Source organism: Lynx rufus, unplaced genomic scaffold (genome assembly GCF_022079265.1).
Source record: "Lynx rufus isolate CCGP_SWC_20201006 ecotype Redwood Valley unplaced genomic scaffold, mLynRuf1.p SCAF_3, whole genome shotgun sequence".
Classification (NCBI taxonomy): domain Eukaryota; kingdom Metazoa; phylum Chordata; class Mammalia; order Carnivora; family Felidae; genus Lynx; species Lynx rufus.
In genome coordinates, this window is record NW_025814845.1 from 99900472 (window position 1) to 99972560 (window position 72089).

Genomic DNA, 72089 nt, shown 5'->3' on the forward strand with positions numbered 1-72089 from the left:
GCATAAAGATGACAAAATGTTCATTTTCTTTCATTGAAAATATATTTGTTGAGTGCCCCCTGTGTACCAGGCCTTGTTAAAGTTGATGGATATAAAGAAATATCCTCATTGATCTCATGTTTTAGTAAGCAGAAAAATAAAATATCTCAGATAATTTTAGATTATGATAGGTTCACCAAAAGGAATAAACAAGATGATATGATAGAGATATCAAAGGGAGATTTGGGGGGAGACACATCAGATAAAATGGTTGGCAAAGGCCAATCTGAAAATGTAAAATTGAGGTTAAAATGTGAAGGAAACAATGGAACCAGTCATGAGAAGAACTGAACGAGGAGGTTCCCAGGCAGAAAGACCAAGTCTCTCAGAGACACTGAGTGGGGATGTGTCTGGGTCCCTCAAGCACGGTGAGCCAGAAGAGTAGTATGAGGTGAGGTAAGACAAGCTGAGGGCAACATGTAGGTCCTTGTAAGTAAGAAACTTATGTAGTTAATTCTGGTATAATAAAACATATGCATTTCTAAAAACCACTCTGCAATGCAAATCAGACAAAAAAACCATGGGAAAATACGGGGCGAGAGGTAAAATATTTAAAATTTTTGTGACACGTTAAAAACTGATTAAAACCTAATAATAACAGCACATTTTTGCACACTTGTAATGATTAACTACATAAATACTACAGTAACCATAGCATACTACCTTATAAAAGACCTGAAGCTTGTTCATGGCAGCGGGCATCGGAAGCATTGCAGCGCTGAATTTTGGGTAGCAGAAGGGGGGTCATCTGAAATCCAACGGCAAACAGTAACACCTGATATGGACAGATGTGGCCTATAACACACAGTGAACTGAGGAAGCTGGTGGGGGGTGATGAGCTTGCATGCGTGCTCCATTCACCGAGTGCAGCATCTGCTTTGTCTGGTGTTTTTCAAACATTAGCAAATGTGAAACTCACAATGCTCAAATTGTTCCTTAATATATCTGTCACTTTTTCAAAACAAGCATTATAGCAGAACGAACTGTATTTTACTCTAATTGTGGGAGACGCCACTGGAAGGTTTCAAATAGCAAAGTGGCTTCCTGAGAAACTTAACAGAAGACCATGGGGGAGAGGAAGGGGAAAAAAAAAAGAGGTTAGAGAGGGAGGGAGCCAAAACATAAGAGACTCTTAAAAACTGAGAACAAACTGAGAGTTGATGGGGGGTGGGAGGAAGGGAAGGGTGGGTGATGGGTATTGAGGAGGGCACCTGTTGGGATGAGCACTGTGTGCTGTATGGAAACCAATTTGACAATAAATTTCATATTTATAAATAAATAAATAAATAAATAGCAAAGTGGCATGATGTGATTGTGTTTTTAAAAGATCACTGGCTGATCCCTGGAGAATGATTACAGACCAGGATGAATGGCATTTTTACTGAATTGGAAAAGACTGAGGGAAGAGCAGACTTCAAGTGAAAGGGTAGTGAGAATGATAAGTCGGCAGGTGGATCTGCCTCCAACCTCACTGCAAAAGTCAGAGCTAGAAATATAACCTGCATCTGTAGAGTATCTAATGTAATGGGACCACCTGAGATAATCTGGGGGAGGAGGATGTAAAAGGCCCAGGGCCTTTCTCATAGCCACAAGTATGAATTAGAGATGCTATGTAGTTCTACTTTTCTTATTGTGTTTGGGTGTCCAGTTTCTACATATGGTCACACCAAAACACAGAAAAAAGAGAGAAGGAAAGACTGAAGGGGACAGAAGTAGGGAAAAGATGAGAAAGAGAGAGAACACTGTAAGAACCAGGTCTCTGGTGTATAATACAGTTTATAGAATAAAGCTGCAGCAATGGCATAACAACATTAATTGGTAATGGTCAATGCATCTACTATGCCTTCCTTCTATACACAGTTCTTTAACCCATTATTCAGTCTGGGATATTTTGTGGGGTTTTGAGAGAAATAAATACTGTTGTAGAATAAATAAATATATATGTATATATAATATGATATATAAATATATATATTATTAGTGAACATAGGTGAATTTTTTGGCTTGAAACCTTTCTTACACATTTGCTTATTCCTAAAGTAATCAGTATTAAAAGTTTCTGAAAAAATAAAGCAGTCACCTCAAAAAGTTTGTAAAATGAACCACTCTCTCCTGAGATAAGAGCTTAATAAAATAACAATATACCAATTTTATAAATTGTTTCAGAACACTTATTTTGTCACTGATGATGTTGCAAACAGCCTCCATTTTTGACAACCATTATCATGACTACAACCACCCAGATAAGCCTGTTGCCCAGTTCATGCACTGGTACATCTGCTCTATCTCCAGCCCTCTCCCTAATACTGGTTTCATCCCATCCCAACTTGCTCTTCTTCTCCCATTCCTATGATACTTGACATTTTTTAATCTTTTATTTGTTTTTACTAACTTTTTATCTTAGAATAGTTCTAGAGTTTCAGAAAAATTGCTAAGATAGTTCAGAGAGTTCCCATATTTACCATATATTCCAGTTCCCCTTTTATCAATATTTTGCATTGGTTTGGTATCTATGATGTAATTAATAAACTAATATTGATATGTTATTAGTAACCAGTGCCAGTTCTTTATTCAGACTTCCTTAGCATTCACCTATTAGCCTTTATCTGTTCCAGAATTCCACCAAGGATACCACATTACATTTAGTTGTCATGTCTCCCTGGCAAATTTGAGGATTATTGATCAGGTATTTTATAAGATGCCCCTTCACTGAAATCTATCTGATGTTTTTGTCATGACTGGAGTTATGGATTTTGAAAAGGAAGAGCACAAAGGGAAAATGCCATTTTCATCCCATTCCATCACGAGTATATACTATCAACATGACTTACTGCTGTTAATGTTGACTTTGATCACCTGGATGAAGCAGTGTGTGTCAGATTTCTTCACTCTAATTTATTTTTCCTTTTTTCCATACTGTACTCTTTGGAAGGAAGTAACTCTGTGCAGCTCATACTTAAGAAATGGGGGATTATGCTCCACCTCCAGGAAGAGAGGGCAAAGTGGTACTTTTTAAGCATGACCACCACCCTCTTCTAATACTATCCCCCTGCAAGTCCTAGGAAAAAGTAAAATTATGTTTTTCTCTGAAAGTTGGTCCATTGAGAATAACAATGAATGGAAAAGGCAGCCATGTATTGCTAAGAGGGTAGGTCTGGTATGTGATGCCAGGTGACAAGATGAGAGCACTTATGTTGTTACATTAGCATCACTAATGACAAGTGCATCACATTTTCAGACTGGGGTCCCTGCATCTAATCTTCAGCCTTCCTTTCCCCATAGCCAGAATCATTTGACTTCTTCTACATGCTGGCTCTCCCCTTTCCATCTCTAGGTACAATCCAGACCTTGGCATTCTGGGGCAAGCTGAACCTCAGCATTCAGTAGCAAGCCAATCTTGCCACCAAGCCTGGTTTCTTTAGCCCCAATTCTAGTCACTGGTCACTATCCCATGTCTATTCTGTTTTAGGATCTTCCCTTGTGACCCAAACTCTCTAAGACAGGTGGTCTGCTTTGCTACTATCATTAGATTCTCCTTTCCAGGTACTTTTCCTCATCAATTCAAGATTGTTAACACAAGTCTCTAATATCTATCACTCATCTCCCTTGACTTTTAATAACCTCCTATTTCTAGATTCCATATTGATGGCTTATATACAGCTGCTGGGATACACAGTCTTCCTTTAATATGATACAGTCTCCCTATTTTATACCACTCACAAAGACTAACTCAAAATGGGTTAACTCAAAAAGACTTAAATGTAAGACTGAAAACCATAAAACTCCTAGAAGAAAACCTAGGAAAATAAAAAGCTTTTTGACATGGATTTAAGAAATACATTAAAGCACAAGAAACAAATTAACGAATAAGTATGTGAGACTACATTGAACTAAACAGTGTCTGCATAGCAAAGAAATAATGAACAAAATAAAGACAATGTATGAAATGGGAAAAAATATTTGCAAACCATATATCTGGTAAGTGGTTATTATCATCCAAATTATATAAAGAACTCATGCAACTTGATATCAAAAAGAAAAAATCTGAATAAAATACAGGCAAAGGAACTGAATAGACATTATTCCAAAGAAGTTATATGAATGGCCAACAGGCACATGAAAAGGTGCTCAACATCACTAATCATTATGGAACTGCAAATCAAACCACATGCCTGTTAGAATGGTTCTTATTAAAAAGACAAAAGATAACAAATACTGGTGAGGATGTGGAGAAAAGGGAATCTCGTGCACTGATGGTGAGATTGTAAGTTGGTGCCATTACTATGGAAAACAGTTTGGAGTTTCCTCAAGAAATTAAAAGTAAAACTACATGATTCGGCAATTCCACTTCTGGAAATATATACAAGGGAAATGAAAACATTATGTTGAAGAGACAACTGCACCCCCGTGTTCATAGCAGCATTATTTATTATAGCCAAGACATGGGAACAATCTAAATGTCCCTTGATGGATGAATGGACAAAGAGGATTATTTACACACACACACACACACACACACACACACACACACACACACACAATGGAATACTACTTAGCCACAAAGAAGAATGAAATCTTACCATTTGCAACAACATGGAAGGACCTAAAGGGTATTATGCCTAGTGAAATAAGTCAGACAAAAACAAATATCATATTTCAATCATGGGTGTCATCTACAAACAAACAAATACTAAAAAAAAAAAAAAAAAAAAAACAAAACAAACAAACAAACAAACAAACAAAAAACCCTCGTAGATACAGAGAACAGATTGTGGTTACTAGAGGGGAGGGGAGTGGGGTTTGGGTGGAGAGGGTCAACCCTCCAACATCCAATGGTGATGGATGGTAACTAGACCTTTGGTGGTGATCACTTTGTAGTGCATACAGATGCTGAATTATAAGGTTGAATGCCTGAAACTTACATAATGTTTTATATATCAATTTTATCTCAATTTTTAAAAACTTGTTGAACATATGCTGGCCAAGAATAAGATAAAAGTAGTAACCACTAATATAGGAAATCATATATAAAAAGATTCATGAGTCCTTGTTGGAATTAAATTCCAAATTCGGGAATGTAGTTGGACTATCTGTGCTCAAGAGCATTCTGCCCTCTAAGAGTAAATCTTGGTGCTTCTCTCTGAGTTCCTCTTCATTCATCAAACAAATAATTTGTAAGCACTTCCTTTGTGCCAGGCACTGTGCTGGGCCCTAGGGATATAGGGATGATCAGACAGTTGTAATTACTTCCCTTAAAAAGCCTGCAGTGTAGCTTTTTACTTCTGTTCCTTTCTCAGTAGGAAAGATAATTATTCAGTCACATTATTCATTCCAATCACTAAATGTGACTATTTTTTTCATATATGCTGTCTGCTTATAACACTTGTTATTATTTTAAGATAGTTAAATTATTTTATTTACTGTGAGAGAAGAATTATACTACAGAAGATCTTTTGTCCCCCCTCCCCACAAAGGCAGAATTGCACAGAACAAATTAATAGCCATTTTCATTGCCAAGAAACTCAAATGATTTTCTACCTCTTTAAAAATTATATTTAATGAAAAGAGTCATTTGGATTTCTTAATTGGAAAAAATGCAGGCATTATTTGTTACCAAGTGTGTTTCATATTGCCTTACATCCAAAACTCAGGACTGTTTCTTTGTTGATCATACTTTAAAATTAACTCTTAGAGCAAGTAAATACATGAAAATATTCATGGAATTTATGGAGGGTCTTAACTGAACTTGGCCTCATTGCCCTCTCATTTCAGTATCTTTTTCCCAACAAGAGCTTGGTACCAAGGCCTGGAATATTTCAATGCAATTTTCTTCCTCTCTCCCATGCCTGTAGTGCTAGTAGTCCAGATCTAAACAAATGAAATAGAAATAACAGAATTGTACATAACAGAGTGTACCAACACTTAACATAAAATTAATATTGCAGAGAAATAAGGGTTATTTTCAAAGTTAAATTCAACTTCACAAATCTCTTTTCCTTTTAAAATAATTAGACTGCCCAAATACTTTTTGTGTCAAAAATTCAGGTCTATAAATTATGTCGAACATGCCCAATGCAAAATATTTTGCTTCCACTAAACATATTTATACAAACAATTGACCTAAGTGTGAGGGGAACTGTAATAATGAGGGTTTGATTGGAGAGGAAGATCCACTAGTACAAATATATAAAAGGCTTTTATTTGGAGGGTTTATCCCTACACAATTGTGGGATCTGGTTAAACAATCTATGTGAGGGGTGCCTGGGTGGCTAGGTCAGTTTAAGCGTCCGACTTCAGTTCAGGTCATGATCTCACAGTCCATGGGTTCGGGCCCTGGGTCAGGTTCTGAGCTGACAGCTCAGAGCCTGGAGCCTGCTTTGGATTCTGTGTCTCCCTCCCTCTAGCTGTCCCTCCCCCACTCATGCTCTCTTTCTCTCTCTCAAAAAATAAATAAGTGTTAAAAAAAACCTGTGAGTCTGTTGTTTCTGTGGTTCCTGAAGTCCACAGGGTGGGCAGTTGGGAAGGGAAGATGGACATGAAGTGGGAGAAGTAAGGACAAACTAGAACCTGCTGTCAGAGTCTAGGATTTTAACCCACTTTCAACTAATAGCTTATTGTTCCATGGATTGTAGTAGAAGAACCTATACTCCAGGGTCAGAGATAAAATACTTGTTACTCACAGTACAGCAAGTAGCAGAAACATCATGTTTGTCTCAGTTCCTCTCGCTGCCCCCCAATTCCTATGGGTGCAACACAAAGGTACTCAGATGGATACTGCACAGGTAGTGAATTTGCTTCACAGGTGAGAAACACTGAATGTGGAGAATTCACCAAAGCACATATAATAAGCAGTAAGCAAGTCTGTTCTTCATCCCAGAGTAAAATATTATCTAATCATCAAGGTTGCTCACAGTAAATAAACACAACCCTGAGAAATAGCCAGGTAGGAGGAGACTTGTATTCTCGGAATACTCAGCAAGAACATCAAGGGACACCCAAGCCCATTGTAGATTGCCTCTTCCAATATTTTTAAGGCTTAGCTAGAACCCATATAGATGGGCTGGAACGTGCCTTGGTCTTTCACTACCTCTAGGTCTTCAATTTTGATGGTGAATGTGTCCTGAAGAAGACATTGATGTGTTTCATCATGAAGGTAACCAAATATTTGGCCCAGGAGTTGAGGAGGGTGAGGCAGGAGTTACAGTTGAGCAAGCCCCACTGCTAACCTATGCTAACCAGATGAACCAAGGGATAAGTAATAACATGCTTGATCTACAACAGCACCTCACTAAACTTTACAGCAGAAAAAATCAAGATAACTGCTGTTCCGCTTTTGCCTTCCAAACCTTGTACAAACTATTTCTCCTGACTCGTGCTAACCTAAAACATACAGGAAAGGGAATTCTAAAAAACACAATTTCAGACTAGCTAATACAATCTACCAGAGTCTATTGACAAATGGCCTCCATGTTACCTTCCGTCCAGGTCTGTTAAGTCTCACTGTCCTTCTTCGGGCAACAAGACTCTTATCACTCTCGTTTCATGAAGGAATGGCTGAGAATCAAAGGGGTAGTTGAAACCACTAGCTATGTTATTTCCTGGTCCCTGGCACCACCCCCACTTTCAGTGATTCTCTAGGGAGGATTCACAGGTCATACTCACAACTAGGATTAAGTGCAGTGAAAGGATACAAAGTAAAATCAGCAAAAGAAAAGTATGGGAAAACATGTGGAAAAAAACAGGCACAAACTTCCAAGAGTCTTCTTTCAGTTCCAGTGGAGTCCCACAGGATGCATTTAATTATCCCAGCAATTAGTTGTATCAATACATGTGAAGTATTGTGTGCCAGGGAAGCTAATTAGAAGCTCACTGACCAGGGTTCTTACTGGGGCTGCTCCTGTAGCACTCTCTGCCTAGCATGTACCAAAATTTCACACTGCCAGAAGGAAAGCGGATGTTCAACATAAACCACATTGTTTGCATGGTTTAGGCAGAGTGAACAATTCTTATCAGCTGTAGGCATGATGGAAACTCCCAAACCCAAGTTACCAGATGGTAGTCAGAAGCCAACCTTGCAAGCAGCCCTTTTTAGGAGAGTAGTCTCAGTGCTGCTATGTTAACTCTTTTTCTGTGCATGTGTCTTGATACAACAATAACCAGCTCCATCAAAACACTGAATTGTTCTGTTTGAGTTTTGAAATACTATAATCCTCTTTTTTTAAACTTGTAAAAATAAAACACTTTTTCTACTCCCATTTTCCATAAGAAGGATTTTTCTCTAAGCTCCCCTTAACTTCCCCTTTTCCCTTTACTCAACACTGGTCCTAAAGAGGTAGAGTGAGTTATGTGATTGCTAGATTTAGGAAGAATAACTGGGTGTGCTTGGCTTGCACCACCGTTGGTACCGTCCTGGCTCCAGGGCAATGATGCTCCTCTGATGTGCCAGGGACTCTGCCCCTTCCTGAGAAGGACTTCTCCATCCAGTACGACTGGTTTGCCTGCCTAATTCTGGGGTTCAATATTAGCAAACCCATGTGGCATGTGAGGGGCACATGCAATGCTTATAGCAGCACTATCAACAATAGCCAAAGTATGGAAAGAGCCCAAATGTCCATCAACAGATGAATGTATAAAGAAGATGTGGTATATATATACAATGGAGTATTACTTGGCAATCGAAAAGAATGAAATCTTGCCATTTGCAACCACATGGATGGAACTAGAGGGTATTATGCTAAGCGAAATTAGTCAGAGAAGGACAAATATCATATGACTTCACTCATATGAGGACTTTAAGACACAGGCAGATCAAAATAAGGGAAGGGAAGAAAAAATAATATAAAAATAGGGAAGGGGACAAAACATAAGAGACTCAAATATGGTGAACAAACAGAGGGTTACTAGAGAGGCTGTGGGAAGGGGGATAGGCTAAATGGGTAAGGGACATTAGGGAATCTACTCCTGAAATCATAGTTGTACTATATGCTAACTAACTTGGATGAAATTCAAAAAATAAAATTAAAAAAAAAAGAAATGCTCTTGGAGGACAGTCTATTGGGGAAAAGATCTAAGTAGATTAAAATCACAAAGCAATAAATACCCATCTACTTCATGATATAGGTAAGATATACTATTGAAACATAGAATAAAGGGAGGTTCCTTTTGGCTGAAGTGGTTAGGAAATGTTTAAATACAGAGCTGGGGTTTACCTGGGTCTTGAAAGCTGAATGGATTTTCATAGGGAAGAGATGAGGGAAAGGCAGTCGGGTAATAGACTGGTAACAACAAAGTAAGAAAGCATGGGCTGTGGTTTGGAGTTAGAAATAGCAATTTAACTAGAGAGGATGATTTATGTATGGACAGAAGTGGGAGCTAGGACTGGAAAGATAGTTGGGAGCAAAATATGAAGAGCTGCAAACAACAGAATAAGGAATTCAGGCTTTATAGACTTGATCATGAGAACTACTGAAGGTTTCTGGACAAGTGCGCACATAATGAAAATGGTACCCGAGTAGTAAACTTAAAAATTATAGCAGTGTTTGTGGCACCTGGGTGGCTCAGTTGGTTGAGCGTCCAACTTCAGCTCAGGTCATGATCTCACAGTCCTTGAGTTCAAGCCCCACATCAGGCTCTGTGCTGACAGCTCAAAGCCTGGAGCCTGCTTCGGATTCTGTGTCTCCCTTTCTCTCTGCCCCTCCTCCACTAATGCTCATGCTCTCTCTCTCTCTCAAAAAGTAAATAAAAAATTTTTTAAAAATTATAGCAGTGTTTCTTTTTTTTTTTTTAAGTAAGCCTCACGCTCAGTGTGGAGTCCAATGCAGAGCCCAACTTGAGGTTTGAACTCACGACCCTGAGATTAAGACCTGAGCTGAGACCAAGAGTCAAATGCTTGACCAACTAAGCCACCTAGGTGCCCCCATAGCAGTGTTTCTTAACCTTTTAAAAAAATTATTGCCTCCTAACACACAAGGAGCTTTCATAGACATTTTTTTCCTCATGGCCACCTGTGAAATTTTAATACTGCAGATATGCTGTTTATCTATTCATGTACTGTGTGTATATATATCTGTGCTGTATATTTAAAAAGAGTAAATTTTTTTGGCTCCCAAAAACCAATTTCTACCCTCTTAAGGGTGTTAGTGTCCCCACTCAGGACATATAGATTGTAGAATAGGTAGAATTGGAGAGTGATATATGAACAGATGAAAGTACAAAGAATCTGTTTTCCTCATAGCAGTCCAAGCAAGCAAGAGGTGGAGAAGTTGGTGCCTAATGAAAGAAAATACGCTATGTCAGAGCACAGTTGGTGGCAGATTGAACTAACAGCAGGAAGGGCAACCAGGACGATAAGAAAGCATTCAAAGAGGTGGCCACCTCAGGGGACATGCAGACAACAGTTTGTAGATAGATTTCCAGGAGAAGATATTGAGGGCCCAGTAACACAGATAGTATACAGTATCAAGGAATCTGCGATGGTGATTGGAGCCTGATAGCCCTGATTACTTGCAAAGTGACTCACAAGACCACCAATGGGCAAAGAGAAGAGGCCAGTACAAAGTTGCTAGAAACAAAGAAAGCAGATGTGAAGTCCCAGGAGTCCCAGGAGAAGTTATGTCCTCTGGACAAATCTGGGATCCAGAGATGAGAACTAGGACTCCTGTCCACAGCCCAGCAGGACAACTATGATCATCCTCAGTGAGGGAGGTACAAAGGTGTTTTAAATACTACAGTTGTCCCTTGAGCAATGTGGGGGTTAATGGTGCTGATCCTTGTGCAGTCAAAACTGTGTACTAACAGTGTATTAACTGTGTATTAACTTTTGACTTCTCAAAAACCCAGAAGACTTACTCCTAACAGTCGATTAACATATACTGTATATGTTTTATGAATTATATGTTGTATTCTTACAATAAAGTAAGCTGGATAAGAGAAAATGTTATTAAGAAGATCATAAGCAAGAGAAAATAAATATACAGTACTGCACTATATTTATAGAAAAAAAATAAACATATAAGTGGATCCACACAGTTCATACCCATGTTGTTCAAGGGTGAATTGTACCTTGTTTTGGTCAACCTCATTGGCATGATAATAGGAATAGGACTGAGGCTTCTGGAAGGAAGTCACACCAGTCACACAAAGGGAAATAAGGTTGACAAGGGAATGGGAAATTAGGCAGGACTAGTAGAAGACACTATAAACAGCATGGGCACTTAAGAAGTCATTTTAGGACATTCAGTTCAAGATGGCAGTCTGAGCAATTATAAGCCCGGGACACTATTAAAATGAGGATGAATGCATTGAAAGTCTGACAGTAAAAATAATGACAGGGAAACCATCAGCACAAAAGAAATGTCATCAGATTTCTGGGAAATGGAAAACTGAAGGAAAAGTGATGTCTGATGAAGCCCTAACTGAAAACACACATAAAGGAGGCTACAAGTGAAGGTTGTAAGTATGGCTCTCCAGAAAATCTTGTGACATAGATATTAAGTAGCATGGAGGTAAGAATGACATGCAGGACCTAAAACAGAAGAATTAACTGAAAATTCATATGTGAAACAAGGTTTATATACATACACATTATACCTTGAAGCTTAGAAACTCTCTTGCCAACCTTCTACCCCTGCCCTCAGCCAGAAAGAAAGAAAAGAAAGAAAGAAAGAAAGTAAGAAAGAAAGAAAGAAAGAAAGATGGAAGGAAAGAAGAAAGAAGGGAGGGAAGGAGGAAAGGAAAGGAAGGAAGAAGGGAGGCAAGGGGTGAAGGGAGGTGAGGGAAAGGAAGGGAAGGGGAGGGAGGGATGGAGACAGGCAGGCAGGAGGCCTAGAAAGAAAACAGTCAAATCAAAGGATTGAACTACAGGAAAGAAATCCCAGGAGGAGAAATTTGGCGAAGGTGCCAAAGACTTCACAAAATGCTTATATATTACAGTGTATTACAAACACTTAAGGAAAAATAAAGAGTCATATCATGAGTGTGGGAAATACAAGGACAAAAGAAGAGAAATGAAATTATAAGTTAGCTATGAGTTGATAATCTGAACTTTTCTAATTCCAAATTGTAGAATCAACATATTGACAAATAACTATACTGACTTAATTGAGATTATAGAACAGAATATAAACAGAATCAACGCTGACAATTTAAAAAGCAAAATTACAGTTGACCAAAGTTGGAAGATGGAAAGGGGAGAGGAGATAGGAAGGGTAGAGTCTCTAGTACCATAGACTTTCAAAATGAGGAGTCGAAAGATTCTTTCCACAATTGTTGGAACAAGAAATAAAATTGCAAACATATTGCTTAAAGGTACACAGGTAACTACGAGAGGAACTAAGAAGAATAAGTGTGCTGAGAGGAGGTAGAAGAGAAGATGAAAGGTGAGTACAGTAAATTCATCAAGATCTATTATAGCAGGAAACCAACTTGAATTGGATGAAACTTGAATGAAGAAGGAAATCGTCATTTCTATATATAACATGGAAATATAGGTAGAACCACCTGGAAGAAAATTAAAATGGAAATAGATAAAAATGTTTAAACTTTTGACACTTCCCTCCTCCCCTGAGTGGGTAATGGAATGGGGATGAGGAAGTAAAAACATATGGACTTCCCCTTTTCCTTGTGTTTCTATGCTAACTGGCTTTTAAAACTGGTGTGTTTATTGCTCTGATAAAAATAAAATTTTTCAAAAAAAAAAGTCATTCATGTAGTTCAAATAAGATAATTGGTTCCAGAAATAGGGGAGCAGCAGGAATGGAAAAGCAGATGTAATAGACATAATGAAGGAAGAATTGTCTAGAATTGATAATTAATTTAACATGAAGGACAAAGAAAGAGTGAATATAAAATGCTCCCAAAGTTTTGAGACTGAATGAGCAGAAGAATTTTAGAGCTACTACCAAAACTGGGGAATTTGGAAGGGCAAACTGTTCTGCAGGTGATACGATGAGTATAGTTTGAGACATCTGTGTATGAGAAGATAACAATGTTTAAAAAAAGGTGAACTTAAAATTTTAAAATATTCCTTCATTTTGAAATTTTTTTAATGTTTATTTTTGAGGAAGAGAGAGAGAGAGACAGAGTGTGAGCAGGGGAGGGGCAGAGAGCAAGGCAGACACAATCCGAAGCAGGTTCCAGTCTCTGTGCTGTCAGCACAGAGCCCGATGGAGGGCTCAAACTCCAAGACCACCATGAGATCATGACCTGAGATCATGACTTGAGCCGAAGTTGGACGCTTAACTGACTGAGTCACTCAGACTCCTCAAAAACATTCCTTCATTTTGAATATCAAAACCCAAAAAGCAAATTCATTCTTCAAAAGTGGATACTTTTTCCCCTATGTGCACCTCTGGTTGTCTAGAATTGATAGGTAGCAAAAATTGAGAAAAATACATCATCCATTAAAAATATCCAAAGTTTTTACAAGAGGAGGAAATGTGCTCTGTGCTCCATTGAAAGGTTGGGAGCAGGAAAGAAGGTGGGAATGAGATTTCAAAATATCTTGGGGAAAAGGACAAACCAGTGCTTTGGGGCAGGGAGAATGCTCTAAACCGGAGAAAATAGGATGATACTAAACCACAAGCAACAGATGATAAATAAAATAAGGGATTAAATTTTAGATTGAGTTTTTATCTGAGTGGTAGTGTGAGGAAGACTGTATAGGAATACCATGTGACACTGAAAAATTTTAAAGTTTGCTGCTATTAAATGGAAGTGGTTTGAATGTGATGGAAGTTAAGTTTATGCCAACAGCACCACCCACTGGGCATAAGAGAGACTGCTGCTGGTTTGGCAGATTCTTCAGAGCGCGCGCAAACACCCACACCGCCCCCCACCCCCCCCTCCACACACACACAGGTATATGAGGAAGGAAAAACTTGTCCCCGGAGGGTTTTGATGATTGAAATGAAGTACAAGTAAAAAATAAAGTAGAGAAATGCTTTTCCTTACTTATGTTAGCAGAATTAGCAATAGTACACTAAATGGCAGTTCTGCTTATACCTAGAATGTAGGGCAGCATTACTACTCTAACAGAGACTGTGTAGATTACAAAATCATTTTCTGAAACTATCTGTGGAAGGCACTAAAATGTCCCCCACCCAATATATATATATATATATAGTTCCATGGCTTATATATATGTGGCTCCATGCCTTAATCCTCAGAATCTGAATATGTGAACTCCTACTGACAAAAGGGAATTTACAGATATGATCCTGAGATGGGGAGATTACCCTGGATTATCCAGATGAGCCCAATATAATCAACAAGGGTCCTTTAAAAGGGAAAGAGTTAGAGTTGGAGAAGGAGATGTGAGGACAGAAAGCAGAAATTAGACAATGAATTGATTGTGGGCTTTGAAGATGGAGGAAGGGCCCCAGAGCTAAGGAATGCAGGTGTCCTCTAGAAACTGAAATGGAAAAGGAAATGGATTCTCCCCTAGAGTTTCCAGAAGGGAATATAGCCCTGCCAACACCTTTATTTTATTCTTTATCTAACACCTTTATTTTAACCCAATGAGACTGATTTTAGACATATGACCTCTAGAACTATAACTGCATTATTTTAAGCCACTAACTTTGTGACCTATATAGATATATGTTTGATGTCTACATATTAAAAATTATATATATTTGATCTTTCAGTTTAAAACTTCCAAAAAAAACCAAGACCCAAATGACTTCACTGGAAAATCTACCAAACATATAAAATTTTTATGCCAATTCTACACAAACTCTTACACAATTCAGAACAGACACGAACACTTCCCAACTCATCTTATGAGGTTAGCATTACTCTGATACCAAAACTGGACAAAAACATTTCAAAAATCAAAACTGCAAGCCAGTTGCCCCGTGAATACAGAAAAAATTTTTCAAAAACATATTAGCAAAACAAGCCCAGCAATATTTTTAAATGATAATACATCATAGCAAAGTGGAATTTATCCTGAGAATGCGAGATTGCTTAACATTGGAAAATCAATGGATATAATTCACTTTATCAATAGAAAAAAGAAGAAAACTCACCTCCTTCCACAGACACACCAATCTACAACTATGTATGGAACAATTTCCTCCAAAAAACAATCTCAACATCAAACAAACCTTCAGCACTGCTCCCTAGATTTGAGCCCCAGTAAAGGATTTGAACCCCACATTTGACACCCCAACTTTTAAGACCTGTGCTTGAGAGATGTGCCCCCAGGACGTCCAGCTGTGAAAGCCAACAGGGTTGCATCCCCAAGACCCACAAGGCTACAGCGAACTGAGAAACACTTCTTCAAGGGCTCATGTGGACTCACCCATTCCAGGGCCCAGAGTGGAGGCAGCCAATGGAAAGGCACCCAGACTTTGTGTGAAAGAGGCCTATTTGTTGATCTTAAAGCATCGGCATGGAGGGGCAGGGATCTAACTGAACACACATCTAGGGAACTACGGAAGTAATCTCCAAATATGGAGGTCTATGCTCTCCTTCTGCCTCACTCCAGGTCACCAGTAATCCCAGAAAGTCACTTGTACACTCGCGTGGAGCCCCAATTTTTGCTTTGTCACCCAGGGGACACCCTTAGTACACCTAGCTCTGGTGGATAGCAGGGCTTATGCTCACAGGTCCTCAAGGTCTATAATCAACACAGAAGGAATTCTTACTGGGGACCACCCCCAGGGTACAGTAGACAGGCAACAGACTGGGGAGCCTAGACTCTGCTGAAGAGGCCTATTAGCTTATCATCACAGCTTCAGCCTGAGTGTTGGAGATGTGAATAAAGTATGCCAAAGATGGCCGACGAGGCTAAAACAGACTCTGGTCTCTAGCGTAGAGACCCCTCCTCCGGGTTCTTCTTCCTATGTTTGCTGTATGCACAAAAACCCCCACAGATATGGAAGCTGACGACTATAAGTTACCCTCCCCACTTGCATTCGGCACTCAGAACTTTGGAGAAACAGTCTCCTCTGAGCCCACCAGTGTTAAATAAATCTCTGATCCACCAAGATCTCCAAGTGCCGCTTGGTTTTTCCGCCAGTGTTCCAGACTGGTTCCGTAAGGTACTTGGTTCCCTGACAGGGAAACCCAACCGTGCTGGCCCATTGTTGCCACCGGTTTGGGAGAACGGCAAGGTGGTGATGGAGAGAGGGATCGCAAGGACGAAGGCACGCCCTGCCTGAATTTCGGCAGTCTCCTTCTCGATTGCCTTGGGCCAGCTCTGCTCCATTGTTCCTGCCGGACTCAAAGAGACCTGGTAGGTGAGGACCTGGACCCGACGTCGGAACCGGTAAGGCCGGGGCCCCAAAGAAGTCAGGAGCAACCAAAAGGGTAGAAGGGGACCTGATCAATTCCCGGAGGACTTAATAGGTCTCACAGGTAGAAAATTTTGCAGGAGGGAAGACTCTGGTGTGTGTGTGTGTGTGTGTGTGTGTGTGTGTGTGTGTGTGTGTGAATGTGTGGCTTGGCCAGGCTTGCCAGTCGAGTTCGAGTTTGTGGCTCCACGGACAGGCACCCTTAAAGTCCCCAAAAGTCTATGGAGTCTGAATGGTCTCTCTTGTGTCGTGGTGAGAGTATAAGGTCTAGGGCAGTACCAGATCAGATTCCGAATGCAAGTCACAAAGCTGAGTCTGCTACAGCCAAACCTCACCTAAAGTTTCCCTTGGGAACGCAACCGGAGGAGTATCTGATTAGTCTTCTCATCCAAGGGGATACCCTCCCCTTGTCTGTCTTTGTGACACCAAACACAAGAAAGAAATTAATAATGGGATAAAAACAGAGTAAGCCTACGATTTTAGAGGTCATTCTCAAAAATTTTAAAAAGGGATTTTCAGGCAATTACAGGATGAAAATGACACCCAAGAAGTTAAGGAACTTTTGTGAACTAGAATGGCCCATATTCAATGTAGGATGGCCCCCAGAAGGGACATTAGATTCTCAAATAGTGCAGCAGGTTTGGCTAATAGTCACTGGGAACCCAGGCCACTCTGATCAATTTCCATACATCAACCCCTGGCTTGAAATTTCCTGAAATCCCCCACCTTGGGATTCATCGTTAGCAAACAGAGCCAGGCAAAGGTTTTAGCCACTTTATCTGGAGGCTCACCCAGGGAGCCAAAGAAGCGACCCACCACTCCTCTAAATTTAAAGGAGATGCAAAGGAAGATATTGTCTTTGCACCTCCTTATGACTTGCCAACCTCCCTCCCTGCTCCCCCTGAGCTTGAAACTCCTCCCCCATCTGTCTCTCTGCCCAGGCTGCAGCCCAGCCTGAGCCGCTGCCTCTGCATTCGGTGCCGCCCATCTCCCCACCCCTCTCAGACCCAGAGAATCCTCCCCCACAGGGGCCAGCAGCCAGAGTGCACCCCAGACCCAGACCTAACACTCTCCAAATGCCTGCAAGGGAGACAAGAGAGCCTGAAAGATAGAATGAGGACAGAACAGTCCAGCCCAGCCATTCCATGATGTATTATCAACCTTTCTCTACAACTGACCTCTTCAATTGGAAACACAGCACTCTATCATACTCTGAAAAGCCACAAGCAATGGTCAACTTGATGGAGTCCCTCTTCCAGACCCACTGACCGACTTGGGAAGATTGTCAACAGTTACTCCACACTGTGTTTAAGAGAGAAGAAAGAAGAAGAATGAGAGAAACACAACAGTACCTAAAAGATCACTTACCTCTGGGGATTAATGACCCTGCTGCCTGGGTTCGAGCTCCTGCACCTGAAGAACGCCCAACATGGGATTTCACCACAGAAGAAGGACAGGCCCACATCTGATGATACCAGGAAGCCCTCCTTCGGGAAGTCCAAGCTGGAGCCAAAAAGCCCATGAACATGACTAAAATATCGTCAGTCACACAGCACCCTGGGCAGTCTTCCGGAGACTACTATGAAAGATTATGTGAAGCATACCGCGTATACACCCCATTTGACCCCGAGGCACCAGAAAGTCAACAGATGGTAAATACCTCTTTTGTGGTACAGGCTGCCCCAGATATCAGAAGAAAACCAGAAGTTGGAGGGCTTTGACAGGATGAATATCGCTCAGCTGATAGAGGTCACCAATAAAGTTTTCATGAACAGAGAAGTCATAGCCAAAAGAGAAGCAGAGAGAAGACTAAAAAAGAAGGCCACCCTTCTCGCAGCAGCACTAAAACAAACAGATGCTGCTAAGATGGGAAGGTCCCAACCACCAAAAGGGGGAAACCCAGAGCCTCCTTAGCAAGGGACCAATGTGCATGCTGCAAAGAGAAGGACTGGAAGAATGAATGCCTGAATCAGAAGGGGCCCTCAAAACCCAGCCGATATCAGGAGGAACCTCGAGGCAAGAACCTCGTTGGTCTGGCCAGGGTACAATCAGACTGAGGGAGACTGGGCTTTTTCTCTTTTGGCCCCCATGAGCCCACGGTTGAAATGAAGGTAGGGGGCCTAACAATAATTTTCATGGTTGACACTGGGGCTGAATACTCCATTGTTACTTCCCTGGTGGTGCCTTTAAGCCAAAAGATGGCAACCATACTTGGGGCTACTGGGACACAGGCGATGCAGCAGCCCTTATGTCAGGCTCAACAATGTGAACTTGGGGGTCACAAGGTCTGGCATGAGTTCCTCTACTTACCTGACTGCCCAATTCCTCTCCTGGGCCAGGATCTGCTCTCCAAACTTGGGGCCCAGGTAACTTTTGAACCCACTGGACACACTAGCTTCCAATTAAACCCAAGGCAGAAGGAAACCCTGGTCTTGGCGATTACCCTGCCAAGAAGAAGAATGGAGACTATTCTGCACCCAAGGTTTACCCTGGGATTCAGAATTCAGGTTTACATTCCCCTCTGTATGGGCTGAAGATAACCCACCTGGACTAGCTTGGAGTCGGGCCCCCATCATTGTTGACCTGATCCCTGGAGCCCAAACTCAGAGACAAAGGCAGTACCCCCTTCCACTCGAGGCTAGAATGGGTATACAAGAGCACCTGACCAAGCTCAGAGAAGCAGGTATTCTAATTGAGTGCCAATGGGCTTGGAATACCCCGCTCTTGCCAGTCAAGAAGCCAGGAGGAGGAACTGACCAGTACAGGATTTGAGGGCCATTAACAAAGTGACTGTTTCCTTACACCCAGTGGTTCCAAACCTGTATGCTTTCCTCAGCCAAATACCAGGGTCAGCCAGATGGTTTGCATGCCTCGACCTAAAGGATGCTTTGTTCTGCCTCCACCTGGCTCCTCAAAGTCAACCATTGTTTGTCTTTGAATGGGCTGAGCCTGTTACAGGCTCCAGATGCAGCTGACCTGGACATGACTTCCCCAAGGTTTCAAGAACTCACCCACTCTTTTTGGGGAAGCACTAGCTGCAGACCTCACCGACTTTCCAAGGGAAACCACAGGGTGTGTCCTCCTCCAATATGTAGATGACCTTCTCCTTGCCAGCAACACCCAAGAAGACTATGAAAAGTACCAAGGCCCTCCTGCAGCTCCTGTCCTACTCGGGGTATCGGACCTCTTGGAAGAAGGCACAGATTTGTCAGCAGCAGGTCTGATACTTAGGCTTCCTCCTCACAAAAGGAAAAAGAGAACTAGGACCAGAAAGGAAGAAAGTTATCACCACACTGCCTCAGCCCCAAACAAAACAAGGCTTGTGTGAATTTTTAGGGGCTGCAGGGTTCTGTAGCATTTGGGTTCCCAGATTCTCAGCCATAGCGAGTCCAGACCAGGAGCCCCTCGCATGGACTGCAGAGGCAAGGGCCGCTTTCACAGAAATAAAGTTGGCTCTGGGATGAGCCCCAGCCCTGGGTTTGCCTGACATAGAAAGGCCCTTTAACCTCTTCTTACATGAAAAGGACAAAATAGCCCTTGGAATGCTCACTCAGAGCATGGGGCCTTGGCAATGGCCAATGGCCTACCCATCAAAAAAAAACTTGATCCTGTGACTAAAGGACGGCCACTGTGCCTCAGAGCACTGGCAGCCACAGTCCTGCTCATCAAGGAGGCAGACAAACTCACACGGGGACAAATGCTTAATGTTAAGGTCTCACATACAGTCATATCCCTCATGAGCACCCAAGGATATCGTTTCCTCTCCAATTCTCAGCTGACACAATACCAAGGCCTTCTCTATGAAAACCCAAGGGTTTTCTCTATGAAAACCTTCCTTCCCATGGAGGAGGGAGAACCCGACCACGACTGTTCTGAAGTAGTGGATGAAGTCTACACCAGCCGCCCAGACCTCCAAGACTAGGCTATAACAAGCCCGGAGATCACCCTGTTCAGCAATGGGAGTGGCTATTTACAAGAGGGCAGTCAAAGAGCAGGATATGCGGTAACCACAACCACCGAAATTGTGGAAGCCAAGGCCTTGCCAGAAAGATGGTCGGCACAATGAGCTGAACTGTACGCCTTAACCCGAGTCCTCATCCTTAGCAAAGGTAAACAAGTTAACATCTACAATGATTCCCAGTATGCCTTTGTTATTGTGCGTGTACACAGGGCCATCTATAAAGAAAGAGGCTTCCTTACTGCTGCAGGGAGAACTATCAAAAACAAGGAAGAAATATTAAAGTTTCTTGAGGCTGTATGGCTGCCAGACAAGGTAGCTATCCTACACTGTAAGGGACATCAGAAAGGAGACGACCCCATAACTCAAGGAAATCACCTGGCTGACAAAACAGCCAGAACGGCCACCTGTGGTGACCCAGGCAAAGCTCCTACCTACTATGACTCTTGCGCCCCAGAGGGAAGACTCCCCTCCCTGTACGTAAACGAAGAAAGAAGTTGGGCCTCAACAGAAGGGGGCACACTAAGCAAAAAGGGATGGTGGGTCATGCCAAATGGACACATCTTTGTCCCGTCATCTATGGGAAAACACATAGTGAAGGAATATCACCAACTCACGCACCTAGGGAAAACTGCACTAGAAGCCCTCCTCAAAAAGAACTACTGTATCAGCCAGCTGCCGGCATTATGCTGAGCTGTCAGTGAATAATGTGTAATGTGTGCCAAAAACAATGCTTGGTCTGCCCCACAGCCCCCGCCTGGCACACAAAAGATGGGGGCTGCCCCTTTCAAAGACTTAGAGGTGGACTTCACTGACATGCAACCAAATAAAGGGTTCAGATACCTTCTTGTAATAATCTGCACATATTCGGGATGGGTCAAAGCATTCCCGACCAGAACAGAACAAAGTCACGAGATGGCCAAAGCCGTTCTACGGGAGATTGTGCCTCGGTTTGGTCTATCTTTAACCATACACAGTGATAACGGACCTGCATTTGTGGCAGACATTATATAAACCCTGACAAAGTCCCTCAACATTACCTGGAAACTACACACTGCTTACCGACCCCAGAGCTCAGGGAAAGTAGAGAAGATGAATAGCACCCTCAAGGAAACCCTGGCTAAATTCCACCAAGAGACTAATCTCCCATGGCCAGATTTACCACCGCTGGCCCTCCTGCATGTCCGATGCATGCCTGGGGCACTGAGATTCCCCCCTTTTGAGTTATTATATGGGTGACCCCCCTCCATGTTTAGGAAAACTCCCAGGAGACCTACACCAGCTTGGAGACAAGGGAATAAGCGAACAGCTCCAGACCTTGGGGGCAGTCCTAAATAAGTTACAGAGATACACCATAGAGAGGGCCCCAATTTCCTTAGGGACCTCTGTTCACCCCTTTCAGCCAGGAGACTCTGTGTGGGTTAAAGATTGGAAGAGGTAACCTCTTAGACCACAGTGGACAGGGCCTCATACTGTTATTTTAACAATTCCTACAGCCTACAGGCTGTACACGTGATACTCCTACAGGTATCATCCCATGGGTCCATCGCTCCAGAGTTAAGAAGGCCAACTCAGAAGAACCTACAACCTGGCAAAGTGATCCAGATCCAGTCAACTTGCTTAAACTAACCCTCAAAAGGGAAACTGGCCCCTGAGACCTCCAGCCCTGCTCCAGCCACACCCCGGAAGCTGGCTGGCCTGCGCACGGCAGAAGCTTGAGGAATCAATGCATGAACCTAGCCCAGGGGTTTGGATGCAGCTCTGCCAGCCCTTGCCCCTTACTGGTGTAATAGCCCTAATCTTACTTCTTACTGTTTGGGCTGATAGAGACTACACTAACAAGCTAGACGTGGGACAAAAGATGCATACTGGGTCTCACATACCTCCTCTGGATGGGAGGATTATTAAGTATTTCCTGTATATTATGATAACTTCTCTCACCCTTACAACTGCCGCTTACCTACTTTGCCCCCAGGATTGTTATATGACAATAATGGGGTCAAGGGTGTTCAGTGCCTTCACCTCCCTCCACAAAGATTGCTTCAAGGGAAAAACACCCACTCTCTGTCAGTCACCCAGTGCCCCAAGGACTAAGTATTGGACCATAGCGATAACCCAAAATGTCAGGAACCCATATCACAACAAGGGCCTCCAGAGAGGGAAGCAAGCTTGCTACACTTACCTTCCTCAATGGGGGATCTCAGACCGGGGAGGAGTGAAAGAAAGGGCCCTTCAAAAAGTTATAAAAGACACCCAGGATAGGGTAATACAAGCCATAGAGGTGACCACTCCCCCGGCAGCCTCCCAAGGTTTGAACCTTTCAGCCGTCAACCAGATGCTTACCAATTCCCCATTCCAGCATTGGGCCAACACTACTCTATAAGTCCTCCATAAAATAGATAATCACACCCAAACCTGCTGGATGTGCTTGCCTCTCAGCCAGAGGGCTTACTTAGCCATTCCCATCCCTTTGACATGGGAAGCTCCTGAAAATCTCAAAACCAACACCTCTGTCTTAATCGGACCCCTGGCCACTGGGATCTTTCTCACAAATGCCGACAATCTAGTCTGTACAGTCCCTGAAGGTATGAACAGTACCTCTCTATGCAGAAGAAATATAACCTTAAAGAGGAATGCAACCCTGTGTTCAATCCCTGGGGTGTTCTATCTGTGTTCTAATTCGGCCTACCAATGCTTAGAGGCCAACTGGACTCAGATATGTTATTCCAACTTCCTAACTCCAGAGATATCCGTATACACTGTAGATCAGCTCCTAACAGCCTTTAGCCCCAAGTCCCAGGCTAAACAGACAGTCCTGCTACCCGTTCTGATAGTAGCAGGAATTGCAACAGGAATAGGAACCGCAATAGGAGGCATAGGTTCATCTGTAGGACTATACCACAGACTATCTCAAGAGATAAATGAAGACATGGAATGGGTGGCAGATTCTCTGGTAACCTTACAAAGCCAAAGAAACTCTCTTTGGAGGGCGGCAGTGACCCTCCAAAATAGGCAAGTCCCTCCATCTCCTCACTTCAGGAAAAGGAGGGACTTGCATCTTTCTGCGGGAGGAATGTTGCTACTTCGTAAACCAGTCAGGAATAGTTACAACTAAGGTTAAGGAACTCAAGGAAAGAATTCAACGTAGACAACAGGAAAGTATCAATCAATGGAAAGATGGGATCTCACGGATTGGGCATCCTGGCTTCCTGCCCTGGCAGGGCCCCTCCTCTCCATAATTTTACTTGTATCCATCAGCCCCTGTATACTGAATGCCCTGGTATGTTTTACTGAAAACACTTTGGTGTTGCTCACCAAACTACTGCATGTATGTTAGCCTTCTGAGAGTACCAACCTGTAAAACTGAAAGGTGATGCCTTCTAAAAGTTTTTTTAAAAGGCATCAAAAGGGGGAATGTTGGAGAAGTGAATAAAGTACGCCAAAGATGGCCGACGAGGCTAAAACAGACTCTGGTCTCTAGTGTAGAGACCCCTCCTCTGGGTTCTTCCTTTGTTAGCTGTGTGCACAAAAACCCCCACAGATATGGAAGCTGACGACTATAAATTACCCTCCCCACTTGCACTCGCTGCTCAGACCTTTGGAGAAACAGTCCCCTCTGAGCCCGCTGGTGTTAAATAAACAAATCTCTGATCCACCAAGATCTCCAAGTGCCGCCAGGTTTTTCTGCCAGCATTCCAGCCTGGTTCTGTAACATGAGGAGGTTTGCAAATGAACACACATCCTAAAGGCTGACTGTAATCCTCTCCAAAGACCAGTCTTCTCATTCTCCCCTTGTGTGACCCAGATCGCCAGTGTCCCTCAGAGAGGAGTTGCACACGTGTCTGGTGCCTGCTTTTAAGGCTGCCACCCAGGAGACACCCTTTGGTCACCTGGCTCTAGGGACCAGCAGGGCTTGCATTCGTGGGTCCCAGGAGACTGGGACAAAGGGAGCGATGGTGCACGACTGGCTACCACACCCAAACGCAGAGACACTGGACCGAAACACACCCCCAGGCTTTTTGTTAAAGAAGCCTATTTGCTTGTCTTGGAGCTTCAGCCTGAGGGGCAGGCTTCTGGTTTAACACACACCTAGGGGCCTGCTGAAGTGCTCTCCAGTGACAGAGGCCAATGGGCACGATCATTGCAGCTCCCCTGCCTTGCTGTGTTTCACTGGGACTCCTGGATGGGAGCTTGTGCACTCATCTGATTTTTACAGCTGCCACCCAGGGGACACCTCCCAATTACCTGGTTCTAGTAGTCGGCATGGCTTGTGCTCATGGCTGAAGGGCTGTTACAAATGGTGAAGTAGTTCTTACCCAGCCACCCACCCCAGGGCATAGCACAGAGACAGCAGAGTGAATAGTGCCCAGTCTTTCTGTGAAAGAAGCCTATTAGCTTATCTTCATAGCTGGGGCCTAACAAGTAGGATTCTTTTTTTTTTTTTTTTTTTTTAATTCATTTTTGAGAGACAGAGAAACAGAATATGAGCAGGGGAGGGGCAGAGAGAGAGGGAGACACAGAATCCCAAGCAGGCTCCAGGCTCCGAGCTGTCAGCACAGCGCCCGATGCTGGGCCCCGTGCAGGGCTCGAACTCACAAGCCGTGAGATCATGACCTGAGCCACTTAACTGGCTGAGCCACGCAGGCGCCCCATAAGGGGTAGGATCCTAATCAAAAATACACCTAGAGGCTGACTAAAATTCTCTCCACAAACCAGGGAGGCTGGCAGGTGCCATCTTCATTCCCTCCCTTGCCCCACTCCATGTTCCTGGTGTCCAAGAAAGGAGTTTGTGTAGATGTGTGGCGCACCGGCTTTTGTGACTACTGCCAGAGGACACATCCCTTGATAGCCTGGCTCTGGAGGCCTGGAGGGCTCTGTTCACCAGTTCAGTGAGAGTGTACCAAACTAAGAAACAGTTCTTAACTGGCCGTCACCCTAGGACTCAGCGTAGAGAAAGCAAACCGAAATGCCCATCTCTCAGTCTTCCCCTAAAAAGGGGATTTTTACATGCTTTAAAAGCTTCTGCCTGAGAATCTGGATTCCAATTAGCCTGAATCTAGGTAATGACTGAGATTCACCCCCACCACCCTTTAGGACCCTAAATGGTCTTGGTGCACCTTCAACTCCTGGGAGCCACTAAGAATAAAAGTAGGCTGCTTGAACAATTACAAAGATTTGAGAGACAAGTCCATATTCATTGCAGAATTATTGACAAATTGCGAAGACCCGGAAGCAACCTAATTTCCATCAGTGGATGAATGGATAAAGAAAATGTGATATATATAGACAGCACACTATTATTCAGCCACAGAAAAGAAGGAAATCTTGTCATCGGTGACAACATAAATGAAACTTGAGGACATTATGCTAAGGGAAATAAGTCAGAGAAAAGATAAATACTCTATGACTTCTATGACATGTGGAATCCAAAAAATGACAACAAAAAAACAAAGTTATGGAAAAAGAGATCAGATTTGTGGTTACCAGAAGTGGGGAATGGGGAACCGGGTAATTGGGTGAAAGTGGTCAAAAGGTACACACTTCTAGTTATAAGATATGTAAGTACTGGGGATATAATGTACAACACTTAACACTGTGTGATCTCACATATTTGAAAGTTAAGAGATCCTAAGAATTATCATCAAGGAGAAAACTTTTTTTTTAATTTATATGAGATGATGGATGTTAACTAAATGTATTATGGTAATCCTTTTGCAATATATATGTAAGTCAACTCATTATGCTGTATACTTTAAACTTACACAGTGATGTATGTCAATTATATCCGAATAAAACTGGAAAAAAAATATGTAGGCAATTGATTCTCAACTTGGCTCTGCATCAGAATTGCTTATGGAAAAAAAAAAAGCAATGTTATATGTACATATAATTTTTAAGGCTCCATGGTTATTCTGATTAGCAGCCAAGGTTGTTACAAGAACAAATTACTACTTAAAAATTTTCAAAGGGAGAGCAGTCCACTTATAAAAATGTCTTATTATTAGCAATCACATGCTTTAAAAAAAAATGCTTACCTAAGGGTGTCAGTGCAAAAAAGGAAACTGACACCAATTCAAGAAGCAGTTTGAAAGCAGAAAACTGAAAGGTAAATATTATAAGAAAGAAAGAAACTGCTTCTTTCTAACAGATGTTGCCTGCTTTTTTATCTCAAAGAAGGTAGCAGATGAAAATAGGAAAAACAAGTTAATAATAGGAAAGAGAAAAGTATGCTCTGAATTTTTAGGTTGTTTTATTTTGTTTTAATTTTTAGGCTGTTTTAAAATAGCTTTTCTACTAAGCAACTAGCATCCTAAGCATCACCTTAATTGATGCTACATATGCTATAAATCAATCAGAGACCCCTTAACCTCTCTCTCGTTCCACATGCAGAGGGATGCAGCTGCAATTCACGTTTATCACCCAAAAGTCAACTGCAAATTCAGCTGTCAGGTGACACCATTGCCAATGACTAGCTTGGAAAAAGATATCATTGCTGATGGTATTATGCTCAGTGAAACAACTCAGAGAGAGAAAGACAAATACCATATCATTTCACTCATCTGTGGAATCTAAAAAAAACAAATGAATAAACAAAGAAACAAAAAGCAGCACCAGACCTTAAGTACAGAGAACAAACTGATGGTTACCAGAAAGGAGAAGGACAAAGGGATGGGCAAAATGGGTGAAGGGGAGAGGGAGATACAGACTTCCAGTGATGGAATGAAGAAGTCATAGGAATAAAAGGCACAGCATAGGGAATATAATCATTGGTTTTGTAATAGCGTTCTATGCTAACAGTAGTAGCTACATGTGTGGTGAGCACAGCATGACCTGTAGAGTTGCTGAATCACCATGTTGTACACCTGAAACTAATGTAACATTGTACCAACCATACTCAAATAAAAATGATTTTTAAAAAATTTTTCTGAACACATACAGATAATTCAGGAGGAAGGAAATGTTTATTTTTCATTAATCTTTTGAATGCAATCTTTTGAATTAAACCAGGTTTAATTTAGTAGCAAACTTGATTAGTAACACTTCCAGGAGTTCATAATTTCAAGGCTAGAGTTCCGATTAAGGAAATACGGTTATCAATTTAATATAAATGAAGTTTTTTAAAAAGGCTAAAAGCAGTCTCATCTTTTAAAAGAAAGTATAAATGACAGACTTTAGACTTTAGTAACATAAGTACACTTCAGTACTATAATAAACAAAGAGAAGGATCTTAACTGAATATCAGAAAGAAGCACCACTATTTTTCTTCTGCAACATGTATGTTTTGGTCATTAGCATACTAGTATGAATAAGGCAATGTGTCAAGCACCAGCATACAGAAAGTGCAGCGAGATGTGAAGGAAGGTCATGGCGGCGGTGGCAGGCACGGCACAGGAATCTCTTTCCAGCTGGTACCTCAGTCATCTTCTCCCCCACACAGCAGCAAGAGGGCTTTCTTATAGTCCCCAGACGTATCACCCTGAAACCCAAATGTACTCCGTTAAGCTTTGTGAGTCACAGAAGTCTCAGAAAATAAAAAACTAAATGTCTGGCAAAAAGTTTTATTCATGTGACTTTTCTCTCAAGTGGATAATCTCTGTGTATGTGACTTTCACATCAGGAATGTTATACCAGGAGTTTCCTACCAATGTAACATATGTTTAATTTCTAATTGCACCCCTTAAAGGCACAGCTCTAAGACAATGAAGTATGCTCTTCTTCAGTTAGTAATACAGAGAACAAGGAAGATTTTACAATGATATTAAAATCAAGGTTTCTAAACCTCTAAGTTTCTATCATATACTATGTGTCTGGCTAAGGGAGGCAATCCTGGGACTGTGTGGCTGTTATGTCTTTGCTTCAAAGACAGAGGAGCAGGATAAGCTTTACCTCTGCTTATCTCATATACAGATATGTAGGATAATCTTTCAAGCTCAGAGTGCATGCAAGAACTCTCCAGTGTCCTTCAACCCAGCCACACCATACACACACACACACAAAGTTCAAAGCTTGCTCAGTTGAGATCCTGCTTTGCATATGGCCCACTTTCCCCTTTATTAAAAGAAAGAAAGAAGAGAGAGTGAAAAGAGAGAAAGGAAAGAAAGTCAAAAGGCCTTAAGCCAACTTTAAATTTAGGCCACAGTCTCCCTTGCTTTTTTTTTTTAATTTTTTTTTCAACGTTTTATTTATTTTTGGGACAGAGAGAGACAGAGCATGAACGGGGGAGGGGCAGAGAGAGAGGGAGACACAGAATCGGAAACAGGCTCCAGGCTCTGAGCCATCAGCCCAGAGCCTGATGCAGGGCTCGAACTCACGGACCACGAGATCGTGACCTGGCTAAAGTCGGACACTTAACCGACTGCACCACCCAGGCGCCCCATCCCTTGCTTTTAAAGAGACAAAAATGATAGTAATACCCAAGCTCTTTACTTATTTCTGATATAACCTGGTTGGTTCTTTCCTGAACTATGAACCAATACCACAGACAAGCTGATAACAGACAATAAAGAAAGGAAGGTCTGATATGGGAGGAAGGAGGAACTAATAAAGACAGCTGGAACTGATAAAAGAGAGAAAGAACAAACACCTTATCATCAGGGGCAGGGGTTGGGTTTGTTGAGTCATCTGTCACCACTACTAAATAATGCTGCTAGGCTCACCAAAAGCCTCAAGCCTTACCAAGAGCCAATCTTTCACTTGGGAGCCATCATCAGGACTTTAGAAAACATTATGCCAAGTTTCATAAGTCATAGCTCTAATTGCACGACTAAAACTGTAAACTTTAAGCAAGAACTGGGTTCTCTCATCCATGTCTTACCTGCTATCTATTGGTCTGCTCTGGATTTCTGAACATAATTTAAAGAAAGATTCTACTACCTTAATCATGGAATAAAGAGAGGTGGCAAAATTCTTCCGGAACTCCTTCCTAATGTTAAACAAATCAATCTCGCTCCTGGACACCACGACTCTGATGAGGGTATGATCATCTGTCCCAGCTCCCTTTAATAAGGAAAAAGAGAGAGGCACATTGTTTAAAAATGTCAAATATGGCATCAAACTCTCCTGAGTTAGGATGAATCAATAAAGTAAAACAATTTGGTAGCATGTTTTAAGGGGAATAAAAAAACCCAAAGTCTATCATTTAAATCATAATAATATACAAAGATAACCAGTAAGATAAATTAGATGGAAGATTCCAGGTATGCACTTACCTTCATAGCATAGTAGAGGGTTTCTGCAAGGTAGGCAGGTATGCTTCGAATAGATTTCACTAATAAAATAAATAATACAACGGTCAGATGCTATTCTGATAGGAAAAGAATTAAGTAATTAAAAACCAAAAGTTGCTTCATGCTTATTGCTCTACTTATTTACAAATATAAAAGTAACATAGGTTAAAAAACTGCTCATTTGCAAGCTGATCTGATCTCCTTATTCGCCAAGTATTTTCTTAGCAACTGGGTTGAGATTTACTTAAAGTTCTGAGTTCTACATAGAAAGGTGTGTAGGACAGGGCACGTGAGTTTTTCAACTCCCCTTTGTTCTATGAGTACCTGTCTGCTATCACAGTTTGGGTGGCCTGGGCTATTACCCACAACTTTCTTCATCTTCAATAAATTATACAGGCATCCTAGAAGTTTTAAATCCAACACATTCAAGCAAATAACACAAGGTAACCACTCTATCTAATCTTCAACAAATCTTAGACTGTCTTTCTATAGTCTTAACCTAGGTATTCTCTCCATATTCTTTAATATCCATGATTTACATAGAGCAGCATGAGACTTACCCAACTCAGTAGAAACACCCAGATAAACAGATAAGAGAAAAAGAGTATCTTCCCTGAACATATATGTATCTACTCTGTTTCAGGGCTGCTCAGACCTCAGTTGGCTCCACTTCAGAAACTATCCATATGAAAATTTCTTAATATACAGAAATAACAATCCATGAATTGGGGGTTGTGGAGTTATTCTCTCTTTTCCAACACTTAAACAAAACAGTCACCAGTAACTAAAAATGTCATTATGTCAAATCTATTGTAATTATGAAGGGGCTGTCTAAAAGTTTTCTTTTAAAATTCATTAACTGCGGAAGTCAAATCAAAGGCTACTATTAGTGGTGGTTCATGAACGTCATTAGCTTATTCTCCAGACAACAGCACAGAACTTGAGATCAATGCCAAGTACTCAGAACAAACAGCAGACAGGTTCACTCCAAACCCATATGAAAACTAGGGCCACTGGGAGCTCACAAACTAGATTCTCCCTGGATTTAGAGAATATATACAAACTCAGTTCTTCAATGTTTCTAGATCATTCTGAATATTTAGCTGAAACCAATTTCTAAATTAATTTGAAAATAACCATTATTATATCTTCCATCATACAAAAGATACTTTTTCTAACTCAGATTCCAATATCTCAGTCAGCCTCAAAGTTGTGAGGACAGTATTCAAAAGAATACTAAAATTCACAAGAATTGAAATATTTAAAAGCCTCTGAGATAATGCTCACACTTCAGATTCATAATAAAATAGTCATATTTTTAATGTAGCTTCAAAATGACTTTCAAACAATTGTTTCAGTATTTCCATGGGATTAGATGAACTAACCAGATTAATTCATTTCCAACATCAAAACATACTTTGAATTGGAAATTGAGGAGTTTGCTTCACCCAAATATCATAAGACCTTCTTTTCATAAAGAAAGAAGTGGTTCTTTTCAGATACACCTTCAACTGAATAAATGCCTTAGCTCTTAACACCATAAATTTTATATACATTGTAAAACTACCTACCAACAGCAAGGAGTAGTTGCTCCAAATTACCAGAAGTCTCTCGGTCAATAGTTTCCTCAATTTGGAATCCTGATATAGTCATGTATTTATCAAACACTATAAGAAAGGAAAATAATTTCTTAATCATGTAAAGATAGTTCTGCAAGGAAAGAAGGTATTTACTCCAAGCATGTATTGTTCTACTGAACACAAATCTCCCCTTTTTCCTTGCTGACAGAACCTGGACTTTGTTGTAGAGCCTCAATATGGCAAGCCCTCAACAACGGATTAGAAATGTTCTTTGTTCACTGATTTCCTGGCCTCTACTTACTACTTACAACCAATGAGACCCAAAGGTAAATCTGCTGGAGAGGATTCTGAGAAATTTTTCTTTCCTTATTAAAAAGTGATAAACAGGGGCCCCTGGGTGGCTCAGTTGGTTAAACATCCAACTTGGGCTCAGGTCATGATCTCATGGTTCATGAGTTCGAGCCCCACGTCAGGCTCTGTGCTGACAGCTCAGAGCCCACTTCAGATCCTCAGTCCTCTCTCTCTCTGCCCCTCCCCTGCTTGTGCTCTGCTCATGCTTTCTGTCTCTAAAAAATAAACATTGAAAAAAAAAATTTGTTTTAAGTGATAAACAGGTATGATTGGTTTGTCCCTTTCTTCTTGCTATTAAAGTGGTTGATAAATTTGGAGCTTCAGTAGCCATCCTGTGACAATGAGGTACAGAGCATGAGAAAGAAAACCCCAAAATACCAAGGACAGTGGTGCAGAAAAACAAAAAGAGCCCAGATCTTGCCAAATCAGCCAAGGAATGGTACCTACAGAAAAGCCAATTTTTAAAGCCCCGATTAGTAAGGCCACTGAACTCATTCCCACTTGATACCACAAGAACTGATGAATGTCTGGAGATGAGGTCATGCATCCCACTACTTAGGAGGAAATACTGAAGTGAACCACACACAGCTCAGTGATTTGTGACAATGAGAGTGACAATCTAGAGGCCTAGCTCCCTCCTCACCCTCTGATTGCAAAGGGGGAACTAAGGATCTCTAGTTCTGTAAACACAAGAGCAGCAAAGAGAATTGTGAGATTTCTCATGGCTACCAAAAGGAAGAAATACAAAAACTGATTCACTCAGTAAGTGTCTGTTAAACAGTACATATTTTGGCACACTGGCTCCTGTACTTTCAAAATTAACCAAAGTACCAGCAGCATACACATTTTTTTTTTCACTCACCCCTTCTCAAATGAGACACACTTCGTGTTCCAAAGATGGTGATAAACTTTTCTTCATCTGTCCCCCATTTCAGTTCTCCAGCTTGAAACAAAGCCTGTGAAAATTTCAACCTCAATTAGTATATTGTCCCTCCCTCTCATTTCCAGGTTCTGAATTATACCTGTGTTTTATTCCCTGTACGTTAATGTGCCTGATTCACCATCTTACACTTTTCATTTCTGTTTCCTAAACTCAATGAGGTGAGTATGGAGCTACTTTGGAGCTTGCCACTGAACTGTGCCACAGATTAGTGAGTCAAAGGAATAAAGCACAACAATGGGGCAAGGTTAAACGGTCTCAAAATGTCTACCATGCTGTGTCTTTCAGGGGCAATGGTGTGGTTGGCAGAAATTTCTGATCACTTCACTCTTGACACATCCACTTACAGACTGGGAAAGAATTTAACTAGAAGCTAAATGGTCTACATTTTCTGTTTTGCTTACTCAGCAGCTATTCAGGAACACATGATAAAAAAATAAACTCCATATTTTCCCTTTTCAACTGCAGTTTAACCAAAACTAGCTACAAAGAGCTTTCACATTTCTAAAAGATCACAATGGGGGTGGGGGGTGAGCCTGGGTTGCTCATTCAGTCAAGTGTCCGACTCTTGAATTCAGCTCAGGTCATGATCTCAGCATTCGTGGGTTCAAGCCCCAGGTCGGGCTCCGCACTGAAAGCATGGGGCCTGCTTGGGATTCTCTGCCTCTCTCTCTCTCAAAAATAAACAAATGCACATTTAAAAAATAAAATAAAAATAAATGATCACAATGACTTTTTAAAAGGTTGGGGGTAGATCACAACACTTGGCATACAGCAGGCAATTAACATATACTTGTTGAATAGTTTGTCCAGATTTACTTCTTAAATTGAGACTATATGGTTTTTAGTATTCATATAATTGCTAAAAAAATAAAATAAAATTATATATAAACATCATCATTAAACCTGATCCCACTTACTGAGATGTGGATAATTTATTAAAACCCAATGCATCAATCTTTAAAATGTCTATACTAGCCTTTTATTCATTTCCAGGTAAGTATACCTATTAAGCCAAGACAAATGCAATTTGCTGAGCCTTCAGCTGCCTTTACGCTCACAAGTGGCATACCACATAAGGACAGAAGGTGATGAGATCACAGCACGTGTTTAGATGTAGAAATTTTGATCATAGTGTGTTTAAAAATGTAGATTATGGTAAGATAGATCTAGTTTTTGTTATATTTCCAGGAAATTTTAAAAAATGAGTCACATCTTTACACTCAATTTTGAAAATGATTTATTTTAATGATAAAAATAAATAATACCAATCCTGGTCATGCGAGCATGTTCTTCAGAACTGAAAAGAGTTACAACGAAAGTTGTGCAAGTATCTAAATGTTAGAACTACATCATGGTGTTATAGACCTGTCTTAAAATAACTTTTAAACCTAATTACAAAAATAACACATGTTCACTGAGAAATTTTATATAACAAAAGAAAAAAAAACAAATAAGAAAAAAAATTACCATGAATGCCAATATCCTAAAGATATCGGTTACTACCTCTACAACATTTTCTACACATAGATAAGATATACATACACATTGACATCTAAAAGAGGGGGTGCATTCTACACAATCCTGCAAGCATTACTGAAGTACTCCTTTCTGAACAACTATTCCATATTTCTAGAAATTTTCTCTAGCAGGTATGGCAGAGTTAGGCCTGTAATATGGAAATAATTTGCAAAATGGCTATTTAAAATCTCTTGGAGTGCCTGGGTGGCTCAGTTGATAAAGTGTCCGACTTCAGCTCAGGTCATGATCTCACAGTTTGTGAGTTTGAGCCTCACATCAGGCCCTGTGCTGACAACCCAGAGCCTGGAGCCTGTTTCGGATTCTGTGTGCCCTTCTCTCTCTGCTCCTCCCCTTCTCACACTCTGTCTCTCTCTCTCTCTCAAAAATAAGTAACATTAAAAAAAAATAACTAGAATCTCTTAATTTTCTTTTTTTTTAAAAAAATTTTTTTTCAATGTTTATTTATTTTTGGGACAGAGAGAGACAGAGCATGAATGGGGGAGGGGCAGAGAGAGAGGGAGACACAGAATCGGAAACAGGCTCCAGGCTCTGAGCAGTCAGCACAGAGCCCGACGCGGGGCTCGAACTCACGGACCGCGAGATCGTGACCTGGCTGAAGTCGGACGCTTAACCGACTGCGCCACCCAGGCGCCCCTAAATCTCTTAATTTTCTTAAAAGAATTATGTTTTAGATCAATACATATTCTAAAACTACTGAGTAAATCATATGCAGTAATGATAATCTTCACATGGAATAATGATTTTAAAAAAAGTTTTTTTAATGTTTATTTATTTTTGAGAGAGAAAGAGAGAGAGAGAGAGAGAGCACAAGCAGAGAAAGGGCAGAAAGAGAGAGGGAGACACAGAATCCGAAGCAGGGTCCAGGCTCCAAGCTGTCAGCATTAGAGCCCAACGCAGGGCTCGAACTCAGGAGCCATGAGATCATGACCTGAGCTGAAGTCAGATGCTCTACTGACTGAGCCACCCAGGCGCCCTGGAACAATGATTTTTTAAAGTTTTGGTTTTGTCTTGTTTGAATGTAAGAGTCCTTTCTTCTAAATGAGGATGGCAAATATCCACGGAGCTGCTCTGGATGAAGGACCCTCACACCTTTTCATCCTCCCCTCTTCCCTCAGAGTGGGCTTTACAGTTTAGCTAAGTTTGATAACCCCTGGTTCAGTGCAAAGGTTTTAGAGTCAAAAAGATTTGGTCCTTGTCCTTATCTGTGAGATCTTAGATGAGTTACTTAATCTCTTCTTGAGTCTCAGTGTTTTCACCTACAGAGTAGGAATAATATTTCGACAGAGGCGTTAATGCAGATTATGTAACTTATATAATGACTACATCAAATAGTATCAGGTCATCAAAAGCAGATACTCGGTAAACATTGATTCCTTCTCCTTCCCCTCTCTTCCCCCTCCTTCCCCTAAGAGCATAGCTTTTTCTCTATGAGCATGAAACAAGAATTTAGAGTGGGGGGTGGGGGGAAGAGGTAAAATCAGTTTAAAGCATTAAAAATGTAAGAGAGTGGATTATCTACAAAATGTTAATTTCCCAGGTGAATGACTCACTGTGACTTATCAAATTCCTGAAACAGAATGAATCCTCTTAGCGCCAGGTATCGGTAGAGAAAAAATTCGAAAGCTTATAAAAGGGCCAAGTGCCCTTTGTTTGTCTCAGCTTACTCTCAATTAAGAAATCTTAAATTCCCATTAGTGAGAACAGTCCAGCTGCCCTTGCTACAAGAATTAGGTGTGTTCTGTTTCCTAAGGATGAAAGGATAATTATTTTTAACAGGCTGAATTAGTTAATGATAATACATTTCAAAGAATCAAAAACTGGGGTGCTTGCGTAGGTCAGGTGGTTAAGCATGGGACCCTTAATTTTCGCTCAGGTCATGATTTCCTGGTTCACGAGATTGAGCCCCCTATCAGGCTCTGTGCTGACAGCATGGAGCCTGCTTGGGATTGTCTCTCGCTTCTTCTCTCTCTGCCCCTCCCTGCTCATACTCCCTCTCTGTCTCAAAATAAATAAATTAAAAAAAAAAAAATAGAATCAAAGACTGATGGCCCGTATAGCATGTTCTATGTTGTTCCTAATCACCGAAAGTGTAAAGAAAACCTGGATTCTATTTCAGGGATATTTTAAAGTAACTTCATAAGACAGTTTTCGGAGGTATAAAGTTTCCCCTTCAGGGTTCTGAATGGTCATATCTTCTGCACAGCAGTTAAGTGACACCTATATAGACCTGGCACTCAAAATGTGGTCCCAGAACCACAGAGGTATCACCTGAGAGCTTGTTAGGAATACAGAATCCCAGGCTCCACCCAGACCTACTGAATCAGAATCTGCTGTTTTAAGGACATTCCCAGGTGATTCACATGCACTTAAAAGTTCAAGAAGCAATGCTATACACTGAGTACTCTGAGGAGAGAAATCAATGAAATTGAGGTAAAAATGCACTGTTTCCACTCCCTAGCCTCACACTGCAGCAATGCTCTCATTACATCACCAGCTATGCTGAGAAATCAGCCTACTGCTAATGTAAGACTCACTGCATTCATCTGAGACTACTAGAGTTGGCTTCTTCCACAGTGACCACTAAAAAGCATCTAGCACTCCTACTCTTGAGAGTAGGAGTATGAGAATCACATTGTTTCTTACAAAACCCACAAATAATTAATGCTTGGAAAGCAATAAGGTCATTTCTAACAGTCAGGAGTACAGGTTTGAAGGGATGACTAGAGCTTTCTCCTCAAGGAGCCAAATTTCTTCCTTCAAGAATACAGAGTTAAGCTAGACCTGTGCTTCAAATCTATATTTAATAAACCTTTTACATGGTACAGGAATCAAGGGAAAGGAACTAACAGGTAAAAACACAGACTGTTGTCTAGTTGAAAGAGAAAGAGCTTGAGGGTTAGACTGGCACAGGTATGAATCCAGCTCCACTAGTCAGTGGGAACCATGGGATTGATTCTCAAATCCCTGAGCCTCGGTTTCCTTATGGATAAGAGGAAAATCATCCCCTCTACTTCACAATTATGTACTAATCCATTCACCAGTTATATACTGAATGCCTACTAAATACTAGATCCAGAGGATACAAACCAAACTGACAGCTCAGAATGCCCTGGGTAAGCAGACAAGTGAATAGGCAGCTTCAATATAAGTTGGGAGATTCTACAGTCTTTCCTAAGGGCACCTGACATACACTTGGAGGGGTCAGGCAGGGAGACCTGAAAAGTAGCTAACCTGAAGACTGCCTCCTGAAGAGGAAATAGTCAGGTGAATGGGTGGAGGAAGGGGCAGGTGGAGAAAGAAAGCAAGAGAGGCTGGAGGCATAAGAAAGCAAGGGATAACAAAGAGGCTTATAAACCATATTTAGGGCTTGAACTTTACTCTGAATATAATGGATCCACTGAAGTTTTAATGTTTTATATAGGGCTGTGATACAATAGGTTTGCATTTTATGGAGGACAGACAGTAAGGGAAGCATCAAATACTGCATAGACAGTCCTCAGTAAATGATCATTTGCTTTCCTTCTGTCTCCAGCTAGACAAAAAGATGCTAACATTCCAAAGCCATTACAAAATCAACCCACCCAAAAGAATACTAACGCCTTCTCTATCCCATTACCAAAGTCAGATTACACATCCAGTGGTTGTTTCATAGAGAAGTCAACTGGAGGAGTGAATATGACCCTTCCTTTTTCAATGGTGTAGGACCAACAATCAAAATTGTATATTGAAACATGTGACCAGAGAGACAGGACTATGGTATATGATTCTAGGAATGCAAATAATTCTTTCATTACCAATTTCCAGTTTTCTACTCTCATGTTTCAAAAATTTCCTAACACTATTTCCTACATTTAATTACTTATGTTTTTTTTAAGTTTTTTATTTTAATTCCAGTATAGTTATCATGCAGTGTTATATCAGTTTCAGGTGTACAATATAGTGATTCAATAATCCTATATATTACTCAGTGCTCATCATGACAAGTATACTCTTTAATCCCCTTCACCTATTTCACCCATCCTCCCACCCTCCCATTCACCTCCCCTCAGGTTACCATCAGTTTGTTTGATTACTTATTAACCACAGTAAGACTATACTGGGGTTTAAAAGCCATTTAAGTATAGAATTTCATTTGGGAGTCACTAAAAAGCAGCTGACAAGACAATAATCCTATTCAGAATTATATCAAAAGAAAGGTGGGTGAATTCCCAAGTACTACAATAACTTGTAATCTATGTATTCAGAAACCATTTATCACTAAAACACCTTATTTTCTCTTTTTTATTCTCTCCTGTCAAGACACCTACTGCCTCACTGGCAGTGGAATCAATAATACCTGTGCTTTTTGGTAAAATTATCTATTTTGTGAATTTCCATAATCACACAAAAAATACCCTATCTAGGTGAAATTCACTATATGTAATTCATTTCATTTCATTTCAGTTTGGGGACAAAATATTTTACTGGCCAGATCAAAATCAGAGAAATATACTTACATGGGTCTTATGATTTATATAGGGCCCATAAATAAGATTATTTTAGATGCTATCACAATGTATATTATGATTTTCCATTAGCGTGGATTCTTTTTTCATTTATATGTCATTATAAAGTCACCACATATCACATCTCACCTGAGCATCTTGTTCAACTTGTGCTTCATCAATTCTAGCATCAGGGTCTCTATTAGCCTTTAAGAGATAATATCACATTATTGAATTACATGAGCATTTTTATTCAAAAGGCAAATTGATTCCACCTGATGGTTGTGCACACAAAGCTCTTTCTCTTAGGAATAATATGATTTTAAGATACCAATTTACAATATTTCACTCCTCACACAGCAGTGTCTAAAACCAATTTGACCCTCTTGATTTTAAATCCTATGAATGAAAGAGAATAGTGATAACTTAAAAAAGCAAACAAACAAACCTGTAAGTTAGCTAGCTATTAAAAGTTTAGGTCAGATATTCTGAAACACAAACACAGGCAAGCAAGTACTAGAAATCTATTTAACTGGATTCAGACCAGTCCAGCTTCAGATATTTAATCAAACTGTAAAATATTATCCACCCAATACCTGAAGGAGAACCACCAACATCCTCTGGTAGTACCCTGATGTATCCCCAACCACGTCATCTTCCAGGCTTGAGCCATATTCTGTAACAGAATTATTTCATACTTATTTATAGCTTCTTTCAACTAAAAAAAGATATCCTGCCCCATTAATCAAATAGAAGAGACATAAAGAAAGAAATACTTGATTAGTATAAATGTTCTCTACTCCACCTCTGAGTGCTCTAAAGACTAAAGGCAAATGCTTTAGGAGTGGCTGGTAGAAAACATATTAAAGTCTCCCAAAAGTTCTCGATTCAAGCTAAAATCCATGACTCAGCCATTTAGAAATGCTCTCAACCAATGCAGTTATGTAGACAAGCAATGGTACAGGAAAGCCTCCAAAACACAACTGATCATAATTTTAAACTTTGTATTGCTTTCTTTCAAATGTTTTACATAATTAGTTTCCAAAGAAGCTCTTCTATAATCTAAAATTCTGAGTTGTTTTTTTTTTCTTCTGGCATGGCAATTCTTTCCCCTAATAAGATATTTTCCCTCTATAGCAAATAAAGTTAATAGCAGTGATATTTTAAAACATGCCCCTTCCTGCCTCTATTTCCAGTTATTTAACATAATGCCATAGTAAAGAGGAGAACTGGTATCTACAAAAGTCTACAAGCCCTTTTCACTAACTTTCAAACAGCTGCTATTGAAGGCAGCTCAAAGACACTTAAATACTTAATCATTATCTGAAAGCAGACAAACGTTAAAAGCTTGGCACTATTTCTAAAGGTCTAAAAGCTCTAGGGGTGCTTGGGTGGCTCAGTCAGTTAAGCATCTGACTTCAGCTCAGGTCATGATCTCACAGCTGTGAGTTCGAGCCCTGCAACAGGCTCTGTGCCAACAGCTCAGAGCCTGGAGCCTGCTTCAGATTCTGTGTCTCCCTCTCTCTCTGCCCCTCCTCTGCTCACTCTGTCTCTCTCAAAAATAAATAATAAAACATTAAAAAAAAAAAACCCTCAAATGTGATTTTCTGCTGTTAAGATACATGTATCCCCTCTGCCTTAGTGGTTGGGACCTATCCAACTGTAAAAAGAGAAGCAGGAAAGAAATATCCAGCACTGAATAGGTAACTATTCAGTTGCTATAAATTTCACACTGTTCTGACTTGCTGAGTTACAACATAATCTCCAAGATTAATAAACTAATTCCAAGATAGGGACCCATTTTCCTAGCTGAAGGCATTCATCTTGTTGGTCTGTTGACTAGGCTGACCATCTGGATAGTCTGCTCCTGCTCAGTCAGGACAAAGAGTCTGATACAGAAACTTTGAGGAGATGAGAAAAGAACACTCTACCTTTACTTTTTATTTCATCTTCTTGGTTCCATTCACATTCAGATTGAAATACAGATTATTTTTTCACACACAAAAAGGTACACCAAGGCAAAAAATTAAAATGCAGAGTATTCAAGCATTACCATTAGCTAAAATGACACGTTTACTCAAACATTTTTATCAATTCCAATTTGGACACAGTTTCTTTTCCAAAATTCCAAAAGGGCCTTTTAGAGAACTCTTAACTTCTAGTAACTTAAAACTAATTTTCTCCAGGAAGCAAACCCACATCCATCTTGAAGTTAATGTAAAAGAAAAGCAAACTGTAGGTCTCTACGCTAGTTGCAAGTTCAAAGTAAAAGTAAACTTCCATCTTCGTCAGAAGATTCTCCTAAGTACCAAAACAAATACAGGTATAGTAAAAGCAGTCTTTTCTTCACTGAAGAAGAAAACTATCTTGAATTGTTGCTCAGTCATTCATTCACGCACCCATTCCTCTAGCAATCATGTACGGCCTGCCTCCTGTAATTGTGAAGAACTGTGCTCACTTTAGAAAAGTGAAAAAATGACAGTGGAGATGAAGAGGAAATAACATTCAAAACACTTACCTTCTTCGTAGACTTGTTTTATGGCTCTCAGTTCTTCAGGTGTCCTCGAAGCAATAATTTCTGTCAGTACCTTTTCATTTGTCCCAGCTCCCTGTTTGGAAATTTATTTTTAATAGAGAAAATATGTTAATAAGATGAAAGAAATTTATTTTCTAGAATAGATGTTACCCAAATTGCATAATTACATAAATATAACATATAAACTATCCAATATCATATTCATTTCTCTGTATACAAGTTCTATTAGTTATAGAAAGAAAAAATTTCAAATTAATTTTTTCTCCAAAGACATGTTTTTCCTTTTTGGTCTAATGAAAAACAATGGTTATTGCATGTGTGTGTGTGATATATGACATGTAACAGATTCTACAAACTCGTAATCATATCAGTTTCACTCCAAATAGTTTAAAAGCACATGCGAATGAACATGAAATTAAAAAGACTAAAATAGTAAAAATGAAAACTCTACGTAAATTTACAAGGAGGAGCAGTGATACTTAAACAATCTGTACCTCAAAACATAAACCCTCTACCTCAAATTAAATTCTCAGTGGAATTTCTGAAGGGAAATTCTGTACCAAAGGAAATAATAAATGTAGCATTGCTTAGTTATTAGGAACTAGATCAGTACAAAAGAATTAAAATGTGCTTTCTGGATTTTAGGAAAATACAGTTGACCTTTGAACAATGTGGGGGTTAGGGGCAATGACCCCATCCCCAAGTCAAAAATCTGTGTATAACTTTTGACTCTCCAAAAACGTAACTTAGTAGCCTACTGTTCACTGGAAGCCTTGCTGATAACATAGAGTCGATTAACACATATTCTGTATGCTATATGAATTATATATTGTATTATTACAATAAAGTAAGCTAGAGAAAAGAAATGTTATCAAGAAAATCATAAGGCAGAGAAAATGCATTAGCTATACTGTACTATAACAAATCAATGTATACACAGTTTAAACCTGTGTTGTTCAAAAGTCAACTCTAATTTTAGTTGGTTTTCCTTTTTCTGATTATAAAAGTCGTATCTAAATTAGAAGATACAGGAAACAATAGAGCTGAACTTAATTTTAAAAGATAGCATATTTGAGTCTTACTCTCTTTATATCTGTTTCTTTCCCAAAAACCAAGCACTGAAAAATCTACGTTTATGCTCTGGCAGAATTTCAATTACTGCTGAGATTTCAGAAGTACTCTGCAAAAAGGCCCTTTTTCAATAACTTGAGATTTTGTTTATTCCAAAAGAAGCACTATAGAAAAACAAAGAGAAAAAGCACAGAAAGCCTCCTAACTTGATAAGCCCCCTTCTTTCTTCCACTCCATCAGTAAGAATCCCTGTGCTACATTATCTCCTTGTTGTTAAATCTCACTTTGCCCATTCAAAATCTACTACCAATTGTACTATTTCCTGCCCCAAAGATCGAAACAAAGGTTTTAATGTAATCATATTTATACAATATTCCAAACATCAGTCAAGGGAATACACATTTAGTTATTTGCTACAATGAAATTATAACAAGTCTACCAGCTACTATTTTAGCATTATCCTAATTTAGTATTTAGAAGTACTACAGGAAAGAAGGAAAGGGTATTAGAAAATCTTTCCTATATGAAAATTTGCTCTGTAGCTTTATTTTTTTTAACCTAAAATCATTAACAACATTGTTATTTCATAATCAGGAATTTTTAAAACACATCTCAAAATCAGAAAACAGGCATGAAAATATAAAAAGCTATAAAAATATTAAAATTTTAAATAACCACTACTACTGAGTTAACTATACAAAAAGATTAAATGACACACTTGTAATTTTCTCCCTCCTTTTCTTCTTATTGCCTCCTACACAATTTTGTCCCCCAAGAAACCCTCACAGAAATATCTCAAAAAATTATAAATGTAATTACCAACACAAAATAATATTATTCATGACAGGAATGTCCCTCTCAGTAAACGTTTTACCTTAAGAGCATGCTTTAGTTCATAGGCATCATAAAGCCGAGAGGGTTTCATCAGAGCCACGATTAATTTTTCAAATTTTCCAGTCAGTTCTGATTTTAGGTCATCCAGAAGATCCTAAGTCACAGATAATACAAATGTGCTAAACAGGCAGAAATTTTAAGGAGATTCTTCTTAAATATAAAACGTAGCCCTTTGCTCTAATGAATTGTTTATATTGCCATCTCCAAGTAGAAAAAGGCACGAGTTAAACAAATCCCCATAGTTTTGAATATGCACCTTTGACTTCTGACCTAAAGCTTATGCTAAAGCAAAGCCACTTCTGTATCAAGGCATTTGTTCTTATGAGATGTTTTTCTTAACATCAATAGTTAAAAAATGAAAACTCTTAAAAAGTAGGTTAGAGATATTTTTAAAATGTTGTTCTGAGAAATGTGTATCTTTAAAAACCATTTCCCCAAAATAAAATCATAAATGCATTTTTACAAATGACAAAATCTGGCTTATCATAACTATACAAAACAATTTTTTCTCTCAGTATCAAATAATATTTTAATACATAAGGAATTATGTTTACAATTATGCTCCTGACCACTGAGAGACAGCTGCTACTATGGAGAAATTGTGTATATAATGATGAAAACAAAAGCAGTAGTCCCTACCCATTTCAGTGTCAGCACACAGGCAACTAGAAATTATATTTAGAATACTTTTTGTGTGTGTGCTTTGCATTTATTTTGCAATGAAATGATGAACACAAATTTGCAGAATAACAAAACTGTGTTTAAATAGGCAATAATTCATTTAAATAACAAATGTGATTTTTATGTTAAATTGTTAATCAAATAACAGCATTTAAATCAATGAATTAGAAGCTCGTTTATTAAGATACCACTCCAAAAGGGAACTGAGACTGTGACCGCGTCACAACAAAACATACTGTAATACAGGTTCACACCTAGAAACTAGATAATAAGACAGTCCTCAGGGGGGAAGCAGAGAAGGTTAGAGGCAGCTATCACCTTGGGATCGTGGGGCACTTGCCTTGCATCAAGCAAGGAAAAACAATTATGAGGATAAGTTGGGTGAGCACTGTAAACCAACAGCTGATATTAAGAAACTAAAAAAGAAAAAGGAATAGTAAAGTCAGAATAACAAAATGATGTTAACAAAAGAATACTAATAGAGTTCAAACTAGTCTTAAAATCATAGAGGGGCTCTACATTCTAACTTAGGATGAAGTGCAGTCTTACCCTGCCAAACAGAGTTTTAAAAGCTGTGGCGATTTCCTGACGTTGAGCATTGCTTCGGGATGTCAACAGAGTCAAGATGCTCTCCTCATCGGTGCCTGCAATTTATGTTCAAAAATTATATCTTGGCTCCCACACACCCACTGTCTCAATAACCTTTGTGACCAGCCCCCCCCGGTCACTTCCTTACCTCAAGAAACAGATTTTATTAAATAATTTATTAAACTATAAAATGTATAATTTATAACATGTTATATTTTCAATATAAACTACCCCCTATTCTTGACGCATTTTTGTGAAGTAGGAAATACTCCTGAGTTGTTAAAAACTTAGTGCATTGAGTTTTCTTGCAACAGATAGTTACTCAAATAATGGCTATTCACAAGGCACAATTGTTGGGTGTTACAGGAGATTAAGAGGGGAGGAAAATAGATCCTGGTTTCAAGTTCTAATTTAGGGTAAAAAGAAAAAAGAAAACACAGAGACAACCTTGAGCTAAGGCAGAATGTGACAAATGCCTCAGGAGAGGTCTAGGTGTTAAATGGGGTTTCAAAGGAGGTTCTCATAGTCGACAGGTGGAAGGAGGTTTGGGAAAAGCTTCATGGAGAAGGTGACCCCCTAAAGAGTCTTGAAGGATGGAAGGGTTTTGTCAGGCAGTGATTTAAGGAAGGAGGATAGGCTTTTAGGATGACAGAAAAGCTCAGCAGTAGGAACATAGGACTTTCACAAATAGCAGATAATACAAGGAGTGCTAATGTGAGCTGAGTCCGACAAAGTGCGCTGGGATACTAAGGAAGGCCTTGCACAGCCAGAAAGCTAACGCTAATCCTGCTACGACAGGAAATCTCACAAGATGTTCAGCATGGGAAGTGATGGGGTCAAAGTCAAGTGTGGAGAAGGCAGATCCCCACACATAGACACTAGCGCAGAAGGAGGCTGAGGATGGTGGATGAATTTTGTCTAGAAATCCTCGAGATGAGAGGTTTATTACACGTAGCTAGAGAGGAGTCCAGGGAAAGAGAAGACAACTGAATGCAAGAAGCCTGCAGAACCAGACAGCTGATTGGGCAAAGCAAACAAAGACCTGCAGAGCTGACCACTCAGGAATATCTGTTTATCTACTCAATCAGCTGCCTTCCAGGTAAACCTGAAAAGTTGAAAAACAAAGGGGCTGGATTTAACTTTCTGTTCAGTTCTAGAGATGGATTATATTGTATATCAGTCATACTATTTTGTTACTTTCACCTATCTTTTCTCTTTCTACACATTTCAGATAAAAATATTCTAAAATTAATCTTATTGTAAGTCAGCGACTTTTTGTTTGGAAAAACAAATGTCATGTTTTTTTTAAGAACAAAAGAAAGGTTGAATTTACCCAGGCCTTTCATGGCCTTCCGAAGAGTTTCTGCATCAGCCCGCTCATCAAATCCAGGGAAGGGAGTCACAGTGCCCTTAACCTGAGACAGGAAACACAGTGATATTATTCATGGCATGACTAATATGACAAAGCAAATGACATACAGAGCAAGCCATTGCTCTATATCATGCTCAGTCTTTAAATAAATTTCCGTTTGATAACCCCATTTGAAATGGGAAGAGGACCACTTACAGTTTGGATTAGCAGGACCAATTCAGTACATGAGCTATCCCGCCCCACCTGCAATACCATTAATGGGAAGTCTGGCTCCCAAGGCTCTCCTCCCAGGGGCATCGCCCCCAGTGATCAAGCCCCAGTGATACCGCTTGATTCTCAGAGGGCACTTCCTTGCAGGATTCCTCCCATTAAGTCTCTTGCCACTTTGCTTGAGAAGCATGCTAAACCTGCATTAAAACTCGATGTCCTAACCTAGACACTCAACTCCAAGCAATGTTCTTACTGCATAATTTTAAACCTAGTCCTGTTTCTTTATATTTACTTAGGGATTTTAAGACAACCTGGTAAAGCCTGAAAAGATGTTTGGTAATTCATATGCCAAATCTTTAAATTTATAGCTTTATATATAAAGTATACTGGAAGACATTCTTCAAAAGGTTTCCCATTATACTTACTTTGTCATATGTGTAGTGCTTTTAATCATCAAAATATTTTAGTATTTCCCCCTCAAAATTTGTAATAGCACTAGTTCTTTACAATCAGAAGGCTTTATGAATACTCAGTCATAGATTTTTATGTTCTGATGAAAGGAGGATGCCACCATTTACTTTACTAATAAATGTTTTTGAAGTCCTTCAAAACTCCTATTAAGGTTCTATCTAAAACTGAGGAAAAATCAGTCATAAGGGGGGAAGGGGTTGATAATACTTGTCTGGTTTATAATCATGCGTGTTTTATTATGAATGCATGGAAGCACAATCACCTACAAGGAAAAAATTTCTGACAATTTCACATGGTTCAACATAATTAGAAGGAACAATAGGTTGAGAGAGAAATTAATCAAGATTTGAGAAAATGGTCCTTCAAAACTGGCATGGATTGGGAAAGCCATATCTCTCAGGTCAAACTGCAGTCTCCCTCTGTTTAGTGGGACCACTTCAAATTGATTATGAAAACACCATCAATATATCATCATAAAAAATTAATAAATACCAAAGGTTCTCTCAATGGTGAGAACTTAGGATATACAGATGACTTAGTTCACCAGTCTGTTTATTCATTCACTCGATAACCATTCTTTGAATGCTTTCCACATGTCAAGTATTGTACTAATCACTAGGAAAAAGTGATGATGTCTAAAATCAAAAGGAAATGAAAGGTACATAGTTAACAAGTGCAGTTGAGTACACACACACACACACACACACACACACACAGGTTTCATCAGGGTACATATACACATAAAGGAGGGACTCAGCTGGGAAGGATGCAAAGAAATCAGAAAAACTTCCCAAAAAATGTTTTCAAAGTTGCCTGTGATTTTCCAAGGCAGGTTCAGGAAAGTAGAGAAGTACAGGGAGGTGTAGTCCAGCATGCATGAAAACATGAAAGAATGAAAAAATCTGGTGCTTTGGACACAGGGTTAAGAGTTTGAACAGACTGCAACAAGAAGTGTTTACATAGATAAACAAATGAGGGGAAGGTCTTGGTGGGGGGTGAGGAGGAGCTGGAAAGTCACTGTAATAAGTGCAGACTTCATCCTGTAGGCAAGGGGGAGTCATAGAGGATCACAGAGGACATCTACATGGGGAAGAACAACATCAATTCTGCACAGTAATATTACTGGGTCCGCAATGGAGACAACAACAGAATGGACTGTGCAAGAGTGGAGATAGGGACACTATTTTAAAAACAACTAACACAGGAAGAAGATAAGACCTGATCGAAGTAAGGAGCAGTGGAAATGTAAAAGAAAAGGACATGGGAAGGAGCAGTGGACATAGAACAGGATCAAGGCAGAAGGGAACCAACTGCAATGATTCCTCTCTTGGATGGGGAATAGGATCACTGGTTTTACATTTCTCCCCAGTAGGCATACTGGAAGAGAAACAGGCTTTGTCAGTTACCAGGGCACACTGGTGGTAAGTGGAGCTGTGTGAGAAGGCTATCACAGAAGCGATATTAGTGGGGTGGAAAGGAGGGCTGGCAGAGAAGGGAAGGTCACCTACAATCATAATGGCAGCTAATATCTGCTGAGTGTAGCAATGGGTCAGGCACAGTGCTCAGAGCTTCTCACGGATCATCTCACTGAAACTTCATTTTACCTCAGAAAGGCTTAAAGAATCAACCAAAGGACCAGGAAGCAAGTACCAGAGCTGGTACTTGAATACAGGCCATGGGACTGGGGGCTACTAATCATGAAGCTGCCTAGCCTCCCAAAGACAAAAAGAAAATCTCCAAAGAGGGTGATGGCATGGAGAAGACAAATGAGAAAAATGTACTAGGAGGAAAGGAAGAAAAGGCAGTGTCCAATACCACAGGGAAGTCAAACAGGTGGTGCGACTGAAAAGGGTTCCCTGGACTTAGTAATGAGGAGGTCTTTGGTGGCAGTAAGAGCCTGATTGGAGAACACTGAAAAGTGAATTGTAAGGCAAAGCATCTCCATGAACTCCAATTTTACAAATGATGGGGTTTTTTTAAACATGCTTTTATATTTTTTTCATGTTTTATTTATTTTTTTTATTTTACAACCAAGTTAGCATATAGTGCAACAATGATTTCAGAAGTAGATTCCTTAATGCCCCTTACTCATTTAGCCCATCCCCCCTCCCACAACCTCTCCAGTAACTGTTTGTTCTCCATATTTAGAAGTCTCTTATGTTTCTCCTCCTCCCTGTTTTTATATTATTTTTGCTTCCCTTCCCTTATGTTCACCTGTTTTGTATCTTAAAGTCCTCATATGAGTGAAGTCATATGATATTTGTCTTTCTCTGACTAATTTCACTTAGCATAATACCCTCTAGTTCCATCCATGTAGTTGCAAATGGCAAGATTTCATTCTTTTTGATTGCTGAGTAATACTCCATTGTATATACATACCACATCTTCCTTATCCATTCATCCATCGATGGACATTTGGGCTCTTTCCATACTTTGGCTATTGTTGATAGTGCTGTTATAAACATTGAGGTGCATGTGCCCCTTCGAAACAGCACACCTGTATCCCTTGGATAAATACCTAGTAGTACAATTGCTAGGTCATAGGGTAGTTCTATTTTTAATTTTTGGAGAAATCTCCATACTGTTAAACAAGCTTTTAAATAATCACTTTAAAAAAAATACTGATCACCTGGGTGGCTCAGTCGCTTAAGCATCTGACTCCTGATTTCAGCTCCAGTCATGATCTCACAGTTTGAGTTCGAGCCCCACATCTGGCTCTGTGCTAACGGTGTGGAGCCTGCTTGGGATTCTTAGTCTCCCTTTCTCTCTGCCCCTCCCTCATTCACATTCTCATTCTCTCTCTGTCTCTCTCTCAAAATAAATAAGTAAACATCTAAATAATATTTTATCCAGTTTATAGGCTATGAAGTTACTAGTAGATAGGTTAAGAACAGGGGAGACAAGAGAGATTTGCCTTAAAAATACATCTGACCCCTGAGACTGAAGGAAATGAGGTGAAAGATGGAAGGAAGAGGAGTACCCTCAGAATCTCAGCTACTAACTATGAAGAAATAACTGCTGGTTGTATTTTTGAGAGCTTTCTAGAAATTGGGAAACACGTGCTACATTCCACATGATCCGAGTCATTGTCAAAGCTAGCCAAAGCCACGTAGTGGTAGTAACGGACCAGATGTGAGTCAGACATGAGTCACAAGGGCAGAAATGCTGCTTGGACATCCTGTCCAAACTCTATCCCTGCCCACACAAAAATGTCTATCCTGAGCAAATGTGACTTTCCATGACTCATATTGGAGGGCTTCTCCTTCTTCCCGTTAGTACCCACTGGCCTCCAGTTAAACATTGATACCTTACCCAGGTTAACTCCAACTATAAGTAAGTACTGTTCCCTTCACCCATTCCCCAGCTTGTGCTCAATTACCTTCACTCCCAGCCACCAGTGCCTGATCACGGAAATTATATATCCTCAGATGATACGTGGCCAACACATATAATTCCCTCTTTTAACTCTCACCTTCAAAATTATCCACTCTTCTAGCTCTATAATTTTGTTGGCTTTTTTGTTCATTTATTCTAAATGAGTAAGTTCTTTACCTTCAAAGACTAGGCATGCCAAAATAAAATGAATACAATTAAACCAAAACACAAGTGAAGGGTTGCTTTTCTAGACAGAATTTAAAGAAACAGGAAAACAACACAGAAATAACTTCAAATTTAGGGGCGCCTGGGCGCTTAGTCGGTTGGGCATCCAATTTCAGCTCAGGTCATGATCTCACAGTTCATGGATTTGAGCCCCACATTAGGCTCTGTGCTGACAGCTCAGAGCCAGGAGCCTGCTTCAGATTCTGTGTCTCCTTCTGTCTCTGCCCCTCCTCCACTCACACTCTTTCTGTCTGTCAAAATAGATAAGCGTTTAAAAAAAAAAAGAAAGAAAGAAAGAACTTCAAACTTAAGGATGAGAAAACATTCACCTGTCTGGAACATTTTAAACTGAAGCTTTTCTGAAGGCACAGAAGAAAACTTAAAAGCCCTCTTTAAATCTGTCTTCCAGTTCAGTGTTATCAATACTTAATCAAACACCTTACCCAACATTCCACATTAATACTAATTAGGAAGCAAAAAACCATGAAGCACACCACTATAACCGAGCAACTGCTAAGCAGCTGTACAGTAATTTTTAAGTATATTTCTTCTGAGGCTCAGGTTTCACAAAAAGCCCCTGGAGGCCCCTAAGAATGTTGGGGAAAAGGAAAGTCAAATGGCAGAACTCTGCCTTCACTCCCCAGTCAGAGCAGTTCAGGTCTTATCTGATGCACACTGTGCAGGCCCATTAATATTTCCTATGATAATGGGTCCCACTGATGAGCAAAGAAAAAAATTAAAAATCACCGTACCAAGAAAGAAATGAGATGAGCAAGAAAAAAGGGAAAAACCAGTATGACAGACATGATTCAGATCTAAGGTGCAAAGTAAAGTATCAGGAAAAAAAAAACAAAAAACAAAAAACTAGAACCTCCAAGAGGTACAAACACAATCAGGGGTCAGAAACAAAATCTCAAGCTCTAATTCTAAGCCTTGCTCCAATTCCATCAAAAAAGGTGAAAGTTCAGGGTGCCTGGGTGGCTCAGTTGTTAAGTGTCCAACTGACGGCACAGAGCCTGCTTGGGATTCTCTTTCTCCCTCTCTCTTCCCCTTCCCCATGTACACACGTGCAAGCACTCTCTCAATAAATAAATACACATTTAACAATAAAAAAATGAAAGTTAAATTCAAAGACTTAAATTCAAATCGGCCTTTGACCATTACCTTTGACCTCTTTCTTAAAATCAAGTGTAAGGGAAAAAAGTATCACTATAAATAGTTTAAGTTATACGCACAGAGGTAGAAAAGAAGTTTTGATAACAAAATAAAGGTTTTCAATATGATTTAGGTTTTTGTTGTTTCTTTAATGCTCCCATGACTATGACTACTTCCCACCTGGATAAGAACGCCTTCCCTTAGCAAATACCAACAAATGGAAAGTTAAACTGTCCGTCAATAATGGTGATGCCTTGAGGTAGCTGAAGTGGGCAAACGCATTAGCTCCCAATGAGTATACGTTTGGTTTGGGGTATGTAGGGTTCCATTTTACCTAACTGTTCAACTGGGAATTCTGTGAACAGTACTTGAAAAGCTGTATCACTAACCAATTCATTCACCAATGCTTCAGAAAATAAGCTTATAGATTTTTCATATTAGAGAAGAGTATGCATGGATTCACAACTTTATTTCCTTTTGTATCTAAACAAGGGGCAGAAACCTAATAAACATGGCTGGTCCTACACAAAGGTAGGAAATGTTAGACTCAAACCATTTTTAGTCATAGGAGAGAAATAGTACATAAATAAAAGACCTACAGAAATGAAAGAGGATTTAAAGATCATATATATCCTGCTGTTTACTAGACAGCATCTCCTAAATGTTTTATAAAGAACTCGAATTCAACAAATTCACTAACTCCATCTTTTCCGCACCTCAAACCTGCATTCCTTCCTCAAAGAAAAAGACAAACCACTCAATGAAGCAAGCCACTCATCTTGACCTGACCAAGCCCTTCAGCACCTACCACCACCCCACTCATGCACCCAATCTGCCAACTCTCTCCATCAATCCCCTATCTAAAGCCCCAGCCACTGCCTAGTTTAAGTCTTTAAGATTTCACTGGGACCATAGCAGCAGATTCCTAAGTGATCTTCCAACATCCAGCTTCTCTCCTTCCCTCCCTCACCCCCTGAAACACCATGCGGACTCTGCAGCCCTCAAATGCAACATCACACTGGCACCAGGGTGATTTTTGTGAAGTGTAAATCTAATCATGGCATGCCCCAACTTACAACTTTTTGACAGCTCTCCTTATCTACAAATGGTTCCTACCCTTTATCTCTTTCTGGCATCTGTTTCCAAGACAGGGCTCCATGTCCCCACCTGACTGCAGCTTCACTCAAACAATACCATACTGCCTGCTGCTCCTGGCCATGCCAAACTCCTTTACACCCCTGAGCATTTACTTTTGCTGCTGTTGCTTCTACATATAATGCCTTTCCTCCTTGTCCCATCTGACTAATGCTAGCTAGGTAACCTCATTTTTCTCTTCTGTGAAATAGTAATACTTATATCTGAAATAGTATTATGAGCACTAAATAATGCAAACAATGGACTTGGCAATGCATCTGTTATTTCACTAAACTTTCGTTCCATTTCCTCTTTAATTCCCATGTCTAACGATACCTGGCACATAGTGGGAACTCAAAACTTTCATACATTCATGAATGCATGCATGAATAGGAAGTAAAGAGAACAGTTAGGAACAGGTGTTCAAAGAAATGATACCAACTGCAATATGTATTAATTTCCAATAAATCAATTATATATAGGTTTACATATTATATAAACTACTGAATTGAAAGGCTGGGTCCAAAAAAAAAACCACTTAAAACAAAGGCCTTAGGAGCACAAGTTGTTGTAAAAGATCAACTAATGTGTTTGTGAAGTTTTAGAATAGTATTCAGGTTATTTTAATTTATATAAATTTATATTGAATATAATATTGAATTTATATTTAAATTTATATAAATAAATAAATTTATATAAATATATATTTATATTTATATTTCTACCACAGATTGCCTAACTGTCACTAGCTTGCCACCTATAGCCAAGGGGTACCAGATCTAGATAAGGGAATTAAGGTTTGCTGAATCCCAATGAATTGCTCAGTGGCTTGCAAAGCAGCCACACAGTTTTGGATCTAGTTCTTTCTCAGCATGCAAAATGTAAACAAGATTGCGCTCTCAGACAAAGGAATCAGGAACTGAGACACTAACCCAGAGCAGTACAGGTCATAAGTAAACAGGTAATCCTGACCTAGGATCCCAAGAGGGATCACTACAGACAGATTTGATTTTAAGATGAATGGTGGAAAAGATGCAATCAATATCTGATCGACCCCTCTAGCATGAAACTCATCTCAAATCTATTTATTTACATTGATCCTGCTGTTCTTTATAAATTGTCACAGTACAATGATTTCAAACCAAAAAAAAAAAAAATTATAATCAAACCTTGCACAATTTAAATATGTATAGGAGAGAGAACTCTGATGTTCATGAAGTCTCTAGTGAAAAATTATGTAGCCTGATTTTGCTTCATGACATGCCTGCTGCTCTAAATTAATTCTTTATTAACATTATAAATAAAGCTAAGTTCAGATTGGCCAAAATCTGTATTTTTAAAGTTGCAGTCTCATAAAGAAAATTAGAGATATAAAAGACTTAAATTGAATTAAAATGTATTAAATGGATCATTCATCTTTGAAATACATCCAACTCTTGATTTTTTGAAACCAAAGAATATAGAAGTACAGAATGTACTTTAAGTACCTAAAATAAATTAGAATATCTGTGAAATAATTTGGCTGTAGCTAAATAGTGATATTTTAAAAACCTGCATGAGCAAGTTAAGCAATAAGAAATAGGTCAGTGTCCAGTTTAAGAAACCCACCCCAAGATATAGTTAAGTCAGATTGAGGAAATAACCCTAAAATCTAATTAAAAATTCACATTTATATAATCACAAGCTGACCATTGCAAAGATGAAAGGATTCAAAAAATATTTTACTATATATAAATAACTCAGGCAATTAACAGCTCTTTGGCCATTCCTTAGTAAATATCTTGAGCTAGCTTATACCCAAATTTAGCATAGAAAAATGTTAGTGGTCCAATAATCATAAAAATTTACTATTTAGCAAGGTTTATTCTAAACATGGAAGTTGTGGTTTTTAAGCCATATAAATCCAAAGCCATTCAAATGATTTCAAAGATAAAATATATATATATATATATATATATATATATATATATATATATATATATATAGTCCAGGAACTGTTTACATGCAGGTACATTTGTAATTCAGATTTTTCTTGTATGTCATGGAGAAGATACAGTTAATCAGTGTGTTACCTTTGAGAAAGCCTGGGAAGCCTCATGTTAGACTCCTTCTCTCCATAGTAACAATCAGTTGGTAGACTCCCACATGTTTCAATGCTAGTGGATGAGGACTAGGACCAGAGAGAGAAGGGCAGAGCTCAAGTGGTGGTTATCCCACAAAACACCACCAGCTCTGAATGTATTCACCCAACAAGACAATATAAATCACTTTTTTAAAATTTTTTTAATGTTTATTTATTTTTGAGAGAAAGAGACAGAGTGTGAGTGGGAGAGGAGCAGAGAGAGAGGGAGACACAGAATTGGAAGCAGGCTCCAGGCTCTGAGCTATCAGCACAGAGCCCGACCCAAGATTCGAACTCACGAGCGGTGAGATCATGACCTGAGCCGAAGTCAGATGCCCAACCCACTGAGCCACCCAGGTGCCCCTAAATCACTTTTTATGTAGTTCACAATAGTTGTCATGGCTTTGTCCCCCTAGACTGACATCATCAGGGTAAAATTTAACTAAAATTTTTCATTGATATAAAAATATTAATATAAATATACACAAGAGTATAAAGTATTCGTAATATTTATTTATAGAAAAAAAGAAACTCCAATTATCTATCAAAGATTAATCAATGCTTTCTCATTAAATTCTTAGCAGGACAGTCATACCCAGAAGTTACCTATATAATTGATTTCCTGGATCTCTGTAAACTCTGATTGGCAAGGAGGTGGTCCCAAGGTCAAATAAAAAGACAAAAACACCAGTATGGAAGGTACAGCTTATAAACATGAAGAATAACTGCTGTTGGAGGCGACATTTTAATTCCTCAATAAATAAGAAACAGTATTTAACCATACATTTTAAATTACTGAAATGTACACCTCTATGTCTCAGGCATCTCATTTCACTACTCTACAGATGGCCACGGAGTGGAGGTCTCTGGCTCCCATAACCACAAGGCAACGAAACTACTACCATAGAAACCGTTTGAAACCTAACACTGAAGCTACTTCAGCCTTCCTACAATTACACTGAGGTCCAAGGGAATTTTTTTTGACAGTAAAAGTGCAATTCCTTATTGTGGGCATTCTGCACACCATCAAATATAAGTATAAAGACAACAAAACGTTATCCTAGTAGTAAACATTTTAACAAAATGCTTTACTTCCATGGTTTCCAAGGATAACTAATAACAAAGTAAGTGCAAAATTCAACACTGTAGCTTTCTTAGCACTACTTATAACTTTTATGATGACCAAAAACTGTGGTTTTGACAGAAAACAGTCCTGGTGTTATACTGTGATAGAGATCATGCACATAATTTTGTAATATAAACCACCATTCTCCCAGATTATATATGTATAGCAGCTTTTATACTTTTCATTATTTTAAATTATTAATGTCCACAATTGGAAAAATGTGTTCCTTTATGCTACCTGGAATCTACATAATTAAAAGGAATTGATTGAGGGGTGCCTGGATGGCTCAGTCAGTTGAGAGTCCAACTTCAGCTCGGGTCATGATCTCCTGGTCTGGTCCGTGGGTTCGAGCTCCAAGTCAGGCTCTACAGACAGCTCAGAGCCTGGAGCCTGCTTCTGATTCTGTATCTCCCTCTCTCTGCCCCTCCCCCGCTCACACTCTGTCCCTTTCTCAAAAATAAATAAACATTAAAAAAACAATTTTAAAGGAATTGATTGAAGAACTTCAGACATCACGGGGTAAACTTACAAAAGAGATTCAAGAAACAGCCGAATGAGCAAGTATAAAGGGAATTATTCTTTGATGCTTGTTTCATCGCCATTTACATCACCACACCAACAATATCAAGATAAGAAAAATAATTCTCAATGAAGGAAAGTTAGTTCCACATAAAAGTATCCTTTATGCGGGGAAGAACCTAAACCAAAGTTTCCACTTGAAGTAACAGGAGACTCCGTTTATTGTAATATTCCTTAAGTGTAATAGAGGAAGTAAGAATGGAAGCACTGTATAAATTAATAAAGTTACCAAGTCATCATAATCCTCCCATTTTTCTCTTGGAAAGAACCGTGAAACCTTATTCAATTTTGATAAGAGTTTTTGTTTTCGTTTTTTAATAAATGAAGAGTATAAAGAGAGGGCTTTGTCTGAGCAGTTAAAACACTTGTTTAAAAAAATGTTTGAAAAAAAAAAAGGGATCTGGACTCTGACAAGCCAGTTAAATTGTTGAGATCTGTAAAATTAGTTTTGGGGTGGAGTTGTTAGCACTGATTTCATTCACAAAAAAATTGTCAATTTTTATTCACAAAAGATTGTCAATCTTTTAAAGTCTGCTATATAAATTAAACTATTTTTTTTCTTTCCTACACTTGTTTAATGTGTATTTATTTTTGAGAGAGAGAGAGCAAGAACAGGGGAAGGGCAGAGAGGAGGAGACAGGATAGGAAGCCTGCTCCCACTGACAGCAGAGAGCCCCACATGAGTCTGCAAGTCACCATCCCCTGAGATCATGACCGGAGCTAAGCAGGAGTCGGATGCTCAACCTCTTAGCCATCCAGGCGCCCCTTCCCTGCAATTTTGATAAATGTTAAGAACAGGAAAAAAAAAAAAAAAAAAAAAAAGGCTAATAATATTAGGAAATCGAGTTCTGAAACAATCCCAAGGCAAATTCAATTCAGAACTCGTTCCACGAGTTCCTTAAGAAAAGCACCTCTTCTGTTTAATCTTTTGCATGAAAAAAAAAAAAATCCTACCTACAACTAACAATAAAATTGGGTTGAGCAACTGGAAAAAGCTCACTAGAGTTCTACTGGAAAAACACCAAGGCCCACTCACTGTATTATAATACAGGAAACGGCAGGGAACGGAAAGGGGAGGAAAGGAAAGAAGGAAAGGAAGAAAAAAAAAATGAAGGGAAGGGAGGGAGGCAGGAAAAGAAAGAAAGACAAGGAAAGAAAGGCGTTGGGCTCACATGACCGCTACGCGCTGGTTCCTGCTCTGGTTCTAATTTTAGCGGTTCTTTGGATTTGGGAGGGCGCACTTTTACACACTCACTCACGAAAAGGGAGTGCACCCAAATCCGGCCACGTCACCCGCGGCAGCGCCCCACCGGCGGCTACCGGGCAGGTTCCGGCGGGCACTCTGCGGAATAAGCCGGGGCACAGCGAAGGGGTCGGGGGGGACGCAACGAGAGAGGAAACAGGAAAGGTGTCCCAGATTTCTCCCAGGCAGATTTCGCTTTCTCCTAAACTTTCTTGGCTTCCAGACGAATTCTACAACTCCCTTGACACAGCTTACGAAGTTGGCAAATGCGAGCGCTGCGCGGGGGCGCAAGGCCCTACCTGTGCCATGGCGACTGCTCAGGTCAGGAAAAGGTGATGCAAACCTGCAAGAGAAGAGAGGCACGGAGGGTTCAGCGAGCCGCAGACCGACCCTCCCCGCAGCGCCCCTCTCCGGACGGAGCCCCCACTCCGGCTGGGCGAGCACTCACCCAAGCGTGACAGAGGGACCCAAGTGCTCCGAACCTCCGGGAAAGCCGCGGAGCGCGGAGCGGCGGCGCGCAGGGCAGGGCCGGGATGCAAGCGCAGTAGGCTCCAAGCAGCTGCTCGCAGCCCAACTCCAAGCAACGGAAACACCACCCGCCCTGCCCCGCCCGCCGCCTGCCACGGGGACCGGGCCCGCCCCTTCCCCGGCCTCACTGCGCCTGCGTGGGGCGCCACTCGTCCCAGTCCTCGCACACCGGGTGGGGCCGGGCTGCAGCTGCGTTGAAAGCGGCAGGAGGCGGGCTCCCCAAGGGCCGCTGGACCGCCCTGTGTTCGCGCGCGGGAAGGGCTTGGGGACTCTGACCCAGGCTCTGGTTTGGGGGTCGCTGGGAACTTTCTTCTCTCAGTGGCCTCACAGAGCTGCTCAGACAGCGTGGCCGAGTCGACTTTTTGCAAGGCGAGAAAGTCACTGCGGCCAAGGACAGTGGGTCTTTGACCATGGTATAGAATAAGAGTGAAGTTTTGAGAGCCCTTTCCCAAATTTGTTTTTAAGTAAACAAACAAGCAAACAAAAAAGTGTCAGTGGTTGCTTCCTAGATAATGTATATAGCTTGAATGTAGGTACCTCTTTGGTAGCTTATGTAGGAAATTTCAAAACCTCTGCTTGGATCAGTTCCTATTTTACAAACCAGCCTAGAACTTTACCAAAACTTAAATTTCAACTATACTCTGTATTCGTTCAACATAAAATCTGTAAGTACATGAGAGAGACACACAGAGACTGACTCCAAGATATTGTACTAGGCTGGTACAGAAAAAGCAAAGATAGACAGTGCCCTTCATAGACTTCCTGGTATGGGGGAGGAGAGGCAAGAGGACAACCTTGCAACACTAGACTGCATGAGATATTCTCAGATGAGAAGAGCAGTGCTGTGGAGATTCAGGATAAGAGATTAGAATCTAGTCCGCTTTGGGGAATAAAGAAGAGGTCTTGTCAAAATAAATGGAGAACAAATATGATTCTTGTATAGAACATCTCATTAGCTGGCACCCCCGGGTGGCCTGGTCACTTAAGCATCCGACTCTCATTTCTGCTCAGGTCAAGATCTCATGGTTTGTGAGTTCGAGCCCTGCATCGGGTGGGCTCTGTGCTGATAGACGAGAGCCTGTTTGGGATTATGTCTCCCTGTCTCTCTGCCCCTCCCCCACTTGCGCGCGTGCTCTCTCTCAAAATAAAAATAAGCTTCAAAAAAATTATTAATAAAAAACAAAACGAGCATCTCATTTGCTTTCACCTGTTAAGCCACATGTTTAATAGGCCCTGACAAAGTCCCAGCAGAGTGGTTGTTTACCGGATAGAAAGGCAAAACTGAAAAGTGTGTGGAGCTTGCAACATACACATACCGTCCCCTTTCAGCTTGCCTTCCCTCTTCTCTGGGAGCCTCTTTTCAACCAGCCCAACATCTCTATGTGGCCTCCAGTCCCCCCAGAATTCTTTCCTCCCCTCCCCCCCACAGCATTCTTGACAGGCCCATGCACCTGAAGGCAGCCCTTTCTCTGCATCTCTCCCTCCTCACACGCTCTTTGCTTTCTCTCTGCCTTTTGCCTCCAGCATTCTTTTTCCCATACACATCTACTTGAACTCCATTTCTTTTTTTTTAATATAAAATTATTTATTTATTTAGAAAGAGGGAGAGAGAACATGAGTGGGGGAGGGGCAAAGAGAGAGGGAGAGAGGGAATCCCAAGCAGGCTCAGCACCATCAGCCCAGAACCCCATGCAGGGCTCGAACTCAGAAACTGCAAGATCCTGACATGAGCCAGAACCAAGAGTCAGATGCTGAACCAACTAAGCCACCCAGGAGACCCTTGAACTCAACTTCCACATTCCCTGTCTCACTTCCTACTCTCAAAGTAATGAAATTCCATCAGATCTTACTGATTTTATAGGGAAATGCCCTGCGTGGGTTAATGACTTGCCCAGTGTCCTACAGCTAAATAGTGATAGAAATAATCAATTATTAGATCCAGAGTCTTGATATATGCCAGTTGATATTCTTTTTACTTCCAGTCACATCAATTTATTCAACTCCTGCTCTGGACCAGGCACAGGTCTTGATGCTGAGGAAAGGATGATGTAGTAAATGAAACAAAGTAGGTCATACACTGGGTGGAAGAGACAGAAAATAAACAAATATCTATTATGTCAAGTATGATACATGCTATAAAGAAAATAAAGCAGGGCTAGGGACCGGGGGTGTGGGGAACACTATTTTGCAAAGGCAGTCTGAAGGCACTTCTTGAGAAGAAATCTGAATTATTAGAATTTAATTGTATTTGACAACTATTTACTGAGCACCCAAAAACGAAAACAGGAGACACACTGTATATTATGAAAGAAATGCAATCAAAATGCAACTGGTTTCAATGGAGGGACAGCTAATATTTTCCCAAGGGATTTTAAAAATGGATGTGACATTTGAATTAGGCTTTGAGGGAGGATATTTTACCAGGCAATGAAGAATTGAGAAAGAAAGGATGATCTGGTTAGGTGTACAGCAAACCAAAAGAAGGAAAGTACCTTTTTGTGCATGGAGTGAAAAGTGCATAAAGAGAAACTGCCACTTAGACGCTGCTTTGAATGGTATATTTAACTGATGAATTTTGAATGACCGATTTTTTTTTTTAACTCCTGGGTATTATAAATAATGGGCACTCAGGAAATTTCCTTTACTATCTCTTAAAAACAAGTTTCTATCATTCATTTCCAAAAGTCCCTGATCAGTGTCCAAAAGTCAACCTCAGAATCTCTACCAGATGGTCCAGTGAACTCTCTCATCTTCCTAAGTTTCCTCTTTCATGCATTTAGAATCAAAATCCTTCTCACTCAGTGTATTGTCTTTATGTTGTGTTAAATTTAAGTATTGCATAATAATTTGGGGTTGTTTGCTGTACTGTTCTTGGATACAAATAATAGATGCCAGCTATTTTCTGATGAGATAATCATGTTGCATTCCTACCTAAAATTTTCTTTTCATTGGGGAAAAATACCAAATGTCAAATAACTGATTTACAAACGAACGTTTGAAACTCAATTTATTTGTAAACTCGGGATTTTCCTGCTTTCACTCTTGTCCTCAATTATTTGGATCACTCAGGAACTAGCCAATTTATTGTAAACAAGTCGCTGAGCTTCTGTGTGTTGCAGTTTCTGCATCTCTCAACTCTAGTGTTTTGATCATATATCCATTGACCTACTGTTTGATAAAGAGAGATATAATGATTGATAAAGAGAGAACAAATGGGTAATCGGCTTTGCACAAGTAAGTACAAGTTTTTCCTAATTTTAGAAGAGTGGGAGTCTTGTGTTTTAAAGACTATAAAACTTTCAACTACTCTACTTTTAAAATTAATTTTGTTTAATAAATATAGCTGTTGCAAACTGTAATTATTTAAAGAAGAAAGAGAGAAAGGAATGTGAATTTGCAATAGGCAGAAAGAAACAAGAGAATGCCTGAGGGGTAAAGTAGGGGATAGATACAAAGGGAAAGCAGGAATGTCCTGCCTCTCAGACAAGAGCTGGAAAGAACACACCCCCTGAGGTCAGAGAGACCTGGGTTCAAATCCCCACTGTGCTGTGCAGCAGGTGTGTGATCTTAGGTTTCCTTATCTAAAGTGCTGGTTAGGGGGAGCACCTGGGTGACTCAGTCAGTTGGGTGTCTGACTCTTGATTTTGGCTCAGGTCATGATCTCATGGTTTGTGGGTTTAAGCCCCACGTTGGGCTCCCAGCTCCAGCTCCACGCTGGCAGTGGGGAGCCTACCTGGGATTCTCTCTCTCTCCTTCTCTCTCTTTCTCTCTCTGTCCCTCCCCCACTCATGCCATCTCTCTCTCCCTCTCTCAAAATAAATAAATAAATACTCTTAAAAAAAAATAAAGTGGTAGTTAGCATTAAATGAGCTACTTTGTGAAAATGTCTAACAACTGGTTTGAAAGATTGGTTTCATTCCTCATGTTCCTTCCTCCTTCCCAAAACTTTATAATTCTCAGCTCCTATTCTGATGATTCAGCCTCCAACCTCCTAATGAAAGCAAAATTAACCTCCTTTGGTGCCACTGCTCTACTGCAGCAAGGCCTGTCTTATCAGGTCTGGCAGGCCCCAACTTTTGGGGGCCAACCTGATGATTCCTGGTGCCATTTCCCTTCTGTCCCCCATTCTTCCTCATCCAGAGTCTTCTGTCAGTGGCCCCCACTGACATACAGCTAACCTAGTCTCTTGACATGCAAGCCCCCACAGTCCCCATCTGATGGTGCCAAGGACTCCAGAAGCACCACTTGGAATTAAGTTCAAGCCACCTACCTGGCCTCAGCTCATCCATCCATGAGCATCTTTGGGTGAGAAGTGGAGGTGAGGCCACACTCCTCTGGAGATTTTGCCCTGTTTGCCTCATCACTTTGGCATGCCAGCTGTGATCCTGGAATGCAGAGGGCATTCCAGTGGCTCCTCACTCATCCTTGCCCTTTATATTTAAAGTGTGTGTAGTATCCTTAGGGAAAATAAGTCCAGATTTACTTTCAGAACCTTTTCCTGAGCCAACTGTGCTATATTATTAGAGGACTCTAATCTCCCCTTATTGAGATTCATGTGCTCACCAGAGAATACAAGCAGAGGTTCCTCAGGAGATTCTTAGCTTTAGATGTCCTTCCACTCTATTTATTCAAAACAATATTTTTATTTACCCAGTAAGATGCAAATCAACTTCCTTACCAGGAGATGGGAATGTAGGTCTTGGATAAATAGGTAAAAAAGATTGTCGTAGGAATCTTTCAGACAGAATGTTTTAAGCTTGATTGAAATCTTCAGAGCTGTTAGCAATAACAAACAGTAAAAATACTCAGCCTACTTATAAAAGTACAAGTATCCTGTCTCTCTTTTTCTCTTTCATTGCTGAACCCCCAGCGCCTAGCAGAGCGCCCAGCACTTAGTAGCTGAACATTGAATATTGTGAAAGGGTGAGTGAATGGATGAATGAATCCATTGTGGTGTGGGGTTTTTATGTTTAACAATGGTTGCTATTAACTGCAAACCATTGATATTCAGAATGATGAGGAAGATTGAAAAAAAATTAAAAGGAAACCTTGTAAGAGAATTTTGTCAAAAGAATAGATAATATTCTCAGACAAGGATTCTGAATTCCGGAGAGGACTCATCCTTGGGCGGGTAAGGTTTTGTTTTGTGATCTTATTAGTTTGTGACCTTGGAAAACGATTTGATTTTTCCTAATTTGGGGTGGTGGATAGGATGAGATGAGATCATTTATTTAATGCCTAAAAATAACAGGAAGACTGGTTTCAATTTCTCATCCCTCATTCTGCCAAAAACTCTCACCACTAAACCCCACCCTCATCTTCCATGCTGATGATTCAGTCCCCACCCATCCCACTCAAAAACCAAAATTAAGTCCCTATGAATCCGTTGCCCCACTGCTACAGGCCTTTCCTATCAAAAGCTAATTTCTCAGCACTGACCCCACCCCCACCCCAGCGTGCTCCCCACATCTGGGGTCAGTTTATGGTTTATCTGGGGCTTTTCTTTATTCAACAGATTTATTGTGTCAGACCCTGGCATAGTGAGTATACAGTGATTAAAAAAAAAAACAACAACAAAAACAACAAAACAGATACACAGGATCTATCCAGTTAGAGCACTCAATCCAACAGAATAAATGAGATGACACAGCAGAATCCCATTAACATTCGGGCAGAGGTCAGAGAATAGGAAACAGGCTCTTACAAGGAAAGCCTTTGTGGGGTGGGTATGTGTCCATCCCGGAAGTCAGCCTAACGAGGATTGAGGCATGTGATGGGTGGAACTACAGTATTCCTTTTTTCCCCTTTATGCAATCTTACTATTTGGATAAGATGAGAAAGGATATGCAGGGAAGAACAACTGAAGAGGGATTTTGCCTGAGAAAGGGGATAAAGAGAATTCACCGTCTGAAGGATGCTGTAATTGTCACCCTCACACCCTGGACACTGCCATTCTCCTCTAAAATCTTCCAATCTGATTCCCCCTTGCTGGTAGCTTCCTCCTGTGCTCCACATTCCCTCACCACCCCAACCACATCTCCTATTACTCTCTGACATCATGCAAACTTCTAGTTCCTCTCTTTTCACCCAGCCTCCCAATCTTCCTCCTGCTTCCACTGTCTTCTCTGCCCAACCCCTGGCCTATCAGGAATCATAACAGCCACCGTCTTGTCATTATTCCCACCCTCCTCAGTCCAGCCTACCGTCCTCATGTGTCGCGCTGACCTGATCCCACCATCACCTGCCCCGGTGTGTGGGCTGCTGAGTGTCACTGGACACAACCAATCATACCACAGATTGGCCCTGCAGCAAATTTGGGGTCATCAGTCTCAGTGGGACCCTCAGCATTTCTTAGCAACTCTTTAAATATGATCCTGCTCAGTTTTCTCCTGATATTGATTTTAGTCTTTCACTGTTCTCTTTAAGATCCTAACCTTCCCCTTTCTCCCAGTAGATGGCCTTAATTCCTACTTAACAAGCCTACTTGTCCTGAATTCTCAACCTTCTCCTACAAACTCATGTGTCCACACTCTTTCTTACTTCCTTTCTCGCTCCGAGAGTGAGAGGATCTTTTTCCAATCCGAGGCTTAAGGTTCATTCTCCAGAATTAGGATCTTACTCTTATCTATATTTAAATTTTTTCCCCTCCACTAGCTTCTTACTCTCAGCCCAAATTAACAAAGCTGTTTACATCAGGACTCTCTTAGTTTCAAGTGACAGAACCCAACTCAAGCTAGCTTAGGTAAAAAACAGAGAATTTTTTTTTAAGGTGTCTGGCAGGATTTTTTACTGTAAACAATAGAACCCATTCTAACTATCATAAGAAAAAATATTTTTTTTTACAGTTTATTTATTATGAGAGACAGAGAGAGGGAGACAGAGAATCCCAATCAGGCTCCATCCTGTCAGCACAGAGCCCATCGTGGGGCTCCATCTCATAAACCATGAGGTCATGACCTGCCAAAACCAAGAGTTGGATGCTTAACCAACTAAGCCACCCAGGCACCCCAGCAAAAAAAAAAAAAAAAAAAAAAAAAAAAAGGATTTTAGGTACCTTTGCACAATGTCTGGCAGGATTAAGAAATGATCCTTGGTGGGCATGCAGGCTGGACAATGCCCAAATCACACTGCCAACTTCTCCAGTGGAGATGCTACCACTGGTAAACTCTCCATGCATGAGACAAATCTGTAAGAAGCTCAGATCTATTGTCTCTGAAAGCTTAGATCTCTCCACCCTATTCTACCAAGAACTCTAAAAGGTGGATTTTGTGGAATGTTTTCTGTGCTTACCTTGCTAAAGTGGTCACACCACACACACTACTGGAGTGTGGGGCACCATCCACACCTCTTTACAAGGTCCCCTTATCCACTGTGGATGAGAAGCCTGGAACTACATTTCCCAGAATCCCTTGCTAGCATTTGTCAATGAGAAGCATTTGCCAATATTTGGAAGGCAGTAGAGGTGAGAGTTGCACTCAGAGGCATGGGCCAGACAGGAAATTCCCAACAAGTTCCTGAAAAGGTCTGGTGAACCAGTGGCTCCCAGTAGAAAGCTGCAGAACAGGACAGTTAGTGGACTTTCTGAGGATTGCTGTCACTTCCTGGCCATCTCTTGAGAATCCCTACTGTCTTTGGCACTTCAGACTCAGCTATTCAGTGGTAGTTTCCCTGATCTGTGCTGCTGTTTTTCTAGCAGTTGGTGAAGCCACTAATACCCTATATTAAAATTTTCACAACTGTACTAAACAGAGTGATTTTTCTTTTCTTAACTGAACCCAGACTGATACAGTGAGTTGGAGCCTTAGCAAAAATAGGCATGCTGCTGCATAAGTTTGGCAGTTACAGTAAAATAATGTAAAGGGCATGTCATCAGCAAAACATACCGGCAGACATCAATTTGAGGGATGTCTGGGCAGGGGTGACTTCTCAAATCTCCCCAGGTTTCATGGGAGACATGCCTGGATTCGTGGTAATGGTATTTTTTCTATTTAGGGTGAGACCCTGCCAGATCGATCCAACAATACCACTGTGACACCACAGCACATTACCTTTCCCTTTCCCAAACTACCTGGCTCTAATCTTTAAGCTCTGAATGATTTCTTTTTTCTGCCACTATCGTTAGCCTGCTACTTGGTCCACGATTTTCCTATAAGATACACAGTTGCCTTGCAACCATACACAGTGTTTAGTAGCCAAGGGGGACTGAGGATGGCAGGCCTGGCCCAGCCCTGATAAAGTTACCCTCTCCTGAATCAATCTCCCATGGTTGGTTCTGAGTGGTAGAACCTAATCACAGGCCCTCAGCTTTATGGAAGCAGGAAACTGCATTCCCCCATTAAGCTCATAGGAGGAAAAAAAAAAAATGCCAATACAGGGAAAGTATGCCGGATGACATGCGCATAGCTCTCTGTCTCATTTTTTCTCTCTCCATAGACCAGCTTTCTCCTTGTGGCAGGAACATGGCTACAATTATCTCAGGATCACATTTTTCCACCTCCAAGAAAGCTTTCTTTCCCGAGTTCAACTTGGAAAAATCTGATTGAACCAGCAAGGTCACAGATCCTAGTCACAACCCCCACTATAATCACATGATCTGTGGGAGAATATCCTAGAAGAGATTATTTTTGTAATCATGGTTTCTCAACCAGGGCACTATTTTTTTTTCTTTCTTTTTTTTTAAGTTTATTAATTTTTTTTTTTTTTTGTAATCTCTACAACCAACATGGGGCTTGAACTCACAACTCAGATATCAAGAGTCGCATGCTCCTCCAATTGAGTCAGGCCGGTGACCCTCAACTATGCCACTATTGACATTTGGGGCCGGATCATTTTTTGTTTGGGGGGACAAGGAAAGCTGTACTATGCAATACAGAATGTTTAGCAGCGTTTCCAGTCTCTACCCACTATTTGTCAGTAGCACCTCCCACACACACATTGTGACAAACAAAAATATCTCCCAACATTGGCAAGTGTCCCCTGCGGGGCAAAATTGTCCCTACTTGAGAACCACTGATCTATATAAGGGATTCCTTGCTGAGCCACAGCTCTGGATTCCACTTGTTACCGAGTCACCCAGCCTGCAGCAGGCCTGCGCATGGCAAACTATACTTCTAAATCATCAAATGATACTAGACACGTTTATCTACCTGTCTGCTAACTCACACCGTTGCAGGATTTTTTTTTTACCTCAACGCCCGGGGTGCCATTGTCACACTGCTTCGAGGAATGAAGAGGGGGACACAGAAAAAAAAGTTTTATTAGAGTACAAGGTCAGAAAGTAAGAATAGTATGAAAGCTCTCTTTACAGAGAGGGGACCTTTGAAAGTGAATACCCGCGAGTATAGGCAAGGGTCCTTGTTTTATAGGATTTTGGTGGGCCCGTCTCCTTGCCCCGTTCCTTCTCAGGTTCTACCCTTATTGGCTAGGTAACTCGAAATGCCTAGTCATTCCTTTTTGACTGGCTAATTTTCATTGTATGAGGGGTGGTCTATGGCCATACTGTTCCTTGTGGGTCATATATTTTATGCTCTACTTATTTTCAGTCAGGTCTTTTGCTTGTCACATTTCCCAGGGAAACCTGAGGGGCAGGAGGTCGTGTCCGTTGCATTCTTAAAGGGAACTTTATGCCTGAGGGAGTTTGCTTGAGGTCAGACATTCCTAGAAGAAATGTGTTAAAATAAGTATTTTTCCCCACCCAGGGACCTTCAAGCCTTAGCCTCTCCTTTTCTGCCTACTGAATCCTATCTTTCCCTATCATAATATCTCAACCAGGACATCCTTTAGCTAACTCTAACTCATCATTTTCCCTCTGAGATCAACTCTTTCTTTCACATCCCCTGGCCTGGTTAAAGACATCAGTGTTAATCAGTCACCCATGCAGAATCCTCGGAGTATTTCTAGATCCTTCACTCTCCCATCCACCACCACATGTGAGGGGAAGGATTCTAATAACACCTCTCCTTGTCTTATATCAGTTCCCTCTCCCCACTTGCTTTTACAATAGTTTTCTACTAGCCTCTTAGTCTCTCCTCTAATTTACCTTCTAAATGCAAATCTGAGGGTGTTACTCCATGCTTAAAATCACTATTTCAGCAGATCCAAATTGCTGTGGAATAGTCAGAATTCTTTAGCAATGTGAACAGTGACCTTCCTGAACTTTTCCTCCAATTTTACTCTCTCTGCTTTCTTGCTAACAAACTACTGAAAAGTTCCTGGTTTTGCATTTGTTATCTCCCCCGCCTGCCTCTACCTTCTGCCACATTCTCTTAGTTCAGGTGATGAACTGCTAGTCCTCCTTCAAAACCCATTGTAAATTGGGCACTTGGGTGGCTCAGGTCATGATCTCAGGGTTCATGAGTTCAAGTCCCATAATGGGTGAGCTCAAGCCCTGTCTCTCTCCCCCTCTCCCCCTCCCCCCACCCCTCCTGGGATTCTCTCTCTCTCTCTCTCTCTCAAAAAAAAAAAAAAAAAGCCCATTTTAAGCATATTTTCTCTTATTTTTCTTTCTTAAAATTCCTCTTAACCATATGTCCTGACATCTTGACTGCAACCTTGACCCTGGGCCACTTCTACCCAACTAACCAGCTCCTGAATTTCTGGCCACAGAAATGATGACATTAAAAAAATTGTTTGCTGTTTTAAGCTACCAAGTTGTTGGGTAATTTGTTACAGAGCAACAGATGATTAATTCAAATAGTTAGTTGCAGAAGTCAACAGGAATGAAATTCTACACCCAAGTTCCAAGTTTAGGGGGCTCAGTCTTTCTAATTTAAGCTTCACCTGGCTTTTGAACAATACCCACAAACTATTTTATTCTCTACTTTCATTCTGAAACACAGTAAAAATAATTGTGTTAAAAAATGTGTTTGAGTGAATTAGCTGCTCAATGTTCACACAGTAATATGTAAAGGAAGAGTTCAAATTCTAGCATTATTTAATGTGGCTTTAGACTCAGAATGGGAATTGAGGGACCATCAAGACGCATTTTTTTTTATATTCAAATGTCTATCTTTCCAAGAATCAGAGTCTACAGAATACAGAGAATCTAATTCCAATTTTGTAGGTAATCAGAAATTTAATTTTGATTTCATAAAGAAAAATCTCCAGTATAAAGAAAAGTTCTAAAGTGTTTTAAACAGTTTACTTACATTAAAATTTAGTGTGTAGGAACAACTGAAATGGTCACCAAAATGAGAATACGTAAGTAAATTGTATATTCATGTAATGGAATGGTACTCAGCAATAGAAAAGAACACAACAGCATAGAATAATGTCAAAAACATGTTGAACGAAAGAAACGAGACACAAAAAAAGATACATTCTATCTGATTTCACCCATATGAAGTTTAGGAACATGGAAACTAAGCTACAGTGACAGAAATTAAGAGCAGTTTTTGAAAGGGTAAAGATGAGTAAAAGGAAGAACAGGAGAACTTCCTGGGAGTGATGGAAACATTCTTTATTTTGATTTGGGTAATGACTACATGTGTGTATATAGTTATCAAAACTCACAATTTAGGATTTATTTATGTTCATTTCACTACATGTAAATTTTCCTTCATACTAAAAAAGACAGCATTAAAAAATAGTACATAATACCAAAATCTAATTATGTTTCCCCGTTAGGGTAACTTCTCTTTTAGAAGAGGGATTCAGAAAACCAAACTGAAAGAGACTTCACATCACACAAGTGAAACTAAGTAAATATTTCCAAATATTTCCAAAAACTACCATTGAGGAAAATAAACCTCAGCCACCTGAGCCATGATAAATACCCGCTGATTCTTAGCACGAGCCCCGTCCTCTCTGAAGCTGGACTTGGGCAGAAAAACATTCAATTCTCCGCCCTTCTGAGACTGCCGGGTTCAGCAAACACACCGCGCAGGGAGGGGAGCCTCCGCACAGCAGAAAGGCCCCTGGAGCGGAGCTCAGCAAACAAGTTGAGGGCAGTGGGCAGTGGGCAGTGGGCAGTGGGCAGTGGGCAGGAGTCCGAGCCACTCCGCGTGTGATTCCGCGTCCAGGCATCCCACACGTGCAGAGGGGGAGGGGTTCTGGCACAGAAAGGAGACCAAAAGGGAAAACACATATTGACAAAGCCTTCACAGTTGTGAACCAGGGCTGCAGAGGGACAGACAGGAGCTGCTGCTGGAACAGAAAGGGAGCATTTGACACACTGAAGCCCAGACCCGGGAAGGCCAGGGGCCTGCGCCACAAAAGGGGAAAGCAATTAAGAACAAATGCAGTGTTCTGCCGTCTGCAAAGGGGAAGGCAGAAAAAGCAAACCGGTAGGCCCAGTGAGACAGTTAAAGGCATCGTTTTGGGGTTGGGGGGCGGGGGGGGTGGGGACCATTTTGTAGAGAATTCCAGCTTCTGTGAATTAAATACAGACCCTGGATTCCTCACCTGGTCTGCCAGGATCCGCTTGTGCTCTGCTGCTCAATACCCTTTAGGATTCACCCTTACCTCGGGATGTCTAGACTCAGGAAACATGATTTATAAGGGTCTTTGTGATTTTCCCACAACACACATATCACAAATGCCCCTTAATTTCTTAGGGAAACACAGCTCCAGGGCTACCAATGTTTCCCTCAGGTGGTAGCTCGGATGTCAGTTGCTTTGGGAAGTCTTTCCTAACCACCTCCCCCCCCCCCCACCAGCCCCTTCACCCTCTTCCCCCCCACTCCAATCTGGGTTACCCTTTTACTGGGCTCCCTGGCACTAGTACTTTCTTCCACTATGGTAAGCCTTGCCTCTGTGTATTGTGGCTGTCTGTTGGTTTTCTTTTTAACTGTTAAATATCTGAAACTACAGAAAAATTTTAAAGCGTACTTTGTTACCAATTAAAACCTTGTTACAGTTAATACCTTGTTAATTACACATATTTTAAAATAGGGATATAAAATGTTACAGATACAGACTAGTACTACCATTGTTATTCTATGCTTATGTACCTTAGTTATCTATGTTTCTTTCTTTCTTTTTTTTTTTTAGTTTATTTACTTATTTTGAGAAAGAGAGAGAGCATGAGTGGGGGAGAGGCAGATAGAGAGGCAGACACTGATGTCTGGCTCCATCTCAGGAATGTGAGACCATGACCTGAGCCAAAATCAAGAGTCCAATGCTGGAAACCAACGTGACAATAAATTGTATTTAAAAAAAAAAAAAAAAAAGAGTCCAATGCTTAAGGGACTGAGCCACCCACGTGCCCCAGTTACTTATGTTTCCAATCAAAAACAAAACACAGTATTTCTTGGTATGTTTCTAACATAATTAGTAATATACTACACATACTCTAACAATTCACTGTGTCTTGTGTTTTGACATCACATTCACATTTGAAATTAAGACATCAGAGAACAAATCATTAAAAAAACTAATCCATTTGACTACATTAAAATGTAAAAACTCTGAATTGTAAAATGTTGCATAAATGAAGTTAAAAAGATAAGCTGCTGACTCTAATTACTTCTTTTAAAAATATTCTCTCAAAGACATCCATGTTCATAATTTTAAAAGTCAAGTTTTTCTAATATGTTTAAAATTTAAAAGTTTTAGGGCACCTAGATAGCTCAGTCAGTTAAGCATCCAACTCTTCGTTTCAGCTCAGTCATGATCTCAACAGTTTGTGGGTTGGAGCCCTGCCTCAGGCTCTACATTGACGGTGCGGAGCCTGCTTGGGTTTTTATGGTCCACTCTCTCTGTCTGTTTGTCTCTCAAAATAAATAAATAAACTTAAAAAAAAATTTTAATAAAATGAAATTAAGAAGTCTCTTCCCTTACTTGCTTTCATTCTTCAGAAGTAGATTTTTTCAACTCTTTTAACTATTTTTTTTTTTTTCTGGAATTGGCCTCCATGTTTTTAAATAACATCCATTTTTTTTTAGGAGACTAAAAAAATACTATTGAAGACAATGATTTATGAACTTTCTTCACACACATTCTTCCTCCCTCTTTCTCCTCCATTTTGATAGATAGAACTGGTTGGAGCAATAGTCCATGCTTACATTAGCAGGGTTATGTAAATATAATCTACAGAAGAGCCATGGTAATGTCCCAGCTTCACTTTCTTTCATCTATAACTTTTTGTTTTCCCTATTGTCTCCACTACCCTCACTGGTTTCATTGCCAGTGTGCCTTTATTTTTTTCTAAACTCCCCCCAAAAGAGGAATTTCTTTAATTTTTAATACATTCAAACTCACCAGGAAATACATACACACACATATGTAAGTATATATATGTATGTCTTTTCCCCTGGATGTATTTTCCAGATAACCCATCTGAAGCGCTCTTGTGGGGCGCCTAAGTGGCTCAGTTGGTTGAGCCTCCGACTTCGGCTCAGGTCATGATCTTGTGGTTTGTG

At 40.4% G+C, this 72089-nt stretch overlaps 1 protein-coding gene across 1 annotated transcript; it reads right to left on the reverse strand.

The window, feature by feature from the left end:
• Window positions 1–27238: 27238 nt before the first annotated feature.
• ANXA5 (annexin A5) lies at window positions 27239–57757 on the reverse strand. Its single transcript, XM_047090974.1, has 13 exons — window positions 57650–57757; window positions 57501–57544; window positions 45523–45604; window positions 44151–44245; window positions 42901–43014; window positions 40938–41028; window positions 39016–39095; window positions 38570–38626; window positions 32316–32409; window positions 31094–31189; window positions 29505–29563; window positions 29170–29292; window positions 27239–27772 (listed from the first exon to the last, which is right to left on the reverse strand). The coding sequence occupies exons 2-13, from the start codon at window positions 57507–57509 to the stop codon at window positions 27710–27712; spliced, it is 963 nt and encodes a 320-aa protein (XP_046946930.1). The 5' UTR covers window positions 57510–57544; window positions 57650–57757; the 3' UTR covers window positions 27239–27709.
• Window positions 57758–72089: the final 14332 nt, after the last annotated feature.

Excerpts from the sequence above, each read along its gene's own strand:
- ANXA5 (XM_047090974.1), bottom strand. Across the intron at positions 44,246-45,522 it reads GAAGGCCATGAAAGGCCTGG|GCACCGATGAGGAGAGCATC; the intron begins GTAAATTCAACC and ends CATAAATTGCAG. Across the intron at positions 38,627-39,015 it reads TGTTGGTGGTTCTCCTTCAG|GCTAATAGAGACCCTGATGC; the intron begins GTATTGGGTGGA and ends TATCTCTTAAAG.